Raw genomic sequence first — 69,574 nt, 5'->3', positions numbered from 1 at the left:
CATTACGTTCATGTACAAGCTCAAATTCATTCAAGGAAGTGTAAAGGAAGCCTGATCACTTTTTGAGCAGGACTAAACTTGAGTTCTACACTTGATTTTAATTTGAACAAGCCAAACTTGAACAGTATGCTATCAACTCAATTACCATCCTAGCATGCAATTATTATACTCTGCTCAGGAAAATTGACAGCCTGAATGAAAACTCCAAGAGATGTTTCTTTGACTGGGTCAAAAATATAAGCATTCAGCATGACATCTGAACCATATTTGGTAAATGACTAAACATTAGTTAGTTTTGAATGCAAATAAATTTAGGCTCTTTTAAGCGGGAACCCAAAATGAATGAGCAAATAAAGCACTATAATTTCAAGTAAATCAATACCGATCTCATAAACGGATGTAAACAAAAAAACAACCTAATCCTATCAATGATAGGACCAAAACTACAAAATGGTACCTGATTTATAAAGACCAAAATAGTTTGTGACTGCGATAAAGAGTGGCTCAGTTTGCGAAGTGCCTGACTCATCAATCTGGCTTGCATTGCCATATGTGCATCACCCATCTCTCCATCAAGTTCACTTTTAGGCACAAGTGCAGCTACCTGTCATTAATAAGAGTAGAAAAATAAAAACTAGACTCCAAGCCAGACTGTGCCCTTAAATTCAACAGTATGGATAACTCTAATCAAAAACAATTTAATTAAGCATTGATGTCTAATGCATGAGTGTGCTATCTGCAGTGAAAGCTGCAGGGACACCTGCTAACAGAACTCTCCTACGATGATAACCATTACATAGGACATAGAAGAAGGTGGGCAGAAGGGAGTAGAAAAGGGAACAAATTATCTTACCAAGTATTACATTATACAAACCATGACCTGTTGAATACAAGAAACTCTAACTAAAAGAGGATTTGATAGCAAGTAAGAGTACGAACCAATAAAGCACCTTACTTACACTATCAACAACAACAACATCAACAGAACCACTCCGGATGAGAGTATCCACAAGACTGAGAGCTTGTTCGCCACAATCAGGTTGTGAAAGAAGCAAGTTCTCAGTGTTCACCCCAATAGCCTTAGCTAATGATGAATCAAGGGCATGCTCGGCGTCAACAAAGACACAGTAACCTGCAAAGAAGCTGGTATATTAATACCATGGAAAAATTGAGGTCGAGTCCTCGACAAATCAGAAAATTACTTTGACATAATAATCCTCAGAAGCAATTGATTGCAGCCAATATTCTAAGTACATAATACTAGAGTGATTAATTTTTCAAATTGTTTCAAACTTACTATTAAAATATCTTGACAACATGATTACAAATGGTATGAAAATTGACATATCATATCCTTTCTTTCTTTTTTCATAAGAAATATCATATTTGTGGGATTCAGCCCAAGGAAAACATAAGTGTTGCCATGGGTGTACACCTCCTAACAGCCAAATGGGAGGAAAAATAGCCCCACTAGTCCTAGCTAGTAACTACTACTGGTGACAGAATTAAAAGAAATTTTGTGGGCATTTAAGACGTAACCTCCTTGCTTCTGTGCTTCAGCAATTACATGCAAAGCAAGAGTGGTTTTCCCAGAAGCCTCAGGACCAAAAATCTCCACCACACGACCCTGCACAAATCCAATCCAGATATGTAATAAGCAGACAAGCATACGTGCTCGCGCGCACACTAAACTATGGGGTTTGGTTCTTGCTTGCATTGAAGATATGGAAGTTCTGAATTCACAAAACAAGAAATGACCCATCAACTCAAACCATAAACATTTGGTTAAAGCACAATAAATGCAAAATGGATCTCTTCATGAAACTAACATTACTTTAAATTATATCAAAGACTAAAAAGTGACAATCTCCATTTTCAAGTCATCAAAATAGAAAAGACAACCAATGTAGAACCAGACCGGTAAACAATCAAATCTTTTATAGTTTAAGAAATTGTATGCTTTGTAAAACAGAATATTGTTTGCAAAGCAACTAACTGGTCGAATGAAAAATCTTCATTTATACCTTCGGAAATCCACCACATCCGAGTGCAATATCAAGAGCAAAAGAGCCCGTCGACACGACTGGGACATTTTTGGGAGCTTCGGAACGGCCAAACCACATGATAGCTCCCTTTCCAAATTGACTAGTAATTTGGTCAAGAGCTTGTTGTAAGGCCAACTCTTTCTTTGACATATTTTCTTCACCAGACTCACTCCCATCTGACTTGGATTTTCTTTTACCTTATTAAAATAGAAAATCCATGCCATTACTGCTTGACACAGCTTGATAAACAAAATAAACTTATTCATGTCATCAACTTTCAGTTACCTTTTGTAGCAAAATTGCATATCTGAGTCGATGTTCCCAACACCCCTCTCCTTATTCCCTGCTAAAACCAATCAACAGAAACCTTAATTAAACATAAAAACAGAGACGGAGGGAGTCAACAAATGTAGAGATAAGGTACCTCGGGAGCAACAAGAGCGCGTCTCAGAGACGAAGCGTTTCGAAGAAGCCTCGCCATGGAAAACAATTTCTTTCTTTCTTTGTTTTGGAATTGAAATAGAGGGGAGAGAGTGAAAAAAAAAAGAAGAAAGAAAAAAGAAAAGAAAAACGAAAGAGTATGGATAGAAAAATAGAGTTCAGGAATTTTACAGCATTGAAAGAGAAAGAGGTTTCGAGTTTTGAGCTCTGAGTTCTGAGTTCTGGTTTTAGGGTTTTACCTTTTTGTTTCCCTCCTTTATTGATTTGTTGTGCTGAGCTCCACCTGAGGAAAGAGAGGGAACGTGTCTTCACTTATATATATTTATTATTAGGATGAGCATTTATTTCTGTATTTTTAAAGTATTTTAAAAAAATTATTAAAAAAATTATTATTTTTTTTAAATTAATATTTTTAGATCATTTTAATTGTATTGATATCAAAAATTATTTTTAAAAACTAAAAAATTATTATTTTAATATATTTTCAAACAAAAAATTTTTTAAAAAGTAACCACAACTATACTTTTATTATTCTACAAATCCCCTTCATTGTGGTGCTAAACTATTTTTTTACATAAAATAACATTTAAGTGTAGCAAATATTATTTTTTAAAATAAATAAAAAAGTGTTGTTAGACATAAATTTAATTTAGTTGAATAAATTGATTTTATTTTAATTAGATAAAAAAATAATAAATAATAGATCAAATTTTAAAAAAAAAATCATGGAAAAAAAATTAAAAAGTGAAGGAATTCAAATTAATTCACAACCTATTAAATATAAAAAAAAATAAAATGAGGTAAAAACAATATAAAAATATGGTCTTAATTAATATGAGTTAGTATAACAAACTTGTAACCTTGATAATTAGGGTTGGCCAACCCGAGATATTTTGTCAAACTTACGATCTAGATCACGAGATTGGAATAACACAATAAAAAAAAATATCAACTTGTATAAAACCTATTTTTTGTAAAAAAAAATATCAACTTGTGTTAATATGCCCAAGACATTAGACCCAAATTACCCTAACTAGAAAAATTATGAAGTTCAATTCTTAAAGTGATTTCAATTATACAAAAAAATTTAAAAAAATAAAATTAAAATTGAAATACAAAATAAATTTTATATTGGAATGGTGAAATTGAAAAGAAAAAACAATTTAGAAAAGGAACAAAAAATAAAAAATAAGGATCAAAATTAACATAAAAATAAAAATAAATTTTTAATTGAAAGGTTAAATTGAAAAGGAAAATCACTTTAACAAAAAAAAAAATAAGGATCAAATGGGTAAAAATAATATATCCAAGGGATACACAAATGAAGCATTTCTTTTCATCTCGAGTTTTCATTATTCGTCAAGGTCTCATTACTTTCTGTTCTACATTCATGTGGGGGTTTACATATGGACTATTTCAAGCTATATTGCCCTAGTTGATCTAACTATGCTCTTCTTCATTTAAAGGCACTCATCATCGTCAAATGCCATTCATGGCTTTGAAGGAATTTGTGAAATCATATTTTGATTGTTATTGTTGCGAAAGACTTTTTCAAATTTGCCTTTCAACTAATCTAGTTGTTTTCCATTAGTCATCATAGGGTTTACATAATTGCCTCTAAGTTGACCCGAATGCTCAACTTTCCATTAAGCAACCATAAGATGTATCAACATTTTCTTTGCCAAGAATTTTGCAAATTTGATTAATGATCATTTTTTGCAAATCATTTTTATTATCTCAAGGGCAAACTATAAATTTTAAAAATTATATTCTTTTAAATCTAATTGTTGAAAATAAGTCATCAAGATGCAAATCTAAAAATATTTTCATGAAGATTAAACTTCTTTAGTTGAGAATCCAAAACATATTATTCAATGTTAGGATGTACTATAGATGTTGTTGTTGGTAGATGGGCCAAATGTTAATTAGGCTTGAGAAAAAAAAAATAATCTAAATTCATGGTAGATCTAGCAAGAAAAGGTTACAAAGGTAATTTTTAGGTTTTAAAATGGAAAACATCTTGTTTATGTTGCATTAAGCTTGTCCATTTATTGGTAAAAATTGGATGATTCAATGACATGAAAATAACTTCTAGTGCACATTTAGGTCATAATTATTTTTCTCTTTATAGAGACTAACACCTTTTCAACATAAACAAGTTATTTTTTTATTAGAAAAGACTTTTAAAGGTATAAAATATAGGTTATAGCTTACAGTTATAAAAGAATGGATAATCATAAGACTTAAATGGTGTCTATGGGTAAAGAGACATAGGATTGCTTAGATCTTTTAGACTCCCCACCTAAATTTTAATTGTTTGATGACCAATGACATCATAATCTTAATTCTCCAAACTTTCATGCTTTTTATTTTATATTTATCTTTCAATAGGGGAAATGAATGATTAACAATCAAAATATATCTTGTGAGTTTTTATGAAGAAATAAAAGGTGGTTCTTCTAGAAAATACCTTTTTATGTCTCTTGAGGTGTTTTGATTTTATTGAGAAGGCATTAAAGGTTGGTATCCTACTTTAGCAAATCTTGAGGTGTACTGTTTTTTTTTTTTTTTGTGAAAAAAAAGGCTTTTGAGGGTTGTCACTTATCTTAACATCATAATGATAATGTATAGAATTCTGAAAAAAATAACCTACTTTTAAAGAGTTATCTTGATTGTTTAAGATCATTGCTTATCTTTCCTATAAGTCTATTTCTTTATTAGAAAAGACTTTAAAATACATGTAATGTTGGATATGATTCAAGGTTATGAAAATAATGGATTTCTTAAGTTTAAAAGGTGTTTAAAGGGTTTAGATGACCCATGCTCACTTCAGGATATTTCTGAACTAGTCAACCTTGTTATATAATTATTCTTCTACGAGAATTTATCTTTATGAGGCATTCTTTTGGCTTCGACTTTACCTTAACTTTTTTTCCAAAAAAATCCAAAAAAAACCAACATTCTAAAAAAATATATGTTTTCGTTGCAATTTCGCCAATTTCTGGTAATTTGGCAATTTTTTTTATTGTTTTGCTCATTATTCTCGTATAGATAAGTTTTTTCAAAAAACAATCAATTACACAAAAAAAAATTTAATGATTAAATAATAATAATAATAATGACCAATTTAGAAACAATTTTGAATTGCATAGTGTTGTTTTAAAAGAGAGGCGATTTTTAAAAGTTAGAAAATAGTAGAAGTTTTTTTAAAAAATAAAAATAAAAATAATAGATGGGTGTGAAAGATTTTAGAGATTAAATGTGAAAAGAATATTTTTTTAGTGGCTTAAATAAGTTGTTATACACACACACAAAAGGAATAAGAGAAATTAATAAAGCATTACCATAAAAAAGACCCCACACTAAAAACATTCATCTTCATCCTTCCCCATAACACTCTATACACACTGAAACACTATCTCAAAAAAAGAAAGAATTAAAAGCAACAAAAAAAAAAAGTTGTGCCTATCAATCGATCTCTTCTCCCATTGAAATCCTTCATCTTCCCCGACATCAAAGGTCCACTTCAACCTCTATATATTCCACAAAGGCTCGAGCTCTTCACATAGTCGAGCTTCTCTTTTTCATTGTCAACTATACCCCATAACCACTCATTTTCCACCTTCACTTACACCAGAAACAACTAGCAAAAATCATCTCTAGTGTCAATATATTAAAGCCAACACAGACCCAAACCTTAATCCTACCATCAACAACACCAACATTAGCCTTCAACCAACCACTAAGAGCCACCAACAACGATTGGCCATTCATCTTCTAGATCACCTTCAGTAAGAACAACCTCCATATAAAAGAAACTTCGTTTATCTCACCTTTCTTCTCTTGATGCCACTGGCTGAAACAAAACCAGCCATCATTGTCAACATAACAACTGTAATACCCATACTTCTAGCCAAAACCTTACCAACCAAAACCCATGGACTCAAACTGTCAATAAACATAATAGTCATCCATTTCTATCAATGATTTATCAAAGCAAACCTTAGTCTTTCCTCCAATACCCGTTCGTCAAAACCCTTTTAACCTACTGATTCCACAATAAGCACCCCAATAAACCAACTGATGTTGTCTTTCCTCCAACCAAGACAAAACTACTCACAACCACCAACACCTACGATCAAAATATACAAACCACTACCCTTTCAACCTCCAAACACCTCTTAATTTACTAGAAATAGTCAAACCACTACACGACCTCCATCATGCCTCTTCTTTACTATTGAATGTTGAAGTAACCAGAAAGAAGAAGAAAAGTTGAGAAATAGTATTAAAAAAAAAAAAAAAGAGGTTAAACCAAGATTAAGAAAAGGATAAAAAAATAGTTATTTGCATAATTAAATTTTTTTTGTAAAATACCATGTTTAGTATTTTAAAAAAGGAAAAAATAATTTGTTTTGGCATATTTCAAAAATGTTTTTATGTATTTATTTTTTAGCTTAATAATAAGTTCATATAAAGTTTGGCCCAAATTATATGGCCTATTAGGCCTACAAACCTAAAAAAAACCAAAAATTCATCCTATTTTGGAAAATAAACAATAATGATAATTTTTAATTGATAAATGATTTTTTTTTTAATAAAAGGGGCAAAAGATCATTTTTTTCCATCTTCCCGTCCAATGCTCATCTTAAAACCCTAATAAAAAAAAATTATTCAAGGTAAATGAACTCATAATGTGCTCTTACCTCAAATCTAAAAATAAATAAAGATATAGTTCTTGAACCTCTAATAAATAAGAATTTTCAATTTGAGAATATTCACTTAAATGAAAGTCGGGAGTATTGAGGTACCATAGGTTAGGTGAACATTATCAATGCTTTTTTCCATGGACCTTCTTTAAAATTTAGGTTGGGTTCCATGAATCTAACATAACATATTGGTACATTCATAGACATAACTTGAGTTGCGATCTAGGATGACAAACTTAGAGTTGTAAACTTACGAAGCAATTAGGAATGAAAAAAGTAAACTAACTAGATTTTATAATGGTTAGGTTAGAAATATCAATCAGGGTCTAACTCATCATAGTAAACCTGCATGCACCTAATAGATAAATTGTTGGAAATTTAAACATAATATACCTAAGCAATCCAAGACAAGAACAATAATGCAACTTACCTCAGGTAGGATGTTTTAGGGGTAATAATATTTTTTTGGTATAAGCAGTCTCTTACCTTAGATCTTTAATGGTGATAATATATTTCCTTAACATAACTAGTTTCTTACCTTAGATCTCTTATGATTAGTTAGGGTTTTCTAGTGACTATAATAACAGGTGGTAACTTCTTTTTCATAAGATTAGACCCTTCCCCTTAAGGAACCAAATACTTTGTTCTTTTTCTTAGATCACCGCAACGTTTGTAGCGATAATCTTACAAGCACAAAGACCTAAAAACCCTTTTTATTTTCCTATAAATACCCCTCTCAAACCATACCCAAAATAAAACAAGAAGGGAAAGGATAGGCAGGAAAAAAGAGAGAAAGAGAGGAAAGGAAAAGAAAGGAAGAAAAGAGAAAGAATGAAGAAAAAAGATAGAAAAATAGGAGAAGAGAAGAGAAGGAAGAAAAAACCCTTTTGTCAAAGATGAGGATGGAAAACTCACTTATATTTACAAAAATAGTCTAACAATCCCTTATTGATACATCGTTGGACACTGAAGACATGTCCAGAAATTTTTAACAGTAGCTAGCATACCATAATAAGCATTTCCAGGTGGAAAAACCATTCGTAGTTTTGGCACAATCTATATCTTTTTTTTTTTTAATGTTTTTAGACAATAAATAGACTATCTGAGGAAGTTGCTACATGTTGAAAACAATTGAATAAATGGACGACAACATTTTGCGATTAACAATAGTGTTTTGAGGAGTCAAGAAACATTGGTGTTTTAGAAGGAAGACTTGATCTTCAGTCAGTTCAGTCAAGGATCTTAAAAAAGCAAATTTTATTTTTGAATTTGGATCTCAAATCTTTAGTTGCTTATTTAGTTGTTCTTTTGAATTGAACAATTGATGGATAATAAGGCATGATAAAGTTTTTTAAACAATTTCTTTTGTCCTTGGAGGCTTCGGTTACATCGAATTTGCCTAGAAACTTTTTATTTTATTTCAATTAAATCATTTTTCTTTGTAATTAAGTCTTTAAATAATAAATTTAAGTTATAAATTTTCACTTATTACTTTAAATTCATAACATTTCCCATTCATTCTTACATATCATTACAATCCATCAAATAATTCAAACTAAAAAATCACAAGTTTACTATAGTTTGATATTAGAGCTTTTTAGTCCTTCATTCATAATGGCAAATCGAACTAGAATGTCTCAACTTTTAGAAATTATGGCCAAGATGAAATAATAATAATAAGAGGAACAACAACAACAACAATAACATAAGAGCGTTAGAGGAATTAGTCCAACAGTTGCAAAATATAACTAACAAGTTGGACTAAATAGCTAAGGTTCAAGGAAAGAGACTCATTGAATATCTCATGAATACCTTGATAACATATGTTAATGGGCACTAACACACAAAACAGATCTATAAAGAGACCAGTAACAAATTTAACTCAGAGCCATAAAATTAAATTTTCCTCGTTTTAATAGCGACGATCTAATTAGTTAGGTATATTAAGCTACCCAATTTTTCAATTACAATAATACACCTTCCTGTCATCGTTTATTTATGTCAAGTTTCTATATGAAAAGTAAGGCTATTGTGTGGTTTCAAAAGATGAAGGAAACATGTGTTATTAAAAGTTGGGCTATTTTTGTAATGGCTTTACATTTTATTTTATTTTTTGTACTTCGACCTATAGCGACCCTATAAAGAATCTCATCAATTTAAAATAGACTTCTTCAATGTAGGTGTATAAGACGCAATTTGAACTATTGTCAAAATGATTTAAGGGTCTCATACTCTCACCAATTAAGATGCTTCCTAAGAGGGTTGAAGGAAGAAATTAAATTTAGGGTTGGAATGTTAAATCCCTAAAATTTAATTGTTTCTTATTGATGAGTGAGGATGCAAGAACAGAACCTTACAGTGACTAGGAGAAGTTGACATCCCAATCTCTTAAGGGTTTTTAATAAGCTCAACTTACCATGCATGCCTAACGTCAAGTTGATCATAAACCCATAATTTTAGAAGTTAACGCCAGCTTAACTAGAGGAAAAGAAGTATAAAGGACTTCGCTTCTAACTGCAATAATAACAGGAGCCTAGGTCACAAGTGTGGTGGACCAAAATAGTTTCTATTAGAAGATGATGATGAGGAAGAGGGTGAGGACAATTCAACAACTATAGAGGATCTTAGTGACCTAGACGAGCTACTAGAGAAACCAAGGAAGAAATGGAAATTTTGCTACATGCAATAACTAGAAGTCTTAACCCAAGGATAATGGATAAATAATAAAAAAAATTGTAGCCTAGATTGATACTGAAAGCACCCACGATGAAAAAGTCATCACTCCCCATCCAATTAGAGTTAGGATCCTATTTGTTTAGATTTTGAATTTGCAATTCGAGGGATCCATCCATTTCTAAACCCAAGCTATCGTGATTCAGTTGGGTGGATGTGATATGGTCTTAGAGATTTAATGGCTGAGGGGGCTTCATCTTATATCATGGGATTTCACAACTCTAACCATAAAGTTTTATCATGAAGGATTCAAGCACCAGATTAAGGGGTTATGGGCCCAAATAACAGTAAAAAACAAGATACGTTAGAAATAAATACCCAGAGACCACCTGCAAGCAACACTCCACAGGACCTTCAATCAATAACAAGCCCTCCCGTGCCATAAGAGCATTGGGGCTAGGGTGAAGCCTCGCGACAATTGATTGCACAGAAGAAAAAAAAAAAGGCACGATAGAAGAGTTCATTAACCATTTAACAGTAAGAGGAAATCCCAGCATACACGAACAAATCAAAAGCATAAACATCTTATAACCTATTTGACCACATTCCCTCCAAACCAGCAGGGTAAAAAGAAGTTCAAATCATCTGTTCAGAATATAGCATACTAAGTAGAGAGAAAAAAAAAGAATAAACATACAAAAATTCAACACCCCTTCCTATCTCCCTTCCAAGCATTGCATTAAGAGCTTCATAAATACTCCCCTCTTCCAACCATTGCATTAAGGACTTCACAAATACGCTGCGGCAAAAACTTTACTGCTGCTTGCATTCTGGAGGCCGCTCACCCTGCTGACCATCCCCAACTTGTGTTCTTCCACTTTTCTGCAGTAACACCCAAGTTAAGTTTCACTTGATTTACAGCTGTGATTGAGTGATAAAATAAAGGGCAAATGAACAGAAATAAGAGACAAATATAATGAACTGGGGGCAATACCTTGTTTCCAGCAGATGACTGCAGCAACATCCCATCCCAAATAACCAAAAAATTAGTATTGCACCAAACTTCAAATAGATAAAAGGAAAAGAAATACAATATGGACAATTCAGATTTCAAGATAATCAAACCTTCTTTTTGGTCTTGCCTTCATCCTCATCCTCATCCTCATCATCCTCATCTTCATCTTCATCATCGTCCTCATCTTCCTCCTCCTCGTCATCATCCTCATCAATATCTTCATCATCGTCATTGTCACCATCATCTAGTCCAAGCTCATCCCCCTGAACAGCCTCCCCGGTAAACCATGACACAGCATGGGGGATGATCTTGTCTCGAATGGTTGACCTGAAAGCAAAGACAAATAAATGAAAGAAGTTCAACAGGTAAAAACAAGAAAGGAAATTGGTGGCTAGCAGTTGCGGGACTCTATAACGTTTAAAAATAAACACTGATTGTCACTTAGAAACCCAATCCATAACAAGAAGTGAATATTTGGGGAGAAAAAAAAAAGAGCTCACCCAATGTCATAATCTTGCTCCATCTGATTTTGCAATTCCTCGGCCTGTTCAAGAACAAGAAAATCAAACAAAAACAGAACCCAGAATTAAAACAAGAAGAAATGAGCTATCACCAATCATTTCAATAGATTTAATGAAGTTCATCATTACAGTATCTTCATCTATGTCTTCATCATCGTCAGGAACTTGTGGTGGGCTGAAGAAGTTGAAAAAACTTTCACAATCTTCAGTTTTGGTAACTGGCTTGGCATTCTTGGATCCTTTCTTGGGCTTCTTCTTAAGAAGCTTCTGGGTCAAGCATTTTCCTGGATACCATTCGATCTCAGTTCTACAGCACACCAGGTAACAACAACAATGACATATCAGTAGTAGACCAAGCCTTCTTCAATATTAGCATCACAACAGTAAACATGGTAAGAGCATTGTCAGCATAATAACAAGGTAGAAAAATAGAACTTACCCTATTGCTTTCTCGAGAATGGGCTCATCTTCATCAATCATGTGATATGTTTTTGTCAAAACAGAGTTCTTGAAATAAGGGTTAGTATCAAAGAAGAACTCAAGCTTAAATCCCTTGGGATCCTCTATCCTACACCACTTAATATCTTTAAGGTACTTGAGAGCTCCTTCATCACGCTCAGTAATCTGATGCCAACATGGGAAAAAAAAAAATTGAAATCATATCTTCACAAGCATTGAAATCTAGACAAACAATACAAAAAAATACACAAAAAACAAACCTCCTCAGCTAGCACTTCATTGTTCTTCATTGCGACAAGCCAAAAATCAGGAACACCTTTCTCTGCATTTGATGTATTTAAATATCAAGGTACACATAATTGCCAAGAAAAAAGATGATCCATTAAAAATAAGCAGGATATGGGTACCTTCTCCAGCCTTTCCCCCATCTTGATCCATTGCCGCTTCATTTGTAGCTTCAACTTCAGCAACACCATTCACAATCTCATATCGCTGAAAGTAGGTGGAGAAGCAGAGTTGAAAACATCTTTTCATTGAAGAATTCAGGTGACAAGAATATAAGATCAAAATAACAATGGGCTACTAGGATTTTGTACCTTAGTGTACAGTGGTTGGTACAATTTCTGATATTTCGCTTCAAGGGCTGCTCTCTCCTCAAAGAATTTTGCCTCTAATTCATCGTGTCGACTCTGCAAATTGAAAGATCTTTTATATATAGAAGACTATAACCACCATTTTATCATGCAAGAATGAGAATGAAAATGAACAACCATAAGTAATTCATGATACAGTAAATTTTCATTAAGGATAGTTCCTTAACTAAGTAAAAAAATGAGAGAGAGGAAGAGTTATAATTCAATTTCCCAACAACTTAGGACAGAAAACACAAAAGGGAAAATTCAAGTCTCAAAAGCAACAATGTCATGCAAAATTGTTAGAAGTGTTGGACCACCTAAAAATTCTTCCATCCAGGATCTCAGAGGTACCTTTAAAGAAAAATAACGTTTAAGAGAAGGTAAACCTTTGGCTTAATCATTCAAATCTCTGCATTCTTTCCACCTTGGCATCTCACAAAAAGAGAACTCTCAAAGTATACCATTCAAAACTTTGGTTGTTCCAATATGATGCTAACCCCTAAAACAGCTTTGTTTGGAAAGCTGTTGAAGCATGTAATTTAATTCAGTTGAAGTCCATTAGGTCCAATTACCATGTTTGTATAGAATTATCAAAAAGGGATAATGATATGGAAATAATTTTACCAAGATTCAAAACAATGACTTCAATTTAATTATAGCATTTAGGTTCTACTCCAAGCACATAAACTTAAGTGAACAAAAAAAAAATCATTGTACCAATGAAATCTAATTTAATTAAACTTCATTCCGACAAAAAATTAATTCCGAACAGCTAGTAGAGTAAAAACATCAAAACTGGATTAACAAGCAAGCTCCAACCATAATGCAAGACCAAATTACACGCATTCTTAAGTAAAAAGAATTAAGTTCTCAGACATTTGGAAAGTTTTTTGAACAACAACAGGCAGACTTACAAACAAGTAAGCAACACAACCTCATATAGAAAATCAATAAACTGCAAGCTACCAGAGCACAACTAGGCACAGATCATATGGAAAATCAATAAACCATAAGCTACGAGAACACAACCAGGTGAAGAATATCTCAGATCAAAATCAATTAGAGCACATAATATCATGATTGGCAAAAAAAAGGGCATGCCTGGATCTCTCTGAGATCCTCAACACGCTTCCTAACAGTTGGAGATAGGTTCTCGAGCAATTCAGAGTGTTGTCCAGTCAAACTCTGTAGCTTATTCTGCACGAACAGCAAAAAACCATAATCTTATCAGCCAACACAAAATCCCAAATCCTAATACAAAAGGTAAGAACATTAAGGAAAAAAAAAACTACGAAAGAGTGACCAGACAGAGGTTACTCAAAGCCTAACCACCCAAACACAAACATAACGCTTGAGGAGAAAACCCCGATTGAATACTTAAGAAGAGAAACATCAATTCCTATTTTTAATATTTCAACCATGAAAAAAAGACCTTAAGAGCATTAACAAGGCCAGCTCTATCCTCGTCGTTAAAAGCTGCAACCAAAAAACAACTTGTTAATATAAAAATAAATAAAAAAGAGTGAAAGGTTACAGAGAGGAAGAAATTAGGGTTTTGGAAACTACCGGCGGTGAGATCAGCCATGCTGAAGTTATCCTTATCGTTACTCATGTTGAGAGAGTAAACAAGGAGGAGTACGGAGAGACAGAGAGAAGCAAAGAGCTAAAACCCTAGATTGGGTAACTGTGGAGAAAAAAGAGGGAAGAGGCGAAAGATAAAAAGGGAAGCCTGGCTGGCTGGGGGCTGTTGAGACTCGAGAGAGATGGCGTCGTTTATAAACGTGGCCTTCTCCTCTTTTCTTTAATCCTCCCTTCAGTCTCTCTCTCTCTACTTGAAATCAAAAGATAAAACCTTAGCATCTGGCTCGTGTTTTATAATTTTACTACCTAAAGCATATGTATGCTCGGGACCCTCACTTGCCTCTTCATGTCCAGCTGCCTTTGCCAACACACTACGGTCCTTGTGGGGGCATGGTTATGAAATTTTAAAAACTTTTATTTTAAATTAATTTTTTTATATTTTTAAATTATTTTAATGTATTAATTTCAAAAATAAATTTTAAAAAATATATATATTATTTTAATATATTTTTAAATAAAAAAACATTTTAAAAAATAATTTTTACCACGCTCACAAACACCTACAATCTAAAAATTTCTTTTTCAATGAAATTCAGTACTTTTTAAAATAGGCTAACATTTTAAAAAGTTTTTTTTGCCCTATTTTTTATTTTTTATTGCTCTATTTTATATTTTTTTATTTATTAATGAAAATTATTTTGACTCTTTTCTATTTTTATTTTAAAAAAAAATTATATTGCTATTGCCTTCATGATTCGTGAATTTAAATTAAATTAAATTTATATGTTTCGAGAGAGAAAAATAATGATATTATTGAACAAGAACGTAAATGTAATGGTTTGACTTGAGTGACTTTTTAGTTTTTTTTTTTTTTACATGTAAGATATGTTTCTAAAATATAAGTTAAGCGTACAAATTAAGATTGACTTTTGATTTGAGGATTTTTGAAGTAATTAGAATTTTCATTAATTTTATTAATTTCATAGATGAACACGTTTGCAAAATAGTATGTAATATTGAGCTAGTTTTCTGATCCCATGTCCAAATCCTTATTTTATATATATATATATATATATATGTTAATTAAATATGTGAGTGATATGTTTAACTTGCATCAACTTTAATGCATTTTCATGACATTGACAAATAAATTATATAATAAATATTTTTTTTCAATATAAAAGGTTTCAAATTCATTAGAACTTTATTAATTTGATTGATAGATATGTTGCAAAACTGTTAAACCAAATTTGATAATAGCTAATAAAAAAATTAGAATGTGATTGAGATTGTGGTAGTGAATAACGATTCAAAGTGTTTTTCATTTAAAAATATATTAAAATAAAAAAAAATTATTTTTAACATCAGTATATCAAAACAATCTGAAAAAAATAAAAAAAATCATTTTAAATAAAAAATTCAAAATTTAAAAAAATATAATTTATACCGCATTTCCAAATATATCATAAATAATCATAGGTTTTTGTGAGTGTTATTGAATTACTTTTTACATCTCAAGACTAAATCATTTTTCCATTGAGACTCAGCAAGCCACTCACACTTGAATCGGTGCATTCATAAGATTTTTTTTGTATGGCCTCCTTTAGGGTTCTAACCTTAAATGAAAACATAAAAAGCAATAGGTAACCAACCAAGTTAAGCCTCCACTGGTTATAATGTTAGTAAGATTTTAGGTATGAAAACAAATTAAAAGTAAAATTAATTGGTTTAGAGATATGAAAATATTATTTTTAATGTTTTTATTTGTCTCACATAGAGACAACATTTTTATGATATAATTGAGTCATCTAAAAGAATAAGAAGGAAAGATAAAAGAAAGAAAAAAAAATTTTGTATATATGTTCTCTTTGTGTAATAACGTATATATAGACTTTAAATATTTTAATAAAACTATATAATTGTTAAAAGGACAATTATATTTTGAATTAAACTAGATAACTACCATTTAGTTTTATTTTAAAAGTCAATATCAAAACTAATAACAGAAATTAAAAGAAATTAACTCAATAAAAAATTATCCTTACTAACAAATTAGTTTCAAGTGTTAAGTGTCCTCTTTTGATGAGAAAGCTCACTAGAAGAACTCATTAACTATAGCCTTTATTTAATTTACTATAAAATAAAAATTAACACTCATAAATACTTAGAAGGGAGTAGTGTTTTTTTTAATGTGAAATAATTTTTTTTCTTTTTTATTCACTTACAAACTACACCAATATATACATTAATGATCGACATTATTAAACTTTACTTGTACTCACATGATAATTTGTTTAAGATGATTTTATGTGGTTTATTTTTTTGAAAAAAAATGTGGCTACATGTACAATAATAATTTGTTTAAGAACTTTCAGATAATCATAATCAAAACATATAGTCATCTAATTGGATAAAAATTTACACTATCTTTTATTTTAAATAATCATAATAATATTGTTTTTACAAGTCATGTATTTGAATCCTTTTTCTATGAATTTTTGTTCTTATAATGATGTAGAGTGAGTGAGTATGTTTGTGTGTAACTATTAAAATCGACATAAATTTGACATAGACTTTTATTAATATGATTGATACAGAGTATAATGAATTTTTCAAAACTAAATTATATAGAAATACTCTTATACCAAATATGATAATAGCTAACATGATTGGATAATAGCTAACATTGTTAAACTCTAACAACTAATACTATCAAACTTCATGTTTAAATGAATTATATATACACTTGACTCAATTACGAGGCACTCGTAAAATATGACTTCATTATTAATTATTTCCTTTTGAAATCGATATTTCTTTGGATTTCATCTCTAACTTTTCATAGTACATTAAAAAGCTCTGATATAGCATTCTTATATTAAAAAAGAAAATTATACAATGTGATTGTTACTTTGAGTGCTTCTTTGCACAAGATAAAATGACCTGTTTGAGATTATAGTAGCGATTGCGGCTCAAAGTGTTTTTCTTTTAGAAATGCATTAAAATTATATTTTTTTTTTATTTAAAAAAATTATTTTTAAAATCAATACATCAAAACAATATGAAAACATATAAAAAATAATTTTTAGTAAATTTTGTTTTTCAAAATTTAAGGGAACCCGGTTTCAACCGCATTCCCAAATGGACTAAAACTCTAGTATAGAATTATCGTCATCAAATTCATCTTTATTGTCATTTTCAATAATGTCTCAATAGCTTGCTTGTCACTTATCTTGTTGTTGAAAATTATGCCTCAAATATTGGTTATGGTGGTATCCTCAAGCAAAAGGTTTAAGGTCATAACAAGTTGTTCAATATTATTCTAATATTTAGTTGGGTTTTCAAGAAAAGTATTCAACTATAAAAAAAGAAATTTTTATTAATTTTTTATGCACTTCATCTTTTCAAGATGTTATTTCTTAAAAAAAATCCTTTTAATAATTCATTATCAATATGCGAAGTATGATATTGGAAAAAAAAAAAGCTCAAAATATTATTTCAAAACAGATTTTTGTCAAATGACAAGCAATACTTTCAAATTTTGATTTTGAAATTGAGTTTATAAAAGTAAAAACTAATTATCTTCTAAATTTTCTTTTTATAAAATTTTTATAGAGTTTAAGATGAGTACATTTATCAAAAAAACAAAAAAGTCATATGACATAACCCTTTTAAGATCATTTCATTCAACTATCAGTCTTCTTAATTCAACTTTTGTCAGGGCTCTTTACGTTATACCAACCTTAACCTTAATCATTAGTTTTCAATTCTCTCCTCAAACTCTCTTAGTTCTACCATTTGACCTTCAAACAACACTCAAGCCATACAAACCTCGGTACAAAGATCTATTTTAAACAACCCATCAAGGTCTTCTTAAAAGAAACTTGTCAATCAATATAAATCAAGAAACTATCATATGTATATTTGCCTAATTGAAAACGAGTTCTATACTAAAAATTCTAATAAGATCATCCCTATATATTTCCTCTTCAATTTCAATTCGCCTAAAAAAAATTGCAAATAACAAGACAATTTTTATGAATTTATCTTGATTGATACTAAATCAATCGAGGTACCTCATAATCAAGATGAAAGTAATCCCTCTAGAATTACATATTCAAAAATAAATATTTTAAAGGTCTTAATATATCAAGACTGGAACAAAAGTTCTTATTCTCATAAAAGATTTTCTTAAGACTTTCAACCTTCTGGATTTTATCTTAATTATCAACAAGTATAGTTCAATACACTTTACCTAAAATTTATAATCATTCTTAGTTTGCTCATTTTAAGAAAAATTATCTTGAGAATTTTCCAACATGGTTTTCAAATTGATGGTGACAATAGTTCTCTCCCACCATTGATATTCTTTCTCAAAAGATTTCACAAGCTTTGTAACTATTTGCGTAAAAAACTTTTAAAATACATCCCTACCTCTTTATAATTTATGTGCACATTGGGTTCCCTTAAATCTTATGTTAAGACTTCATCATAATACATGATATCGATGAAGAAATTGGTTGTCGCCCATATCTCATGAGAGATATTAAGAAAAAATGGTGGCCTCAATTCAATGAAAACCAAGCCTGCTCTCAAGATGTTCAATCTTGGTTATAGTTTTATTAATCTCAACAAATACAATCAACATCATCTTCATCAGGTCAATATAACTTTTTAACCTTCAAAAGCAAATTTCAAGCACATATTGCTTCATTCATCTCAAAATCAAAATACAAGAAAAGGTTTAAAGAAGTACTTTCTCAAATCTCAAGTTTAGATGATAAAGATGTTACTCTTACTAATAAGGATTCAAATTATGTTTTTCATATGATAAGATGAATATATGATCTCTAAGTTCATTAGCTAGCATTGACATTAGAAATGACAACAAACATACTCAATAGTTTAAAATTTGTGCTAAATAACAACATTATTCACATCAACATCCATAATCAACAACATCTCAATCAATATTCTATTTAACTAGACATGACCCTGTCAAAGTTACAAATCTAAGCCATTGAAATTCAATAAGTGGCATTCATTTTAGCTCATGACATTCAAATCCTTAAGGTATAGATTTCAATAGAACTATCTATAAGTCGCATTATCATTAATGAATATTATAACACCTTTATCTTCTCATGTAGAAATAATAATTTTAATTTCTTAAATATTTTTAAAATAAATGAATTTTTAATTAATTCTATGAAATAATTATTTTATTAATTTCTTTTATTATAAATAGAACTAATTATTTATGTTAAAAAAGTCCTTTTATATTATTTTATTTAAATTTTCAAAAGAAATAATTATTATCCTATGATATTGAATTATTTATTTATGTTATGATTCATAATCAAATATAATTCGTTATTATTTCCAAGTCAACAATAAACACAACCAATCTATTCATTTTTAAATTATTTGTTTTACTTATAACATATTTGATTAGTCTAAAAATAAAAGTGTTACTTGTTTTATATTTGATGTCTTAAGTAAAATAACTTTATTTATTTTATTATTTATTAAAAAAATGGATTTAATATTTTTATCATTTTCATAAATGATGAATTTTTTTTTTTCTAAAATTAAATATGTTTTTTATTTATTAATTTTATTCAATAATTGAAATATGTTAAAAAACATTCTTAAAAGTCAAACTAAGCATGAAAACATCATAGCTTATGTTTTCATATTTTTACCCCTCACATCAAAAAATCTAAAATTGTTAATTGAGGGTATTAAAACAATTACACAAAATTCATTAGTCATTATCAAATTGACTAGGGACAATAAGTCTTTTTGCATTTCAAATGTATAGTAAAACAATCAAAATACTATTTGAATAAAAGAAATTAAAACTAGAGTCAAATGATATTTTTGTATTTTCACAATGATTTTTACTTAATTATCATGCATGTCTAACAAGGGGCAAATTGGAAGGACAACTATATTTTTTTAGGCAATGTGTGTTAGCATTGGATTGCTGGTTTGTTGTCGATGGAGTTTTTTTTTTTCTTTTCTCTTTCCTTCCTTTAAAATGACAAATTGATCCTCTTTGTTGTTAGTATTCCAAATTTAATTCTTTTTTTTTATTTTTTTCTCTGTCCTTTTGTAAATATTTTATCTGTTTTTAATTTCATTCTTTAATCCCAATTGGTCATAAATTATTTTTTTCAATTTAGTCCTTATTTTTTTCTTAGCCCTTTTGTAAAAGTTTTATTTTTTTATGATATATTATTTTTATCAATTTGGTCCTCATTCTTTTGATTTTTTTAGGATCATTTTTCTCAATTCATTTTTCTTTTCAATTTCACCCTTCAATAAAATATAATTTTTTATTACAAATTTTGATATTCAATATTTTAATTGCTATATTTTTTTGTTTTCAATCATTCTGTATAATTAAAATTATTCAATTTCATTTTTCAATATTTGATTGATTGAGAATTGGGCTTTCATGTATTTTTAGATGAAGTGCTTTGCGTCTAATGACCCAGATCACGAATTTGCAAAGTTAACATAATATGACTTTTTTTTTTAATAAAAAATAGGTTTTGTGGATTTCTTTTTATTTTTTTATTTTTATCAAGTTATTCTAATTTCATGATCTGGTCCGCAAGCTTGGTGGTAGAACTCGGGTTGGCTCAACCATGATTACTAGGGTTATAAGTTTGTTATGCTAACTCAAGTTGACTAGGGTTGAGTTTTATAAGTCATTTTTTTACTTTATTTTATTCTTTTATATTTAATGAACTGTGAATTAAGTTACATTATTTGTCCTTTTTTTTAAAAAAAAATTTTTCTAGGTTATTAGGATCACTTTTTTTTTTTTTAAATCATCTAATTTTGTTGTTTGTTTATGATCTAATTAAAATAAAATAAACTTATACAATCAAGTCAAGTCTACAACCAAAATCACATATATTTTATTTAAAATATATTTGTGGTAACTAAACATTATTTACTAAAAACAAAATCTTAATATTACCTGGTGACGTAGCACCAATCACACCAATCACACAGCAGAGTCCAACTACAACTTGAACTTGAACTTGAATCCAAATCGAGGCCCAAACAAAAAAGGTTCCTTAGGTCTGCCTTCACTGAAGAACAGAACCCGTTAATTAGCTGCAAAACCACTCAGGTACTCAGCCATAAGCCCGTCCGTGTCACGTATTAAGCGCCAGCTCCTGCGTACCCAATTTCATTGAATTTGGTTTTGTTCTGCTAAACAATCCTAAATCCCTTTTCTTTTCTTTGTACAAAACTGGTCTTTTGTGTGTGGGTTTCTTTAAGAAGTCAGCGTGAGAGGAAGATTTTGGTGCAGAGAGAATCAGGTTTTCTTGCATTGAGTTCTTGAACTTGAACTGAGTTTCAAGGAAAAGGGCATTCTTGTTTCGGGGGTTTTAGGCTTTAATCGGGGGTGTCAAAGTCCTCCAGTTCAGTATCTTCTTCTGCAATGAAAGAAAGATTGGATTGCTATTTTTTGAGCTGGCTGCTATATCAAAACGTGTATCAAATAACAGTGTCAAAGTTTTCGCTTTGAATTCTCTTTTCTATACAACTGTCTGTAGCTTTCCATATAGTTTGATATATTTTTTTCCTCTAGCTTTTTCTTGATCATTCAATTAGTAAAGGTCTATGAACTCGCCCCTGCCTGCCCAAACTAAAACCCAGAAGGAAAACGGAAAACCTACTGGTTTCTGTTTCTTTCTTTTTAAGCGAAGGTGATTTAGAGAGATTATTATTCCTCAATCCAATGGCAGAGACTCCTCTCATCACTTTTTCTCCACCTCTCAAATCGCATCTCAAAAGTCAAACTTATCGCACGCTTGTTCGAATTTTATCGCACCCTCAGCTTTGTCAATTTGTTCCTCCGCCACCAGGTATTTTAATTTTAAATTTCAGTCTCAATTATATGTATTTATGTTTATTTGTTCTAGTGTTAATAACTTATATGTTGTTGCTGTTGTTTTTCTTTAAGTTAATGGTGGTGATAGCGGGCCGCATGTATTGGGAAACCAAGTATGCCGTAGGCATGTGGAGTTGTGCCATGAAAGTTTGCTGGATAAAAATGGCCAAGAAAGAGGGTTTAGTGACACGCAAGCGGTGATCAATGAGGTAGAGAATATAATGGGAATAGAAGAAGATGAGAACTTGGTGATTGATCATACTGCTTGTGGAAATGGTTTGCGAGATAGAGATTTAATTCAGGCGCAACATTTGCTAATTGATGAGTTAGAGCATCTCATGAAAGGAAACGTGGAGCTTGTTTGTCACAACAATTCTGGCCCTGTGACTAACCGGAACCAGAATGCTGCTGGTGATGTTGTTGCGGTTTCAAACAACCAAGATGAACATTTTGAGCGCCATCCAGTTGTTATCAAACAATGCAGGGGTGTCGGCCAGCTACAACTTGATGAAGAAACCCTATGTCAAAATAACAAAATAAGCAGTGAAGTTTCAAAACCAGTTGATAATTGTGAAGAAAGTTCATTGTCGAGGACTAATGGATTGGAAGTAAATAATGAAATGCAACAGAAAGAGATACAATCGGACAAATCAGTTTGTGCCGATGCCACAATGGGCTATCTTCCTGAAGATGGTGAGATAGAAGAGCAAGAAGTTTCTGGTGAGTTTGAGGTGGATGATGGATCAGTCGATATGTTTTCTGAGGATGCTGTAGTGCCACAGGAGAAGAAAGTTGGTGAGAAGCAAGCTTCTGAAGCTGTTATTGATAAAAATAGGCTTCCTATTAATGAAAAAAATGAAGCAAACAAGAAGGATTCCTGGTTTTCTTCTTCTATGCCGTACACAGTTGAGAATGCTACAGATAGAAGAGAAGTGGAAGCCCAACAACGTTTCTCAAGTGAAATGGCATGTAAACGGAAAGTTGTAACTTATGAAGATCCTATATTAGCTGAAGAGGTTGTCTGGTGTAAGAAACAAAAGAAATGCCATGGAGTCAGGGAGCAAAATGATGGGAGTGCAGCAAAAGACCAAAAAAGAGACAGCAGGGTTAAGGAACAAAAGAAAGGGAATGTTGCCAATGATGGTGTTGGTTGCCCAGTGGTATGTCCTAACAATCTGGCATCGTTCACTGAAAATTCAGATCAAACTGCATCTGCAAACCAAGGAATTGCATCGAAAGAAAAGGTATAATTATCCTCCTGATTTTCTTTTGCCTTCTCCTGCTATAGGTGTTTATTTCATTAGCAGAGTCAATTTTAGTGCAGCATGGAGTCTTCGAGTATTGGTTTTAAAAAAAGAACAATCCTATTTTTTTTTCTCTCCTCTCTGTATGTGGCGGGGATGATCATTTAAAGATTATATGCACGGTTTTCTTCATATTCTTTGCTGGGGGTTGGATCCAGGGCTTTCTGCCTCTATATCTTTGGCATTGTTAAGATGACGCTGGAATAGCTATGTCTAGATTAACTGATTTAAAATTTTCTTGAATTTGAGGGTTAATTTATTGATAGTGCACCAAAACCAGAAAGTTGATTCTGGCACTTTTCTGCTCTCCTTCCCTCCTGTCCTCTTTGTGTACCCTCTCATAAATACATACCCCTAGTGCTTTCTTAATGACTATCTATCCAGATTTAACCCATTATGTTTTTTGGTTGTCTCTACAGGATGCTGGTCTATGCAATAAGAAAAAGCGTGGTCCTCCTTCTAAGGAAAAGAAAGCAAAGAAGAAGGTTTTGATTTGTCCTTTCTGTTTTCTTGTGTTTGGTCGGGTTTTTTTTTTTCTGCTAGCAAACTATTATTGTTTTTTTTTTTTCCAGTTAACTTTGTATTCCTCCATCTGAAAACTTAATCTTTACTAAAGTGTAACTATGTTGTCCCTAAAATAAACAACTTTCACTTATCATTTAATGTTATTTTGCAGGAAAAAGAACGAAAAAAACGGGCTGAAAAGAACAGACAACTTGGTGTCAAAAGGATGAAGTTACTTCCTGTGCTGAATCTGAAACCTGTATCAACCTGCCGTCATTTTATCAAGGGGAGATGCCGGGAGGTATGTGTTCTCTCTACACTCAATTCTATAACCTAGTATATCTTTATATTGATTTCTGAACTGCTTCAAAGACTCAACAACTTTGTCATGTTGAGAAGTTGCTTTGGTCATTTACTGAAAAAATCAACTAAGAAATTGGTCTTTATGGTCTTATATTCTGCTTTTTCAATGAATTTTAAAGTAGACAGCTTTGATGAAGGTGATTATCTTGATCTCTTGTTGGTCTTTGTCAAGTATAATTGTTTAGCATATTTGAGTCTATAGTTTATTTTTTTTCCTGCAGAAACAATTATGTGCTGTTCCAAATTCCTCTTTTTGTTTAACGTTTTCCCTTGTATTTGTTTTTCTGCCCAGTGCCAGAGCATCTTTCATGGTTGTAAAATGAAAGGGAATGCTTTTATTTTCATTTTCTACTTTCTTGACTTTCTATTGAACACGAAATACATCCCTGTTTCTTCAACTTCTCTTTAATTTAATAGATTTTAAGATGAATTATTCAAATGGCTATCACTATCTAACCGAGTCTCCAATTTTAGGTCGCACTTGGAAGTAGTGTATTATTTGTCAATAGTGGTACATTGGTTTGGTGCTCTGTATTCTATTTTTATCTGGTTTTAGTTTTATATCCTGCTACTTGTCATTAGCATATTTCTTTTTATTTGACAGGGTGAAAAATGCAAATTTTCCCATGATGCAATACCTTTGACAAAATCTGAGGTACAATCATTTAAATTAGTACTTTATTTTGTACGGCTAGTTATCCAATCTTTTTTGCCTAGTGGTTTAGAAAACCATATTAATATGAACATTAACATGTGTTACACCCTTCCCATGGATGTGGTTCTCCTCCACGCAACCAGAAACTGGACTGAAGCTTGGCTACAAATTTCTGCTTCTGACTGGCCTTGAACACATCTCATGTCAAAGCCAGAACTCATATACTGATATTTGTCTCTTCATCTTGGATTTAAGAAATGAATATACTGCTGTGACTATCCAACCTGTATAAATGTATGCTTTGCTTTCAGGGTGAAGTTGGCATTTGGGGCTGAAAGCCCCAAAAACCCAACAACACCTCGGTTACATCTCATGTCAAAGCCAGAACTTGTATACTGTTTTTTCTCTTCATCTTGGATTTAAGAAATGAATATACTGCTTAGATTGTCCAACCTGTATAAGTGTGTGCTTGGCTTTCAAGCTGAAGTTGGCATTTGGGATGGAAAGCCCCAAAAACCCAACACCTTGGCCAAGAGAAGTTTGGGTGTGGGATGCTTGTGCAGCCTACACAGGTCTCACACGTGATCGTCAGATTTTGCCACAGTTAAGAACAAGACACATTTTATCTTGACTGCCATAGAAAAGAGAGAAAAAGTAGCAAGTAATTGAGGTTCATTCTGGAAAAGCATGCTTCAAAGGAAGCACTCACACAAATTATCTGGCCAGCAATTCATTTTCTCCTATCTAGCCACCTGTTGCGAAATCATAGACTTAATTTAATTAGATATATTTTTTATTAATTGATTTGGTAAGGTGATTGATGTTGTTGCCAATTTCTATTAGCTAAGCATGTCGTCTCACGTTCTGGTTTTGCAGCCATGCCATCATTTTGCACGTCACAAATGCATGAAAGGTGACAATTGTCCATATGATCATCAGCTCTCCAAGTATCCTTGTACAAACTATGTGTCAAAAGGTTATTGTATCAGGGGTGAGAGTTGTATGTTTTCACACAAGGTACCTTCTTGCCCTTGCTAAATACTATTCCTTTTCAGCCAATTTTTCTGTTGTAGCACACGCAGAACCTTAGTTGTTACTCTTGTTGTGTTTAGCTTCTAATGACTATCGTTGATTCAATTTCCACTTCAGGAAGATCTTTCATCTACATCAAACGTTTCAAATGTTTGCACTCCTAAGGTGAAGCCTCCATCTTTGCCGAGCACTTCAAATTCTAAGAGGCAACTGGATATTAGTGGAACTTCCAACCAGACTGCCAAAACCTTGTCTGATTCCACAGGAGTTATTTCTGATGATAGACGTGCTGCACTAAATGTGGCAAAGACTGTACAGAATTTGCCTGCACTGGTGCCCAAAGGTATTAGTTTTCTTTCTGGTGGGAAGAAGTCAATGTTTGAATCTAGTCCTAAAACAAGCAGCCCATCTCTGAAGAGTAACGTGTTTGTCAAAGTAGGAAACCAGATAGATCAATGTGCATCCGTCACAGTTCAAAACTGCAATGAGATTCCTAGGAAAATTCCTTCGGTTGTTGCACCAAAGGGGATAAATTTCCTTTCATTTGGCAAAGCCCCATTGGATAAATGTTCAAGTACTATGAAATTAAAAAGCTTGGCCATTAATCAGGGAAATGGTGTCAACTTATTTTCATCCAAAAATTTCGCTGTGCACGAAGAAGCTTACTCGTCTTCAAATAAGGATAATAGTGTCCTAGTTGGCAAAGAGACACACCAAAGTGTGTCAAATATGGCGGCGCATGGGTTGAATAAGATGCTGCAGAAAACTGAACCTACAGCATTTCAAGATGCTTCAGCAGATAGTTTTAGGAGAAACCAGCAGGCTAGCTGGCCTTTAAGTTCTGGTAGCGGTGTTCATGCATCTGTTCAAGAAAGTAAAATTGCATCCAATAAACATATAGAGTTGAGTGCACTCCAAGGGAGGCTGCCAGCTTCACCACTTGGTTCAGGTCAGTCTTCTGATCAGTTGGCACATGCATGTTTGAAAAGCAAACCGATATCTGCTCAGAAGGCACTAATGTCAACACTAGCATTTGCTACAAAGGTTGAATCTCTAATGAAGATGAATCAGTCCACCGGTGGTGCTTTTGCTGTCAGTAGCATGGTCAGCAAGGAAAACAGGTATAGTACTACACCTAGAGGTTTACAGAGTGACTCAGAAAAGGCATCAAAAGTTTTGGATTTTCTATCTGGTATTGGTGGTGAAACAAAGCAGTAACCTGTTATTGCCAACTAGATATCACTGGGAACATAACATGTCTTTAGACTGGGAACTGGAGCTAGTTCAAAAGCATTTGGCTGTCGAACAAGAAGCGAAGACCATACTCCGATCATTTATTGGCAATCTAACTGTTATTCTTCATCCAAATTTTTTCAGTACTAGTTAGGAGGTGCAGTTTGCACGTCTCCTAGCTGTCACTGCTCTTCCCTACTCAGCAGCTATTCTGTTGACTGGAAAGAGGCCGACTGCTGGTAAGTTTGTGACGTAGGTGAATATTGATGGCTGCATTTTTAAAGTCTATGAGGCATACGATTTCAGTTTGTTCCTTGCTTTTGTTACGTATTTCTTGGAAGCACACATTCCAATTACTTGGCAGGCAATATGGATTCTCCGGCTGGCATTGCTCTGTTTTGCAGCACCCTGGGTTATGTATGGAGGACAGGAGCTTGTGAAATTGTGAGTTAATTGATGTCATTGAAAGGTAATAGGTCTGGAACCCAACCCAGGAAATATAACATATAACAACATCTATGCTGTTAACGGTCTCTGAACTCTTTCCGAATGCTGTGATAAAAATCTGAAAAAAATGAAGAAAAAGAATGAGAACTTCAGTGATGAACAACTTCTTTCCTCCTTCACTCATTTCAAATCTCCAGCAAGTTCTCACCGCTCAAATGAAGTTGGAACTCCATCTTTATGTTCGACTGGCTTTGAAAGGAATGCAGAGAGTGGTCATGATAATAATTGGTAGGAGCTTGCATGCATGCTTGGAGACCTAGATTAAAAGGCCGTGAATTCATGAAGTATTTCACTCTACTCACTCATTTTCAATAATAACATGTACGCCAACAATATTATTGATAATACTATTGTCAGAAAGGAGCAAAGCCACTGCTTGGCTTCAGATAGGTTTAGTTAATGCTAATTGAAACTTGTTATAACTTGGTTTAAGCATATTAGCATGCTTATGTTGGTCCTTGTAGAGCCAGTTCAAAAATTAAAAATTTGAGATTTTCATTGCACGTTTAAATCCTAGAAACAAAAAATTGAGATAAATTTGGAGATAAGAAAGAGATATTACCATTATATAGTTAGTCTAAGATACATTGAACTTTCTTATCAAACCAAAAGAAAAATGCAAACATGATTACTTGTGAAATTAATTAATTTATTATCAATTTAACAATTAATTGATTTATATTTGAAAATTAAGTATAATGTTTAACAACCTTGCATGATCCTTTAAATATTAGAAAAGTTATAAGTGATTTGACTTAACTTTTCATTGACTAGTTTTTAAATGTAATTATTATCATTTTATCAATAATGTTTTAATTTAAATATTATAATATAGAGCATGTCAAGTCATGTTTGTTCTCAACATCATAGCTATTGATTCTTTGAATATAATTTGAAACTCTTTTCAAATTTTATTTCACCTTATACAAAGATTTACAATTAATATCATTTGAGAAAAGACGAAATATTTTTTCTAATTCATCTAAGGTGATGAATCTTTTCTTAATTACTTAATAGAGGTCATGTTACACCAAATATTTGGCTATTTATTAGCTTTAATTAGGACAACGTATAACAAAATCAAAACATAACACTTCTTATGTAGGATAATTTAGTGATTTCAAGTATAAGAATCACTTACACAAGTGTCACAAGAGGCTTTCTATATACACATGTGATCTCTCCATATAGAATTCTTATTCAAGTCAATTTAATGTACATATTATCTGATAAATACTTACATATTAGTTCTATATAAACAATAACTTCATTTCATAAAAGAAAGAACATAACATGTATTATTCTCAACAACTTTAATTAATATCCAATTTTAATAAAGCATTGACCATGAATATTTTAGAAACAATGCTTTGATGCAATAAAGATTCAATAATTATAACAACTTTATGATTTCTTTTGCAAAATATTTTTTTTGTTCCAAGGACTTATCTTTATTCTAGATTCATTAATCAAATATTCAATGAATGTTAAGGATAAATAAGCCTTTTTTTGCCAAAGAGTTGGCCACATAATTTCCTCATTTGTTAACTATTTAATTATTCTAAAAAATAACCTACAAAATTAAATATATTTACATGAATAAAGTTAATGGTACATGTAACCAACCGATTAGTTACATGGCATGTACATTAACAAGAACAAGAATGAAAGTGTCTTATGCTATCTCAGGTTGTGTTTGGTTACACACACACGTGTTTAATTGGAGAAACAAAAGAAAAGATATAAAATAGATATGTTTTTATGATAGTTTTGAAGAGAATGTTTGTGCTTTTAGAATAAGAGATGTATAGAAACATGTCTCTTTTGTTTCTATCATTGCTGTCTTTTTTTGTTTAGAGATAGTAACCAAACACTCTTTTTTTAGTGTAATGACTAAAACATTTATCATTATATTATCATCGAGAAGACACCATATCAATTGTAATATTGGAAACCCGAGTTTTAATATCTCTCTTTAAATCATTGCATTTCGCCACTCACACACCACACACACACACACATAAAAAAATGTCAAGATTGTGGGATTTTTTTAAGTGTTATTAAACTAGGAAAACTCGATGACTGATAATAACATGGTTTAGATTTAAAAAAAAATAAAATCAAGATGATAACAGAAAAACCATATAAAAACCTAATTGAAACCAATTAATCCTACATAAGTCAAAACAAAACATATCATGAAGATCAATTTAAAATACAACAATACATAAAAAAAAAAAAATCAGTCACATCTTTTTTTTTTTTATGAGACGACAATATATTTGATTAATCTGGATTTCATAGCCTAACTAGCCAAGCCTATGATTAAGGTTATGGAATCCAACAATTTTATTTTTATTTATTTTTAATTTATTTCTTACCTAATCATAGGATAGACATAGGATATATTTTTTTTAATTTTAAAAAGTCTAAAGGATGAGACTTGAAGAAAAGAAATTGAAAGAACAAAAAATCTACAAAATGACTTAAAAAAACAAATATTGACATGGTAACATACCGAAGCGGTCCGGGTCAACCCATGTTAACTCACTATAATTGCAACTTGGATTAAAAGATTGTAACAATCATGTAAAAATATAATTAGAACAAATTAATCCAAAAAAAGTATCATGAAAACAAATTCACATTAAACCAAATGCTTAAAAAATTGTCAATATGATATTTTTTTTAGAAAAATATTTAGACAACAAATATTATATTGACCTGGACTTTATAGATTAACTCATTAAACCTGCGACCTGAATCATAGACTCAACTGGATTTAATGATTTTTTTTAAAAAAAATTTATTTTTTTTATCTAAATATAAAAAAATATTGAATTGATAATAAATTTAATTATTTAATTTTATTTTTATTTAGGATTGTAATTTATATTTAAAGTAATATATTAGGGAACTTAATGGATCACACAATATAAGAACCATTGATAAAAAAAAAAAAAAAAAAACCCTAAACTAAGATGATTAATCAAGTGTGACTTAATTGCAAAACAAATTAGAAATTAAAGGGTAGAATGCAATTAATAGAGGAGATTACAATTCTAGATTTAGAAAGATCAAATAGAGACTTGATTAAATAAATTTCTAAAAATTATTCTAAAATAATATATGTGGTAATTTTCAATGGGAAAAGTGATATTTTATTATTTATAACGTTATTAGATATTTCTATAAATAAATGTCATGCCTCATATTTTCAGTAAAGATTGTATGATGCTTTAATATGACCAGATAGAGATACACCTTTAACTGTCTTGTTTCTCATCATTGTATGTTAAAAGGTTATCTGTTAATACTACTTAAACATTGATTAGTAACCAAGTAAATATAAGTGTGAAAAACTTAAATGAACAAGTTATTTAGTTATGAAGGGAAAACCTTTTGAAAAAGATTTAAAAGATAAAAACCCCCGTAGACAACCAAATCTAGGATAGACAATCTTCACTAGTTTAGAATATTACAAGAGTATTTTTGTTTATAAATACTTTATATCTATTCTATCTTACTTGTCAAGACAAACCCTTTATTTTTTCCTTTACCATAATAACTTGTTAGAACACTTAACGATCTTTAAACCATTGTCATTCTAACTTGAACATTCAGTTGCTAACAATTAAAATAGGAACTCCCCTTAGGAGTCATGAAGCTCTCCAACTCTTCGGTGAGCAATTCTTCTTGAAATTTTTTTTCACACTCCGTTTGTGTGTCAAGAGTATATATTGTGAAACTTTCTATAACTCCTTAATTGGTTGGGTTTTCTTGCTATGTTATAAGTGTTGCTCTACTATTCTTTTTTAAAAGCTTTTAATCGTCCTTCTTTATATACATATCCTTGTGATAAAGATAAGATGATGCGAACCTCGTGATCACGTGGTCACGCAACCACTTAAATTCCAATTGCAAGCCATGACGAATGTCATAACCCAATTTTTGATCATTTTATTTTAATTATTATTATTATTATTTTATTTATTGAAAATGATAAAAAAAAATGATGATGAAAAAATAATAATGATGGAAAAATAAGAAAAATGAAATAAATGAAGAATGAATTAAAATTTGAGTTAATGGCAAAATGATTGGAAGTTTTGGGGTTCAATTAAACTTTGAAATTAATCTAATTAAGCTTGAAATTAATTTAATTAATCCAATTAAGGGTTTTATTGGAGAATTGATAAGTTTTGAGACTTAATTGAACTTGGAATTAATTTAATTTATCCAATTAAGGGTTTAATTGGAGAATTGATAAGTTTTGAGACTTAATTAAGCTTGGAATTAATTTAATTAATCCAATTAAGGGCTTAATTGGAGAATTGATAAGTTTTTAGACTTAATTGGACTTGGATTTAATTAAATTAATGAAATCAGGGACTTAATTGAAAAATTATCAAAGTGTAGGGCTGATTCTTGTCAAAATTTGAAAGAAATTAAAACCCAAGGTCCAATGTGTAAATTGCGCTGAGATGCAGGGGTTCAATTACAGTTTACCCAAGGACTGGACTGAAAATGCCAAAACAGCAAGGACCAAAACGCAAATGGCCATTAGCAATCGAACGGCGTCGTTTGAAGTAGCGCTGTTCATCTTCTTCGCTGGAACCGTTGCTGGAGTAAAGGCTTGAAGCCGTTTCAAAATGCTTGGCATTCTCTGGCTATAAAGCCAGAGAAGATGAGAGAGCGCAGGAGGCAGAAAAAAAGAAGAAAAGAGCAGAACCGAAGGAAAAACCAGTAGACTTGGGGGGGGGGGAAAGAAAAAGGGACGAACGAAAAAGAAAGAAAGAAAGAAAGGAGAGCAAAGGAGACCGAGAACAGAAAAAAAGAGACGGGGAACAGAAAAACTGGAGCAGGGATGACAGAACAGGTGGGCTGAAGGAGAAAGAATAGCAGACTTCCATTCCTCTGTTTTCTTCTCAAAGAAACAGAGGAGGCCGCGAGCAGAAGAGAAGCAAGAGAACGACGAGCAGGGCAATAAACCGAAACAGAAAAGAAGAAGACGACAGAACAAGGAAAGCTGAAACAGAGGAGAGGAAGCAGTGTTGGTGGAACAGCCCTTCCACACCGCCATCTTCGTTTGCAAAGCAGCAGATTCCAAGAACAGAAGACGAAGGAGAAAAGAGGGAGAAACCGGGAGAGAGAGGGCTGATAGATAAGAAACCAGGAGGGAGGAGACATCGTCCGGCCAGAGCTAACTCTTCGCCTTCACCCCGTAGCTGCACCACCCCAGCAGCTCTTCCACACCGTGAGCATCCATCAGTTCTCCACTGAAGCAGCCGTGTCCCTCAACCTTGCCAGGTAAGTGCTTCAGCTCTCTTTCTTTTGGTAAAATTAATTACCCTGCTACTGTTGCATGCATGCGTGATTCACTCACGCATGCATGCAACAGTGGCAGCCGGGTCACTGGTTTGGACCAGTGACCCGAACCTTTTTTTTTACCATGCAGCCCAAAAAATAGAAAAAAATAGAAAAATAAAAAGCAGCAAAATAAAAAATAAAAAAAAATAAAAAAATGTGTATGCATGAATAAAAATAATGTAAATTTATTGGTTTATTCACTGACGCCAGAGTCAGGAATAAAAATACCGGTTTAAATTTATATTATTTTTATTCGTTGTATTTTTATTTAGCCAGAAAAATAAAAAAATATGTGCATGTGTAAAAATAAATTTATTTTTATTTATTTATTCATTGACGCTAGAGTAGGTAATAAAAAAATTGATCTAATTAATTTTCGTATCTACGAATTTTTACCAACGCCAGAGTTTGAATTATTCGAGCTCGAATATTCATTGGCGCCAGAGTCAGGAATATTATAAACAAATCATCATAGCATAAACTAATAAACATTTAGCAATTTAAGACAAAACCAGCAATGCAGTCTGCCTTAGGCAGAACGTTTAAGGGGTGATAATATCTTCCCTTTTACGTAACCAATCCCGAGCCATAGAATCTCTGTTGATCAGTTAGGGTTCCTAGTGACCATAATACTAGGTGGCGACTCCTCAAACGAGACCTTTTCCTTTAAAAGAACCGGATGCTAGAAATCTGTTCTTTTTCCATAATCCAATAGAATTATTTTTTAGGGCCGCCGCGATGTCGGGTGCGACAACGAAAATGATGGAAAGAATGAATTTCATGATGGAGAACGTGTGTGACAGACTTGAGAAGATGGCAAAACATGGTAACATGGCTGGAACATGTACCTAAGATGTGAGGAAGGTTGGGGCTGAATTGAAATCAAACCATGGCAATGGGGCTGAAAGGCCAAAGTGGGATGATTATGAGGATTTTAAGGAGGACGTTGATAACTCGTACAACCTCTGTTGACCCGTGTTTGGATGCCTTGCCGAACTCCAATTGACATGATATTTTAACCCAAGGTAAGAAAAAATGTCAGGAGACTCCACGTAAAATTTCAACATGATCCAATGGTAGGATTGAGAATTATAACTCTTGCTGTAAAACTGGATAGGTGCACATTTTATGTCAAAATCCAAATTTAACCTTGCCTGGATCGTATCATTCCTTCTCTCTTCAAGATGATTCGTCCTCGAATCACCAACAAGTTGAATGGACAATTCCTTAGCCTCATTTTGAAGCCTAACGACTTATCGAAGAACAACTGGCTTCGTGGCGTCATCCTTATACTTTTCGTTCGCGAATCAATATTCATTGGGTGGGGGTTTTCGTTTTCAATAATGCTGGTGTCTAGATACAAGTTATCTTTGTGTCACATTACTATCAAACCTGATTTACTTGGCTTTCCAGGAATTGGTGTCTTTACGTGACCACGTGATCACGAGGTTCACATCATAAGAACCTTTAATAAACATTATCTTTAAGCTTTCTAGTTTGTTATGTTCTTAACAAATTGTTATCGTGTTTCACAAAAACACTTTTTTTATAGTTATTTTTGGATAACTTGTATTTATCATCTTCTTTTGATAAACCTTATATGAACTTCTTATATAATTTATCTAAACAAACTAGATAATTACAAAAATAATCATGTTATAACTTGTAAGATCAACTTGACTAAATCTTTATCTATTTTGAATAAACTAATACTCTAAACAAATTTATCTTCATCAGCACAAATAATTCTTTACTAATCAAAGTCAATCATGTCAATATTTACAATCTCCTCATTTGTTTGATTTGTGACAAAACATAATAAGGATAAATTAATATGGAAGTAGTTTAGATAGTTCAAGTATAAACAAATGATTCATTAAAGTGTATTTATAAGCACATTTGGAACATTGTTATGTAGCATGATAAAAATCAATAATATTTATGCAACAATATCCTAATAGTTTCTAACATGTTTTATGCAAACAATTCATAAATATACAAACAATACTTCAAGCAGCATGTTACATCCTCAACATTTGATTGGTCGAGAAAGCTTTATGATTTTTCCAGATATAGTATTTTTAGTCTAATGACTCAGATCACAAGTTCTTACAAATATTCAACATTTGATTTTTTTTTTTCACATATTTTCTTTTCAACTTTCATTTTTTTTAAACGAGCTTTATGATTTTCTTTATTTTTTTATATCAAGTCATCTTAATCTCGTGATCTGTGCAATGAGTTTGATAGTTTAATTTGGGTTGACTCGACCTTTATTACACAGATTACTAGTTTGTTATGTTAACTCTAGTTGAATCGAGTTTTTTTTTTTTATCTAATTTTGTTCTTCCATATTTAATAGGCTAAGAATTGAGATACATTATTTGTTTCTATTTGAAAAAATATTTTTTTTCTAAGGTTATCATGATCAAATCATTTTAAAAAAAATTTGGTCCGTTTATTGTTGTTACCGTCTATTTTTTCTATCATCAAATTAAATTAAAACCAGCTTATTTAATTCATTCAAGTCTATGATGTGAGTTGCAAATTTTTATTCATGTTTTAAAACATGTTTACACACCTAACATCAATTATTTTATATATATATATATATATATATATATAAAACCGACCCATGGAACAAGTCGCAACTAGGGCACCGCGTTCCAAAAAACTTTGAAATTTTTTTTGTTTAAAATAAAAATTTATTTTATGTTTTCATATTATTTTGATATGCTGATGTCAAAAATAATTTTTTTAAAAAAAATTTATTTTAATGTATTTCTAAAAAAAAATCACTTTAAACCACTACCGCTAATAAAATCTCAAACATACCTTAATTCACCAACACCTTTTTTTCTCTGTTTTTTGTAATAAAAAAAAAAAAAACCCAAGCTCGATGTAAGACAAACACTACATAAATTTGATTCAAATAATAAATCCTGAGCCCATGATCTTTCCGCGTCATTTCCCTGTTTAAAGCCCAACCCTAAATGTCCTTTCTTTGCTTACAAGCTCCACTTGTACGGTCGCAGAAGACTATCCCTCCTCCCCTCCCCCTCCCCCTCCCCCTCCTGTTACCAAAACGGCATCTCTTTTGTCGTTTAGTGAACCACAACAACAGTGAAGGCATTCAACACATTTCACCTGACACATCTTAGGTTTCTGACTTGACAAGTGGAGCTCATGCAATAAGTAACCGTTTAGCCGAGTGATCGTGGCCTTTGAGATTTAGCACGAGGTAATCCGACGGTTAAGAAATGTAACTCTACTCCCTGAGAGGCTCAACTTACTGTTTTTAGTTTTTAGAGCTAGAAGTGGGACCTAATTGAACAAATCTAATTCTTTGGAGACTAAATTAAGAAATGAGGTTTTCTTTTAATTTTTCGGTGACGGTGGTGAGTTTCTGTGACTGTCGGTAGCTTGAAAAAGGAAGCGTGATTCGAAATGACAGAAAACGGAATGGCCTGCACACACTGTGTTTTGTCGCTGATATATATATATTAGGATCAGAGTTTTTTTTTTTTAATTTATATATTAATTTAAACTAAATCTTTTTTTTTATCATTATAAAAGCGTATTCTCAATATCAAATTTAAAATTTATTTGGTATTGATTAAAACATCATTTATTTAAAATATAATTTAAATATAGTAAAGTTTATTTTTTAAAATGTTTTTTTAAAGTATTAAAATTTTATAATTTTTTATATCAGTATATTAAACAATAAAGAAATATTAAAAAATATTAATTTTTTTTTAAATTAACGTAATGATAAACTCTTGTTGTATTGTAGATGTTGTCGTTAAATTCTTGAAAGAAGTCTTAAAAATTTATTTGTGGAAGAAATTGTTAAAAATAAAAGACATAATCTCAAAAATAAAGGTAAAGGTGGCACGTGTCCTTTACTTCATTCCTTGAATGGACACAGTGCCACCTCACTATCACACACACACCCGTTGCATTTATAAGTACGGTCTCTTTCTCCAAGCTCCACCGAGTCTTTGAAAATGGTGGTTCCAGACGGTGGGGAATTTTTCGGCTACGCTCTTGCCGGTGTTTCTTCTGCATCATTTTCTGCAACAGCTATGTTACCAAAACTCATTTTGGATGACGATCATTCATTGACAAATGCAATAAAATCGGAGAAAGATAATAAAGTGGGTCAAGAGAACAATATGTCCCCTTTACACGACACCGCTTGTTGCGGTGGAGGCGGCGGGCCTTCATCTCCATCATCATCATCATCATCAATGAATACAAGAGAAATGCAGAAAGCAGCAGCAGTACTGGAGGTAGAGGAGGAGAAAAGAATCAAAGCAACAGCAGTCACGGTCAAAGAAGAAGGTGATGATGGTGTAGATAGTCTCAATGAGTTGAAGGAAGCAGGCGGTGGCGGTAATAATAAAAATAACAATGGGATATCGTCGTCTTCGTGTTCCTCTGTGGATTTACCTAAACCCATGGAGGGTTTACATGAGGCAGGTCCACCTCCGTTTCTGAAGAAGACATTTGAGATGGTGGAGGATCCGGAAACGGATGAAACAGTGTCGTGGGGCAAGAATCGCGATAGTTTTGTTGTTTGGGACTCTCATGAATTCTCTAAAATTCTGCTTCCAAAGTATTTCAAGCACAATAATTTCTCCAGCTTCATTCGCCAGCTAAATACCTACGTGAGTTAATTCATTTTAGTTTCTTTTTCATTCTAATTAATACACCAATTGTTTATCTGCCTAGTTCTGTGTTTGTTTTTCATAATCTTTTTGTGTCCCACTACATCAATGGGCCACATGATGCTTTTTTTTCTTCTTTTTTTTTTTTTTTAAACATTATGGTTGTGAATTTAATTTATTTCATATTGTGTGTGTATGTATTGGTGCAAAAATGTTGACAGGGCTTTCGAAAGATTGATCCGGATAGATGGGAGTTTGCAAATGACGGGTTTCACGGTGCCAAGAAGCATTTGCTAAAGACCATCAAGAGAAGAAGCAGGTATAACAAACAGCAGAGCGGAGCAGTTACTGGCGTTAATGATTCAACAAAACCTCGTTTGGAAGCTGAACTTGAAAATCTTAAGGATGATCAGGATGTTTTAAGGTTGGAAATCTTGAAAATTAGACAGCAGCAGCAGGAGTCGCAAACTCAACTGAGTGCTGTTGAAGAACGCATTCAAGCTGCGGAGTGCAAGCAATTGCAGATGTTTATTTTCTTTACCAAAGCTGCCAGAAATCCTGGCTTTATTCAACAACTAATCCAGAAGAGAAAGCAACAAGGGAAGCTAGATGGGATTGAATTTCGCAAGAAAAGACGACTGCTTCAAACCCATCTCCCTGAAAGCTTTCCTGCTGCCGTGGATACCAACCAAAGCGCCCATTTTAAAAACCATGCTCAGGAACAACTGGCCACAATGCAGACCCAAATTACTGAGATTTTAACTGAGGATGTGGAGACCTGCCAAATGTTGAAAGTATTTCCAGCTCCAATGAGTGATGGGTTTTGCAGTCCGATACTTCAAGATCATAATGCAAATATAATGTTGGAAACAAGTACTCAAGATATGTCCTCTGCTTATAATCTATTGTCAGAGAAGCTACTGGATGATGGTTCGGTGATTGAGGATTTGGTTGATGAGGAGGTAGATGTCAATGACTCAAAACTCTACCTTGAATTAGAGGATTTGATTGGGATGCCACGAATGTGGGGTGGATTTGCAACCGAGTTCGTAGGGCATACAGCTGGTTGTGTTGGATCAATTCCCAGATTGTAATGGTATATACATCTACTCTTCTGTTAATGCTCTTAAATGCAATATGCTTGGCAATCTATGTTTACACCATGTCCTTATGCACATGAACAGATTGTTGACATGCCTCTAGACTTCTTAAAGATGGTGCTGCTTCATCTACGTGGGGTGAGAGAGTTAAAGATGAAGTGACCCTTTCATTTGAATTCCTGCAGATTAAAGCAACTTCTCAACCCAATATTTGAGATGCTAGTGTTCACAAATGTTCACGTCTTTCTTACCAGAGTCCAATCCTGCAGATTGTAAATATTTCTACCCCATTACATAGAACCATACAAGACGTACCATAGTTATGCCCTGCATCGAAGTTCTCATAGAAGGAATGCTTTTTATAGTATAGTAATTAACTTTATGTTCGCTGGTTACTGACTTCTTATGGTATCTTAGTTTACTTTCAACAACATTATGTGGTTGAAGCTTTACTTGTATTTATGAGAGTACAGCTCCTGGTTAATTTTCTTGAGGATGCCGACGACTATATGCAGCCATTATCCAGATTAGCTATGCTATTCCAATGATTCAGATATATTGCCGGGGGGGATTTCTATACCATCATAAGTTGACATTCCTTTACCTAATCCTCCTTGTTGGCTTTCGATAATCCATGTAAGTTAGCAAATTAAATGGTTTTGTTTCCTGAATTTCTGTCTATACACTATTACAAGACAAGATTGAGAAGTTCCCTAAACATCTAACAGAGTGGATAATCTTGCGGCCTTATCCTACTTCCTAAAATATTTGTCTGAAGTATAATGTGTTTGGACATAAAACATCTTGATACCTATAGTTGAGTCTTGTAGCATGTTCAAGATGGCACTAATGCGGTGCAAGGTGGGATCTCGCTGCTCTAAAAAAGAAGCAAATCAAGACAAGCTTGACTGGTTGTTAATTAGGAAATAAGCTGTTTAGTGTTTCTACCAAGGTCGAGAGCGAGAAACTAAAAACTATTTCCCTTTCTTTCTGGATAACCAACCCCTGATGTGTGTTTACAATTCAGAAGATACAGAATTCAAGCTATTATTATCAAGGTAAACATTAAAACCATGTCATACAGGAGAACAGGATTGGGCCTAATGACCACCACCCTTGTCACTAAGCTTCCCATTAGACCTCGCCGTGCCAATTGACTTGGTGGATGATGAAGATGATATGACAGACCTGTCGAACTCTTGTTTATCTTCATCGAATGCCTTGCTTAGAGCTTCCTGGAGTTCAAGGTGTCTCTGTCTCTTCACAAGTCGTTCCTCTGAAGTTTCATTCCCTAAATAAGCTATCTGTGATAGGTCATCAGCATCCATGATCTTGTTGAGCACGTCTGAGCAACGCGGGAAAAACCGTTTCCCAAGTTCCACTGTTAACAGAAAATTGATCAACTATGAGATGTCAATCTAGAACTGCATGGAAAGATAAACTTGAAGTTCGAATGCAAAGCAAATGGCATGGTTTCCAGCCTTTCGCTCCAATGGTGTGTGGATGGAACAGTGCATTAACCAATTGAACTAGGGCAGTCAAGGTCCTTCAGCAATGCTAACTCAAGTACTGAAGGAAAAGCAGTTTCAATTCATATATGTGTAAGCATAAGAACCTGTTCTAGAGAGTGCTCTCATCCTATTTAGATGCTCCTCGTGCATTCTGAAAGGTGCCTCGTTCAAGTCCACAGCTCCCCTTTGTGCATCAGACAAGATGCTGGGCCTGATGCCAGCTAATGGTAACTCAGAAGTACCATCAACTTGAGCAATATCCATCGCAACTTTTGCTTCCATGGGAAAAAGGAGTTTCGCCAGTCCAACTGAAAGAACAATAACATTAATCTTCATATTCTGTGTTTTGCTTTCATTCATCGTAGTCATTAAGCAATGGAAACAGGATTTAAAACCATTTCAAGATAGATAACTGATTACCATCATCCCCCAAGGATTATCAACTAAAATATGCAAATCTAAAACAAAGATTTATTTCCCATGAAAGAAAAGGGAAGAACAACTTTATTAGCAAGAAAACAAAAAAATTACGGAAAAACGATTGTTATATTTCCCAAACCAATAAGCAGATGAATTTTAGCATTGATAGCATCTGACTATACAAAGCTAAATATTAACATGGAATAATGAAAATTAAAGCAAGCATTCTGACTGGAGATATGAATCTAGTAGCAGCACCACGTATATTCAACAGAAAACTTATTGCATAGCTTCCATAAGATTTTTTAACCATAAAAAAAACAGATCCTTAGTACTCAAAAGTTAAATCACAAAAAGTCAATCAGAATGATCAAATGCTCTCTGCAATAAACTATAGACAATAGATGCCAAAAGCACGTCTCATCAGACAATTCAACTTAAAAAGTGTTTTGGCTTAAGCATTTCATTCTGGCAGAAAGGCTTGATGTGTAAAGAGAATTTAACTCCACACAAGTGGCTGGCTAAAGAACAAGTAGAGCTAGATATGCTTGACAAGAAACCGCAGGAAGGTACAAACTAAGATTTCAAGAGACAGAATAAATTTTGTAATCACAAAATGAAGACATAAATATGAAGAGAGTGGATTATAAGTCCCTGTAAATCGTTCACATTGTAGATTCCATGGTGATAGAAATGTATTAGATGGAATATGAAAAAGGATGCTGACATGAGACAATGTTTTTTATGCTGTTCAATATAAGACAAAGACACCAGGTGTGCCATCATACCATTAGTTTGCGAATAGATAGCTAAAGGATAACAAATCCTGCAGTGAATGGTATTATAACGATCAAGGTTTACAACGCATCCAGTTGTCAGTTAGGAAACAGCAACCAGATGAAAAAGCATAGGTGGCAATAGCTAAGTAATTCCAAATCCAATCAATGAGCTGAGGTTGAACCATTGAGAGAGAATAGAAAATTATCGCAATGAGCATGTGAATACCGTTTCACTTGCAGGAAAAAAAGAAAATTCTTTCCTGTGTATTTGTCTTTTATGACTTTCCAAAGCTCTCATATGTAATGGATGCCAATTTTTCTTTTCCACTTCAGAAATAAGTTACATGAACTTCAGGTTAATATAGTATTTTCAAGACAAATGTTCAACACACAAGTTTCATGTCGTGAAACTATCAAAATACAATTGAAAGGGTTAAAACTAAAAAGAAATTATCATATTGGTTGTAACAAGACAGATATAATCAAGGCATGATACTTCAAAGGAAGAAATATGAACATAATGAAAATTACCTCTATTTTCAAGGTACAACAATTTCATTCGCAGGTCATCACTAGCCATAGCAAGAGAAAGAGAAGCCTCTCCAAGTAATGGATCCCTCCTTTCTGCTTGTTCCAATATTTCTATACACAAGCGCTCCTTGGGAGAAGCTTTTCCTTCCTCTGTTGACTTATGATAATCCGTGGCCCTTGTAAGTCGTTTTGATATCTGCAGAGCCTTCCTGCCATCTAAAGTAAGATCTGACAGCCGAGCTCCCTTCGTTAAGAGAGAAACTATAATCTTAGGTTCTTTCCGCATTGCAGCAACATGCAGCACGGTGTAACCCCTTGAATTTCTGCTGTTAACATCAGCTAATCCAAGATCAAGAATCTCAGTTGTAGTCTTTGCATCACAGTATGAAACAGCATAGTGGAGTGCATGCGCATCATCTAGATTAGTATGTGCCTCTTTCAGTAGCATTCTAACTAGCTCAACATCATCTGATTCCAGAGCCCGATGTATTCTCTTTACATGTTTATCTAGTAAGTTTCTGTTCTCAGGCACATTCAAACCAAGTTCCGAACGAGAGTCCATGATTTTCTTCACAATGTATTGCGGCAAGGCTTTATCCAGAGTAACAATATCAACATTTGATTTCACAATAATCTCAACGCATCTTGTTAGCAATCTCTCACAAGCTCCACCACATATGTTTGCAACTACTAGAATCACCAAGATATCATCAGATGAAACCTTGTCAAGAATGTCTAATAGGTGCCTCTGCAATCAAACAAAATAGCCAAACTAAAATTAAGAGATGAAACTGAGTAAAATGTAATTGGATTCCGTAATTGTATTCCATTAGCAGAAACTATACAGGTTTCATTCATTTATATCTTCTGTAATAGCAATCGACGGTTCCTTTGGGAAGGAATGTAACTCTATCATGTTAATCATTTTAAACTCGACTAAATTCAAAGGTATCTGGTACCATAAATATCCATCCTAATATCATTAAATTTCAAAATGAGATTCATTTCCTTCCATGAGAATTAAGTACAGCTGATAGCGCCATGCCAATATGATCAGAACTGATGGGCTATCAATGATCAATTTGGAAACATGATGATGGTCCTTCCAGTGCCTATGGTCTTAAATTATGTGCAGCTTTGGAAGATCCAAATACACTAAGCAAAACACAAAAACAGTTGCATTTTTCCAAGAATAATACTCAGAAAAAGAAAACGTCCTTGGCTATTTTAATTTCTTCAAATCAATCCATAGGACTTTCTTGCCACCTATTTGAAGGTGATGTTGGCAGTATTTGGCAAGAAGAAGAATTCAACAACTACTACACAAACACACTTGGAAACTGCTACATGAAAAACACTGAGCAACAACTATAAAACAAAGTTCGAAAGTAAATTCAGAATCAGTCTCTTAACTCTTACCTGATAAAGAGCCCCCAACTCATTAACCTGGAATGTAAAAGAGGCATAAAGAACCTCAGTCAGGATATCAACTGCAGGCCTGCAAGCAATATGGGAACAATCATCATCCACACAAGCACAAACATCTTTAGGAAAAGGCCTCACTTTCCCACTATACAAATAACCCAAAACTGTCATAAGTGAATCAAATCCAACATCATAGTCCTTAGCCAATTCCTTCAATTCAAACTTTGCTACCCCACTTCTGTCTTTAACCACAGGACTCGAGAAAACACTCTTGAAAAAAGGACTTCTCGCAGATAAAATGCATCTGTGAACTGGGACCTCACGGTTGTAATTGGAGCTTGTGATTTTGGCATCAGCAAAGTAGTCAAAATCTTGGGAGTCAAAGATGGTTTCAAGGTTTCCTGATAGTTGTTGAAGAGCTGCAATTTCTGGGTTTGTAAAAGGCTTTGAAGTTGAGGGAGTTTCTATGCAGCAAGTGCTACTTCCATTGCTGATCTCGTTAGAATCAGAGAAACCAATCCTATTATCCATCAACAACTTAAAGAAAACCAGAAACTATAGAACTTGGATTTTAAAGATTGAAAATTGGAGCAGATTGAACCTGTTTGGGACAAAAAGAAGTCAACTTTCTATATGAGAAGTCAGTGTAGAGAAACAGAAACAGAGTTTTCATTCAAAAATTGGAAACAACTTTAGAGGAAGAAAACTATCGGTACTTGATTCAATCAATCAAAGACTAAATAGGTTAAAAGATATTTGCTGATGCACATAATACATGCAGAGAGAGCGGGGGGTAAGCTGGGTACCATGATCAGCTAAGAACACGGGAGACGAGAAGAAGGTAAACAAAGAGACATGGAGAGAAGACACATGGGACATAGTAAGCTCCTTTTTTTTTTTTTTTGTGGGTGTTGTCATGAATCATGATTTGAGTTAAGGATTCTGGATTTTTTTGCCGTACATCAGGATCAGACCCTCATCACTCTCTTTTCTTGTTTCAGCTCAACTTATTCCATACTGATCGTTGATCTAATCTTGATCAAACGACTGGGGGTGTTTAACAGCCAAATGACTTTGTAGTGCCCCTTCTTTTGGTGGAGCTACTAATATTGGCTATTGCATGGTTGAAATATGTTTTTGTCCGTTTTCTGCTTTCGTCACCTGCTCTGCTCTCCTTCTTTTTCTTGTAGAAATAGTATAATTTAAACAAGTCGTACATACATTAATTATTTAAGGTTAAATCTATTCTTAACCCAACATAATGTATTCAGAAAAAAAAACAAAAATAAATAAATCTCTCAAAACTTGGATCCAAATAATTAAGAAATAGAATATATTTTCTTACAACTACTTGGGGGGAGGCATTTGCCACTACTGCTTTTGATTCTGATCTTACGTGTCTTTCATTACAAGACTTCGTCCTTGGACATATATTTTGTCATTAATTTGTCTTTGTTGGCCTGGCCAATCATTCAATAGCTAGGAGGGCAAGATGAGACACAACTTCCAATTTCTGATGACAGCGTCAAGAATTTTCCAACTCCCGCGCTTCCAGTGTCAGAAAATAAGGTAGCCACGATGATGGCTCTACTGTCATCTCATGTTTTCTTCTTGCCTTAATTGGTTCTGCTTTCATGATTTGAGTTATTTTCAATTTAACTGACAGGCATATGTAAAGTGGTCATAAAAGAAAAGGATGGTTTTGCCGGCTAAACAACAACTGAGATTATGGAAGGCTTCACAAATTAGGTGTAGAAGAGTTCAACTATGCGACTGGAAAGTTCATGTCCTACACCAGTACTGCACTTGAAAAAACAGAGGAATTAAAGAAAAGTCCACTGCTTCATGCTTAAACATTCCACTTCATCAAAAGCTCTCTCTACTAGTTACTCAAATATATAGCATGAATTATGAGGGGTGGAAGCTTACACCACATAGGTTTTGTCATAGGATAATAGCCTGATGACCACTGAAGTTGACTAAATCTTCATTTTGTAAGATTTCTCTTGAATACCTGACTAATAGAATCTACACTTCAATCCCTTACGGGAGATTGGAGGAATCATGGGGAGACAGGAGTGCAAAAGCAGAATTCTATTTGCTATCTATCAGAGAATAAAATGGTTCGCCAACTTTCCTGAGAGGCACCAACTCAACAAGAATTATCGAGTTTAGTGGCATGCATGACCCCTCCCCTTTAAGTCTTGAGCTCAGACCCACCTAGTCAATGGGGAAAAAAAGCTAACAATGATCAAACCAAAATGTTTCTTGTAAAATTAAAATAGAATATCAGAGCTTTCCCATCAGAAACAAAAACTGCACTCGTGAATCTTGCCAAATGTAAACAAGAAAATCTGTGTTACTAGACATTCAATAGATAAAATACACAGCAATGAAATGGAAAAACGAATCCAGTGAATTTCCATATATCAACCATGGTATGAGTTCTTACTGATTCATAACTGTGTTCTATTTTTCCTATGCTGTAGTACATTCTCAGAAAACAAACAAATATGAAAATTTTGCTCTGCAGAAGTATTAAATTAATCTCTCTTACTACCCCAGTTAAAGGAGCAAATTTTTTCCAACCATTTCCCAATACAAGCTCCAAAACCACCTTCCTTCTTCGGAGAAGACACAGAATTGCTGGGTTCTTTCTTACGATGGATTGTTTGAACAAGGGCTTCGATTTCTTCCTTTACTCGTTGGAAAACGCTTGGACCTTTGACTTGATCAATTGGGGTACTATCATCAATGTCATCATTCCTTCCATGAGTTTCTTTATGATGATGGACTGGTGACTTGCCATTGTGAATGATTGCTTCAATCTCTTCCTTTGCTCTTTCAATTAGATTGGGAGCCTTTACCTTGACATCATTCTCTGCTAATACAGGAACAGCATATATGCAAAATAAGTGGTTTGATTCAAAATTATTTAGCCATATTGAAGCCATGTCAGACTCCAACTTCAGATACAACAATACAGCTCATGTCAGAAGCCATATCAGACTCCTATATATGTTACCTATCCTAAACCTCAAGTGTGTTATCATCTTTATCAGGTTAGTACCAGCAGAAAAGATTGACAAGTTCTTCTGTAATTGTTATTGTTTATCGCTATCTAGTACCTGGCTTTCCTTGTAGCATTCCAGAGGTTATCTAGTTCAGTGTATAATATGACAGATGCTGCTCAGTTCTCACTGTCAAGTGAGGAGAACCAGAAACTTTCTGACATGTTTTGGTATCAGAGCCCCTGCAACAACGGAGAGAAAAAATGGCCACAAACAGCAACATCTCTACCTCCTCTAATCCAAATACCTAACATTTACTACCACCCAAAACATTCAAAAGTTCACCACTCTATGTCCTTGAGACTGACATGGCTTCAATATGGCTCCATAAAAAATAAAAAGAAGAAAAGGTGAGAACATGCTAAGACAGTATATGAATAGAAATAACAAGTGATGATTAACAATTGTTTTTTTTTTTTACTAGAAAACAATAAGAATTAGACTCCTCCCATGTTAGGAATCAAAAGTTAGCCTAAAGAGGTTTGTGCAGTTGGTCGTTTAGCCTAATGCCACTGTCCAATTCCGAATGACACAAACCATAAGTACACAGGTCATAAGCTGAACTTCCTCAATAGATCACAACCATCATAACATCTGAATCCATTGCAAGTATAAGAACCATGACAATACAACAAAAAGAAATCAAGTAAAGCACCTGCTTTCTCCAATCTTGAAGATTGATGCCTGAAAGAAAAGGAGAAGGCCACATAACAATAAGAAAGAATCCGAGCCCATAAACGAACATCTAACATTGAGTTGCAATATATAAATGGTAATGAAGCAAGTGGATTGTTGTCGATGCCTCTCGTCATGATTATTTTCTGAGTAAATCTTGGTTTGAACAAGAGCCTCAATCTCTTCCTTTGATGGGGTGCTGTCATCAATGTCGACAGTAGGCATGGATCGATGAGTTTCTTTATGATATAAATTGAGGGTATAGCGTAACATCTATCCCATTAAAAAGGTGTATTAATAATGATCGGGGAATTGAAAAAATCGTACCTGAGATGGGTTTGTTTTGATTCAGATTCAGCCATTGATGTTTTGATGAGAAACACCTTCTTTTTTTCTTTTTCTCACTCTGATTATCAGAAACCCGCGCACGCAGGCAGATGCAGAATAGCATATATATTACATGGGACAGAGAGAATCAAAGCATCTTTAAAATTTTTTTCCTTATCTCATCCAACAGTTCATACTTCAGTAAATTTGGGCCCTGCCCTGCGTCTGTGAGGGAATCCACTGTTCGAACACCGGCTTTCTTTTATTTTTCCTAGGATTTTCTACGATTTCTTGATGATTTGTTTTTCACGTGTGTATACACAACTTTTGAGGCATCGAAAAAAATGTTTTGTTCCTCGATTAATTTTTTATTTTATAAAATAAATTTTAATTTAAAATAATTTTTTCTTCATAACTAAATTTAAAATTAAAAAAAATATTCACGCCTATTTTTTTTTTCAAGGTCAAGAAAGAAAATGTGTCACTTTTTTTTTATTTCGGTTCATCAATTTTTTTTCAATTTAATCTCTTTACTTTAATTTATTTAAAATTTAATTTAATAGTTTGTTTTTGTTATTTTGGTACGATCTTGTAATATTAAAGGAAGTTATTGGTGCTGGGTTGACGCTCCATTTTAGAAAATAAAACTAATTTTAGCTAATATAAAACAATTAGTTGTTAAGAGGCCAAAATTAAAAATAAAACAAGTCTGTAGGCTGGGATAAACATGTAAAGAAAATAGGCGAGTGTGTGCAACATAAGTACTTGAAGGTGGGCAACGTCTACAGTATTCATGCGACACATAAGAAATTTTTTTACAGCCAAGCTGAAGCTTACAACACACTCTTCCAAGTGGTATTCCCCTTGTTGGTGGAGGCATGATAGTTGGATTTTAATAGGTTTTTTTTTTTTTTTTTTTTCTATCTCATCTCCTTATAATCGTGTTGGCCTAACAAAATTGAAAAGTTTTATTTCATTTATTTTTTTATATTGTCTTCATTTTTTTTATTGTTATTTAATTTATTTTGAGGTTTTTTATTTATTTCTTTCAATTTCATCCCTTAGCATTTAGTTTCATTTAGTTTTTATATTAAATTTTCTCTTCATTATTTTGATTGCTATTTTTTTATCTTTCTTTTATTTAATTTTTTTTTCAATTTCATCCCTAAATGTTTTGTTTCATTTTATTGTTATGTCAATTTTGATCCTCGTTCTTTTAATTGTTATTTGTTTTGTTTTTTTATCCTTTTTTAATTAAGATTTTTTTCAATCTCATCCTTCAATATTTTGTTGATTAGAAATTTGACTTCATGATTTTTTTCAGGTTTGGTTTCTATAAGGTTAGTCCCAGCCTCATAACTTAGATCACAAATTTTAAAGATTAGCTCAAGTTGACTTCAGTTTTTTTTTAATTCTTTTTCAATTTTATTCTTTAATATTTGGCTAGTTGGGAATTGGGTTTTGTGGTTTTTTTCTCTTTTCTTTTATATGGGTTTATCTCAATCTCATGTCCAGGGTCGTGGGCTTAGTGGGTTAACCCGGGTTGACTCGAGTTTGTTTTTTCATTGCTTTGTTTTTAGATTGAATTTTTTTTTTTAATTTTACCCTTCAACATTTAGTTGTCTAAGATTTAAGCTTCGTCTTTTTATTCAATTTGTTTTTTATGGGATTATCCCGATCTCATAATTAGGTTACATATTTGGCACGCTAACTCAGTGGACTTGCATCAATTTTTTTATCCTTTTTTTATTTTTTTTCTTAATTTCATCTTTCTCAATTTTTTTTTTATCTCTCTTTCCTTTTATAGGCTAAGAAACCCTAATCCCTATTTTACAAAATAGCCCTCCTTTAAGTTGACAATTTACATTTAAGTACTTCAATAACTATTTTTCTAAAAAGAAGAAATAGCTTTGCATTAAATCTTCAAGATTTGATTTAGAGGAGCTAAATTGCTGAAATAAAAACTTGGATATCGGTTTAGATGCTTCGAAACGTAATTTGGACTCGTTTCTTCATGAAACCTGTTTGCTGACAGAATTTAGTTGTTATCTTTGAAAAATCATATCGCCCCCATATGACATATTTTTTTTTCTAAAATTTTGAATGCTTATATAACTTTGAGTAAGGAATCCAACAAAATTGAGTTTGCATCAATTGGACTTCAAAAGCTCCAAATATTGAATTTTGAATGGGTAAAGGTCAACATTGGCAGATTGCGAGATTTGACTTTGAAGGATGTGATTTCCATGATCTTTCTCATTTTATTTTTATTGCATTAAATTTCCAGAAAGGTATGGATGTTAGCTTTTTAATGTCACTGGAATCACTTCATTTCGACCTCTAGAACTCACACTTTGCACAAAACATCGACTGAACGTCAAATCTATCAATTACCTCCAATTTACTTTTTTTTGCATATTTCATCCAAAAGTGCCTTCAAAACATAAAACAAAGAATATCAAGACATTATATATATATATATAATGGGTAAAAAAAACTAGTTAAATGTGGGTGAAACTATCGAATAATATGGTCACATCAGGCTACGTTGCGAGGTCAACGACTTTACCTAGGCTGAAATAGATCTTTATTTTTTAGTTTTTACTCAAATTGATTTTTTTTTTTGTTTTTTCCTTCAACATTAGGTTATGTAATAATTGAACTATGATTTATTCAATTTCTTTCGACAATGTTACTCTGACATCACAATTAAAAACCATGCCGCAGATTCGCCATGCTAGCCCTGATGGACTCATATTATTATTTTTTATCATTTTTTAGTTATGTTATTGTCGTTGCATATTTTATTCATATTACTAAAATTATGCTAGTTTATTAAACCCAGTAAGATTAAGAATCCAAGTCTTGGTTTTTTTACTTCTTTAAGAACTCTTGCTTTTTCTTGGCAACCTTTTTTTATGATGGAAAGAATATGGCACGGCTCGTACCGTAGTGCAAGACATCTATCTACTACTTTTAAATAGAAAAAAAAAATAAAGACATTTTATTAAGAATTTTATATATTTACGGTCACTAAATTTATGATATCGTAAATACAATAAAGTTAATAAGATTGGATGTTTTTCTAAATATATTTATATAGTGTTAGCATTTCTTTTTCTTCAGTGATGTCGACATTAGCTTGATCATGTAGTCATAGTCCACGTCAGCACTCAGACAGGTAATCCAACTTGCCAGCCATGGCAAGAATTTGATCAACGGCAGCCTATGTTGGTCGCAATTAATTTGGTCTTCTTGCAAAATTATGAACACGTTTTTGCATCACTGCAAGTAATTAATTAAAAAAACAAGGGTTGGTGAATGTTGTTCAGACTTCTATGCAAGTAATTAATTAAAAAAAAAAAAAGTTGGTGAATGTTCAAATTTCTATGTTGATGTTATTTTTACAAAGAAAAATGATAAAAAGTTTTTTTTTTTTTTTTTTTTTTTGTGTTCTCTAATTAGAGAGAAACTGCTAAGACTTGTTTTTGAAAGAAAAAGAGTTTTTGAAAAAGCATGCTAAAAGGGTGAGTTAAAATCTTGGGTACAAAAAGTTCCTGAGTATTTAGTCTTTTTTTTAATTACAACATTATCACTTAACTAAAAAGAAATAGTTGGGTGTAAGCATTCATATGATATCTTTTAGCAACAAGTGGGCATTAAAAATATTTTAGAGAACAAGGGCACATACTAAAGATTATGCTTTTCATTTAATTGAAAGTATCAAAATATAGGATGAAATAATTTTTCATGAGGTATTTTTCACCATATAATTTTTTATGCATTTAAAATATATTTGGATGAAAATTCAGCAATAAAATATTTTATGATGAAAATCATTTTTGTGATACCAAATTAATTCTCACAAAGACTTGATTACATATATTGAGCTTAGGGATTTTCAAGTCCATATAATATTCAAGGAGCCTATATAACATCCAAACCAGCCTATTATCATAGCTCCGCCACATTTCATATTAGAGTTTCTTTTGAGCAAAAAATAGAGAAGAAGATTTCTAGGCATTGATAATATGTCTTCTAATTTTTTTTAATTTTAACCATGAATTAAATGATATTATGATCTAATATCGAGATGAAGAAAATATTTGATCCATTTTGGTTAACTTGGGTAAATCTGTGAAACTCACGAGGATAATTTTGAGAGAAAAATTGAAAAGCTCAATTTGGAATTAACTTAATATTAAATAATGAAATCGGTAAAAAAAATCTAATAAAAAAAAGTGAACTTGAGTCAACCAAGCAAACTTACAATGAACGTTATACACATTACCAGATTCAATAACTTTTTTATCCCAAAGATTATTTTTCATTTAATCACACGACAATAAAGCATGTGATTTTTTTTGTGTGTGAAACAATATATTTGTTTAAAAGTAAAAAACAAAAATCATGCCAGGCACATGGGTCTAAGATAGTGAGGGTAAATAATTGACAACAAAATGTGAAATTATATTCTTTTATGTTCGAGTTAAATAAAAAAGATATATATCATCAATAAGAAAGGGTGAAATTGTATTTTTTTTAATTAAGGGACACAAAAGGCATTAAACAAAAAACAAAACCCTGGATGCCACATATCAACCCCTTAAATTGCAACTGGATAATGGATTTAATTGGGTTCAAAGATTTGTTTTATCAATTTTCTTAAACCAAATATAAAATAGAAAAAAATGGGGGAGCCCATCCTTATGGACTTGGGCATAAAAAAATAGCCCAACTAGCACATATTGGCCCTTTAATTTCTTAAAGGGACAAGCCATTTAAAAAGGACAACAGACAATGCATTACCTACTTTCTGTAGTTTGTTGGAAAATCAAGGAATTAATTTTTTTTCAATTTAAAACTCATTCTTGCTCCAAAATACCTATAAAACATTATAAACACCTTGATAAATCTGTCTATAGTCACTAAAAACTCAAAAAGCATCTCAAACAACCAAAATATATCCAAAGCCAAAATAATTCTCGTGGTTAGATCTACTTCCCCTGGCAAGGAGAAGAACAAAAAACCTACCCTTATGAAATGAAACCTATTAAGACCAAAATGACATCTAGGCCAACCCATTGTCCCGCGCTACACAAAAAAGACCAAATGAAAAGAAAAAACTAGGTATTGGTAACTTGTCTTTAAAAGAAATGAAAATATTTTATTTATAAATTTAAAAATAGTTATATACTAGATGATATTTTTATCTAACATCGAGAAGGAAACACTTTGGATCAATTGAGGTTATTCCAAGTTAACATGCAAAAGTTACGAGGATAATATTGAAATAAAAAAATTAGAACCTAAATCTCAAATTAGTTCAATATTAAAAGATAAAATTGATAAAAAAAAGACTCGTTTTTTTTTTTTTTTTAGAAAAACCCAGGAGAACTTGAGTCTACCAACCAAACTTTTAAAGCAAGTTATGTATGTCATTGAATTCATTAAATTTTTTATTTCAAAGATTATCTTTTATTTAATATATTTACATAATAATAAAGCAAATATGATATTTTCTAATGGTATAATTTTTAAAAAGAAAACAAATACATGACATACATGTGGCTGAAATGACAAAAGCAAATTGTTGATAATAAGGGATAAAATATTATTTTTTTTAAAAAAAATTTAAGTTAATTAAAAAAATAGATAATCAGTAATAAAGAGTGAAATTGCATTTTAAAAATTATAATTTGAGGTATTAAAAGTGCATTAAACAAAAAAAAACAAATAATAGACTAGATGTTATGGCTTAACTTGTTAAACTTGTGATCCATGTTATGGTACTAATCGGGTTAAATTGTTTTATGTATTTTATAAAAGGGCCAAAAAAGCCCAACAATGTTGGCCTATGGCCTAATGCATGGGCCTCTGAAAGGAATAACCCAGGCCTTTCAGCCGATGCCTGCACACGTGGTCCTGTATTTTTTTTTTCATTTATAAGGGCACATCGCCCCTTTTTATTTCTTTTATCTAAAATATGAAGACAACATGTCACCCATCAACTCATCTCCCAACCCAGATTTCATTGATTACTATGGTGGCCGAAAAATAAGGGTTATAGGTTTTTAACTCACCAAACCCATTTCCCAACCCATTTAAAGTCGAAAACACATGAAAATCAGTACTAGGACATGTACAAACCTATTAAAGCAAAAAAAAAAAAAAAAAACAACTCAAATCACAAAACCAAATCAAATAAATTTTCTCTTCCTCGACTTAGATATGATTTTAGGTAAAATAAATGCTTAAAACAACCTCTATAAAACTCCCCTCACTAAATATAACTCATTGACACTAATTTCAATTATTTTGGTGGTCAAAATAGGTATAAATGGTGATTCTCTCTCTTTAAGCTAGAATCTGAAGAAGTTTTTTTTTCCCTGATAAAAAAGAACTAAAAAACAAGAAAAATAAACTTTGGTATCAAAATTGAATTTCTAAAAAAGTAAAGGAACCGATCACCTTTAGGCCAGAAAAATGAGGGACTATATTAAACTTCTTGTATGAAATTCATAGCCACCACCTATGTTACCCCCCTCACTGTAATCCTTTGATTTTTAATCCAACCCTTCCTCCCAAAAAAATATGCATTCGGGTACAAATTTAGGCTAAAAAAGGCTTAATTATGAAAAAAAAAGTTTAAGGATCAAATTAATTTTTTTTAAAAAATTGACTATTCCAATCCATTGTGATTTGTGAGAGAGTGTGTAGTGAAAATGATTATAGTAAAAACCCCACATGTTTTATTTTTTTTACTTAATGATGTGCAGAAATTTCTACAACATTAAATAATTGGACAAGTATATTAAATTTATTAATTTTTGTTATCATCAAAACAAATAAGTGATATATATATATATATATTATTTAAAACTGAAAAAGTTCTTTAGCCTAGAAAACTAAGCTTGCACGCTGAGCCTCTAAATAAGCCGTAGACATATTTGAACTTGAACCAAGCCCATGTGCCTAACATTTTTTTGGTTATAATGAGTGGACTATGCATCATCCACTCAATATTAAAATTACTGTAAATAATGTATTGTTTATTGAAATAATTTTTCAATTCTCTCTTCTAGTGACTAAAAAAACAAATCTTAATTTCTTCACCCTCTAAACTCTTTTTTCACCCTATTTTAACTAGTAAATATCTCTAAAACAATACTTGAAACCTAAATTATCCATTTCAATTCACCCTAAAAATAAAAAATCAAAATTCAATTCTAAAACCTTTTAGCGACTTTATCTGGCATGGTTAATGGGAAAAACTACTATTATTGAACTTTTATATTAATCTTTTTTATGACAAAATTGTGGTCGAGCAAATTCTCTCTCTCTCTCCTTTTCGTTTCCCTGTGACTTTCTCTCTAATATCTATGAATATAAGGATTGGAACATAATGACAGCAAATTCATAAAATCATAAAACTCTAGGGTCCAGATTGAAAAAATGAAAACTCTAGAGGCCAAAGTGAACTTTTACCACGATTCCCTTACAGTGACGTCTATATTGCGTTTGTGAGTAGAGGAACATGAAAGGTACTTGTATATTTTATAATATAATTATAACCAGTGAAAAAATTAATTCGTGGATAAAAATGTAAAATGTAAAAAAAAAAAAAAAACCCTCTAAGGTTATAAACCTCAAAAATATCATACAGTACTGTATAGGTAGTCTTAATATTACTATCAAATAATTTCTTATAACAATTTTATTTTTAAAATATAAAAAATTCTCAATTAAAGTTTTTCATCATTTGAAAGATTTTCCATTCAAATTATATATATTTTTATTTCTATAAAAACAACAGTATTTGTAGCAATTTATAATAGCAGCTGTACTAGTAAAATTATATAAGAACGTGTATGACCGAAGCCATTACCAAAAGCTTGTTGACTGTCCAATAAAAAGAGCGCAAAAAAAGAAAAAAAGAAAAAAGAATCCTAGGTGTGAATATATTTATAATAGCGATGTCGTGTTTTTTGAACGAAAAACATTACAAGCTTGAGTTTTCCATGTTTGACCAAGCATATTGTCGCCATTACCTAAAGCTTGTCTCCCTTTCTGTTTTTCTTTTTCAAACTTACATACATGATGGTGATCATGTTGGTGTAGAAAAGGGAAGGTGAAGTGTTTTTTTGAAAATATGAATGTGAGTGTTTTAACAAACACGACCGAAGAACAACAACAGAAGCGTATAACAAAATAATGATATGCAGAAACTAAAAGAGGAATGAAGAACGTCAAGCTTTGAATTCATCAAAGCACTCGTGGTTGTTGACTTGAACTTCGAGATTAAAATAGTAATTGGGTTTGAATGAATGATATTTCTACCACGTTATTGATATTTCTATTCAAACCCCTTTAATCTGTTCTTGATTTTCTTCGGAGAATTCCACGACTGCTCTAACTTCTGAAGCTTGCTTCTATTACTGAATTTATTTATATATAACGTAAGACCACGGGGGGGTCAAGATTGTCACACATAATATCCTGCAGTCACAACCTGTACTTTATTAACATATTAGTGAGATTTGATGATATGTCTTTGCTTCTTTTTTTCTTTTTTTTTTTTTTTTTAATTTTTAGATGGGATCGAGTATATATATGACTGTGAATGTCTGATTGTCTGAAGTGTCCCATTTTATGCACCCTTCAGAGAGAGAACAAGTTGCGATCTAAAAGATTAAATATTTTCAATTTATTTCGAATTTATATTCAGAAACAGTTTTCTGAATAACTTTGATCAGGTCCCAGATTGCCTCCATTGGTGTCTGACAGTGTATGGGTTTATCGCTTTCCTTGTTATCCTCAGCCTGGAAAGAGATTGTAAGGCACAGCTGCATGTTTGCTTTGGCCTTCGACATGTGTTTGAGCCCTAAACATGGCGGTGTAGCTTCGAGATCACATAGCTTTAAGCTAATAAACACAGAAACCACGACCAAGCCGATAAAGTCTAACACGAATAACATTAAGAATTCAAGAAAGTTGAAGTACTGTGCACCTGTAACAGTATCGCTGGAGCAATCTTTGTCATTCAAGAGTCTAGTTCAAGACAGGGGGGAATTGGGTTTGAGTAGTTTCAATGGAAGAGATGGATTGCTGCAAAAACAAGTTCCAGAATTTTATTTTTCACCGAGACCAGTAAGTGAGCTTGACTCTGCTGCAGTTAAAGTTCAGAAGGTTTATAAGAGCTATCGGACTAGAAGAAATCTTGCAGATTGTGCGGTTGTGGTTGAGGAGCTCTGGTTAGTCCTTGGATAATCTGCAATTGCCAAGAAATTGCTTAAATCTTGATGTTTCTTGTTCTTGGTGGATGGTTGTAATTGGTTAATTTGTTTGATACATTGCAGGTGGAAGGCCTTGGATTTTGCTGCTCTCGAGCGGAGTTCTGTGTCATTCTTTAATGATGAGAAACCAGAAACCGCTGTTTCAAGGTGGGCAAGGGCTAGAACAAGGGCTGCCAAGGTACCTTCTTGCCATTTCTAGTTTCAGCAGATTAATGTTTTATATTTCCATAGAGAAACTGAAACATTTCGTTTCTTTCTTCCGACAATCAAGTGGATATTTAAGGAAGTGATCTCTCATTGCAGGTGGGAAAAGGTTTATCAAAGGACGAGAAAGCTCAGAAGCTAGCCCTGCAACATTGGCTTGAAGCTGTAAGTTGAACTCAACACTTCAATGTGAAACTGTAATAATGCCAAGTGGGCTTGATCGGAAACCATTACTGTCAACGTTGAGCAGAAGCTTTGGCATTTCTTTTGCAACATGACACCACTGGTCTAACGCAAACTAACTCTGCTTTTTGCCATGGATAATAGATTGATACACGCCATCGATACGGTCATAATCTGCACTTTTACTATGATGTCTGGTTCAAAAGCGAGAGCAGCCAACCTTTTTTCTACTGGTAAGTACTTTCTCAAACTGCTGTCTGGTAAAATTGATGCTTGGAAGCTCGATATAACGTTAGCAGAATTCGAAACAACGAATATTATGGGATAATTAATGTCACACAACTACATTTCAGCCCTCTTTCTTCCTTTTTGACTGACATTATTGTCCTGTTGCAATGAAATGAAGGTTGGATGTTGGAGACGGCAAAGAAGTAAATCTAGATAAATGTCCGAGGCCCACTCTACTCCTTCAATGCATCAAATATCTTGGACCGGTAAGCTACATGACAATTCCATACTAATCTTCAGCACACAAGATCCACTAATCTGATGTTCTTATGATGTTCCAGAAAGAAAGGCAAGCGTATGAAGTAATAGTTGAAAATGGGAAGCTTGTATACAAGGAAAGCGGAATGCTGGTTGATACAGATGAAGGTTCCAAGTGGATATTTGTGCTTAGCACGGCGAGGGCTTTGTACGTGGGGCAAAAGAAAAAGGGTAGGTTTCAACACTCTAGTTTTCTCGCCGGCGGCGCGACAACGGCCGCCGGAAGATTGGTTGCACACGATGGGATTCTTGAGGTAAATTTTCATTATTACCATGCTCGTACACACGCTTGTTAATTTAATTTGCATCTCCAGTCTCCGGCAACACATTAATTAATTCGTCAAGACCTGAACAAGCTCGCCTCTAATGCTACGCAGGCTATATGGCCATACAGTGGACATTACCACCCAACAGAAGAAAACTTCAAGGAATTCATTAGCTTTCTCCAGGAAAACCATGTCGATCTTACCAACGTTAAGGTAGGCTGATGTTCCTGTATATTTGTCCACAACATTAGACACAACTGTCTTACATACGCGGCATCTGTTCCTGTATATTTGGTTGAACATGTCTAATTTGTGATTTGAAATTAGTTTCAGTACAGAATAGCTGATGAGAGGTGTTGTTTCCTTTTATCATTTTGAAAAACAGAGGTGTGCAATTGATGACGACAATCTTTCAATAAGGGCGACTGAAGAGGAACATAAACCAGAGTCTATGTCGGGCCCCGCTGATATCTCACAGCTGACCGATGCAAATGCATCCGATCATCTAGACGCTGCCGCCATCATAGCCGTTGATCTAGCAGACAACACCATCACCAACAGTTCCAATCCGCCGGCTACTGTCTTTGACTTGACCGAACGATTGCCATGCAATTGGACCACTGGGACTGGGGCCCGGATTGGGTGTGTGCGGGACTATCCTAAAGGACTACAGTCGAGAGCTCTTGAACAGGTCAACCTGTCGCCTCGTGTGGCTCCTGGGCATCTGGCTAACTATGGCCCGGTCCCTTCTCCACGCCCAAGCCCTAAGGTCAGGGTCTCACCTAGGCTTGCATACATGGGAATTCCCAGTCCTAGGACCCCAATCGCTGTAGCTAACTAGGGCATCATTTCATGTTCACCGAAGAAGAAGATGACGGAGGGGATTGAGGGGCTAACCGTATTCTTTACTCTCCAAGTTTTGGGGATTTAATCTTTCTTCATTTATTACTTCATTTTTTGCCCCCTTCTTCTTTGATGGCTTACTTGGGCCAAGTTTTAAGTGTTTGGGTTTGTATGTCTTGTAATCAAAAAGTTGGTGTAGTATTTTTCATTTTTTTTAGATGCATATAATCAATTCAATTCATGATTTATTTATTTGTTTATTTTACAGTGAATTCGTTTGGCAGGGTTGTTGGTTCTTTACTATGCATGATAATTGCAACCATTTCATAAAAAATTGCACCCTCCATCCTATTTTATGATTTTTTCAAAGTTTTTGAAAAACGAGGTTGTACCTATATTTTTTAAAAGATTAAAATTTTATTTTACTAAAAATTAATTTTTTATATATTTTGAATAGTTTTAATATACTAATCTTAAAAATGATTTTAAAAAATATAAAAAAACATCATTTTAATATATTTTAACATGAAAAACACTTTTAAAAACAACCGCAACCACACTTCTAAACAAGCTCTCGTGCTTATCGTTTATAGACTTTAAGGCTGTTTGAATTTGCAGCGTAACCTGCATTTTATAATTTTTCTTATTTGAGAATGTGTATTTTAAAATGTAATTTTTAAAAAATATATTTTTATTTATTTATATATTTTTAGAATGTTTTTAATATACTAATATTAAACATAATTTTTTTAAAATAAAAAAAATTATCTTAATATATTTTTAAATAAAAAAATAATTTAAACCACTAACATTACTATAATCCCACGCACTTTAAATTATTCTTTCGCTTAAAAAAACACAGATAACATATCATTTGTAACATAACAGAAAATATTGGCCGCCAGTGCTCTCAAACCTGCGACGCTCGCCACGTGTTAATCAAGTCAGCCACGGAGATGTTATCAAAATGATTAAAATAATTGCTTCGATGTTCGTATCAACAGTTAAGCAGACACAAATCTTTTTTTCTGTGTCGGACCCTCAGTGTTCACTCGCATGCTTTATTTCCTATAGTAAAAGAGATGTTTTACTGTGAAGATGAGACTGTATAAGTGCGAGATGCTGCGGACAATATTCATATGAATATTTTATTAAGTGATCAAATCATTTTTTTTATATAAAAAAAATTAGAAAACAAAAAAAATTATAACTAAAATTATAAAAAATAAATATATGAAAAATTAAAATTAAAAAACAAATAAAATATTTTAAAAAAATCAAGGATAAAAATTAAAAATAAAAAAGAATAAAAACTAAATTTACAAAGAAAACCAAGTTATTTTTTTGGAAACGAAAGAATATAAAAAAAGGAAAAAAAAAAACTTATTGATGACAAACCAACCACCCAATACTAACACACATAACTTAAAAGAAACCAATATCTTTCACAATGTTGGCGTTGCCCAAATATGGATTGCCTACTTTTTATTTTTTATGAAAAGATTTAATTGTTCTTATCTGATTGATAATAACAAAATATTTTTAAAAAGATAATAGAACCCTTTAAGGCTATATTTTTTTTACTCATGTCGTTTTAGTTTTATCTGACATAATAATTAAAAAAAAAATCTTTGTGAAAGTATCTATTGCTTCTTTAAAGTCATATTTAAATTTTTGTTTTAATGATATCATTTTATCTTGTATTTTTTTTTAAAAAACTTACTTGTTTTTGAATTATTTAGTAATAATTAATGTATCTTGTGACAAGAGTTTAGTTTCCCTAATAATTAGTTTTAAGTTTTTTTATATAATATTTTTATGTTGGTAGCTATAATGTTTTCCATGACCTCTTTAGTTTTTATTAATGCTTTTTATTTAATTTAAAAATGAAAAAGACAAGTGTCCATAGAGTCTCATAATATATATGTGTTTGTGCCAATAAAATAAAGAAAATTATTTATTATTAATATTATTATTTTGAAATTAATTTTTTAAAAACTGAAGTAAAAATATTCATAACCTTTATTCTTCTTTCTTTATTATGATATTATCTACTTGATCTAAAAACCATACTAAATAATAATTATATTATATATTTAGGCTTTCATTTGTGTGTGTATTTTTTTTCCAAGGAATTCAATTTGATTTCCTAAAATTAAAGAAAATATGACAACTTTTTTCAATCCTAAAATTTTCCTTAACAACATGAAATGTTGTTGTTGTTGTTGTTGTTGTTCTTATTATTATTATTTAATTCTAATATTAAATATAAATTATTAAATTTTAGAAGAATATTTCATTTAACTTTGAAGTTGGAAGATTTTGAGTTGAAACTTCTTCACAAAATAAGTTCTTATACTATATTTATCTTTTCAATATTTATTATCACAAGTATTTTTGAAAATTATAAATAACACGAAGGATGTACATCACTCAAAATATACTAAAAATAATATTCTAAGGTTGTGTAAGCATAAAAATTAATTTTGGAGAATTAAAAAAAATATATTTTAAAAAGAGAGAGTATATATATTTAGTATTTATTAAAAAAAAAAAACAAAATAATTGGGTAAAGAACATGAGATAGACAAAAAGAAAAAACTAATTGATTAGTTTTTGGGAAAAAAAGGACTATCAATTCGTTTTGACAAAATAGAGGGACTAATTTATAATCCACTGCTACTCCAAGTTGTCTTTTGTTTTTTTTTTTTTGCCCCGAACGCTTTTGGTTTTGGATGATCAAAATCCATTTCAATTTCATTCGAAGCAACACAGAAAGAAGGGAAAGGAAAGATGATAGAGTGACAGACGCTATCTATCTAACCCTTTATTTTGTTTTTTCTAAATATTATTCGATTAGGAAGTTTGTTTGTTTGTTTTTGTAGATCTCCGATTCCGCCATTCTTGTATCGATTTACTGTTGGGTGTCAACTTTTGCCTAATATTTTTCGGTTAGGGTTTCGGCTTCTTTAGATGGAGCCGCGTGTTGGTAATAAGTTCAGGCTCGGCCGAAAGATCGGCAGCGGCTCCTTTGGAGAGATCTATCTAGGTTTTTTTTTTTTTTTTTTTTTAAATTTGATTTAAATAATAATTTTTTATTTTTTCTCATTGGCCTTTTGGATTGAATTAGGTACGAATATCCAGACTAATGAAGAAGTCGCCATTAAGCTCGTAAGTTTCCTTTTAACTAATGTGATTTTTCCCTTTTGATTATTTTGTTCAATTCCTCTTCGTTTTTCCTTTTTTTTTTTTTTTTTTTTAATTTTATGTTGGATTCAGTTCAGTTAATTATTTAATTTGATTTTTCTATATAGGTGGTCTAATTAATGTTTTCAGTAATTTCTTTTAGCTGCAGGGGAGGATTTGCTATATTTGGACTCCACCTATTTTTTTATTTATGTTTGTTTCAATTTTCAATCAAGAATTTAGTAGTGTTGTGAACTAAATTTTCTATTTCTTCTTACTGCACAACTTTAATAATGTTGGATTGCTTTTCATTCAATTAATTGTTTTGATGTGTTTTTAATTTAATGATTTTTCTTATTTAATTTTCTTTGTGGGTTTGAACCGAAATGATTATATTCTTAGGTCTCTGTGATCCTTGAATTGTTCAGGAAAATGTCAAAACAAAGCATCCTCAGTTGCTGTATGAATCCAAGTTATACAGAATCCTGCAGGGAGGAAGTAATGATATTTCCTGATATCTTTTTCATGATTTTTTATATGTTTATTTACTTTTTTAAAATTTATTTTTGTATGAGCGTGTTGTTGTTTGCGCATTCTTCTATTAATTTTTCTATCTTTTTTCTGATCATTTTCTATCTTGGCAGCTGGTATTCCAAATGTGAGGTGGTTCGGGGTTGAGGGAGACTATAATGTTCTGGTGATGGATTTGCTTGGACCTAGTCTTGAAGATCTCTTTAACTTCTGCAGTCGGAAACTCTCTTTGAAGTCAGTTCTTATGCTTGCTGATCAGATGGTGAGTTCCATCAAATTTTCCATTTTCAGTGGTAGTACTTACCTTTCAGAAATATTATCTATTTATGTTGTTGTGTCCTTTCTTCTCTCAAGATCAACCGTGTCGAGTTTGTTCACTCAAAATCATTTCTTCATCGAGATATCAAGCCAGACAACTTTCTTATGGGATTGGGAAGGCGTGCAAATCAGGTCTTGATATGAAGTATATGTTTTCTTTTATATATATATATATATATATATATAGATAGATATATTTCATATCTCACTTTTTTTTTCTTTCAGGAAATCCATATAAAAATTGTGTTGTTCACTTGTACATAGGTATACATCATTGACTTTGGTTTGGCAAAGAAATACAGAGATAGTTCAACCCATCAACACATTCCTTACAGGTGAAAAGATTGTGTTTTGGGTGCATGTGCACATTGTACACACATATTTGTGGGTGCTTGTGTTACGTTAAATATATTTTGATACTCTTTTGCTCTGTTTAGGATTATATTAAATAAAACTGCATATGGAAATTCATGTCATCTGCCAATATCCTCAATAGTTGTAATATATATGCTGCTGGTTTTTTTTTTTTTTTTGTACTTAATTGCATTGATAATTGGGTTCTGAAATACAGTATATTGGTGTCTTGTCTATGTTTTACTGTTGATGTGATTGTAGAAGTATTTCATTCAGCTATCTCATGTATACTCTTTTGTTTTTCACCTTTGGTATTTCTGTTGATAATATGTGGTAATTAAGTCATTACCGGAATTGACACAATACAGGGAAAATAAAAATTTGACTGGAACTGCTAGATATGCAAGCATGAACACTCACCTGGGCATTGGTACGTGCTTTGTCTTTTTTTGTGTGTGGTAGTCTATTGGCCTTCCGTTTAGTGCCCTTTGTTTCATAACATTGATTGCTCCATTTTTTGACTTGTTGGGCTGCACAGAGCAAAGCCGGAGGGATGATCTAGAATCTCTTGGTTATGTCCTTATGTACTTCCTGAGAGGAAGGTGATTCTCTCTGCCTGCCTGCCTACCCACCCTACCTGGCTGTGTATCCTCCTTTGCAAATTTGATCACTGATATGTTTGTCCATGTAGCCTTCCTTGGCAGGGACTAAAAGCTGGAACTAAGAAACAAAAGTATGAGAAAATTAGTGAAAAAAAGGTTTCTACTTCGATTGAGGTAAAGTGGTTCTAATTACCAAGGTTGCCTGCAAATTCTGTTGCCAAGTCTAATAATCTAACCTGAGATATGATGCTTCCTCAGGCACTGTCTCGGGGTTATCCAACTGAATTTGCCTCTTACTTTCATTACTGCCGTTCACTTCGATTTGATGATAAGCCAGATTATGCTTATTTGAAGAGAATATTTCGTGACCTCTTTATTCGCGAGGGTAAGGATGTTTTAGTAGTTAAATGCCTTCAAGTCTACAGTGTCTGTACTAGTCTCTGTATTTCACTTCTATTGGCTTTGATAGAATAATAGAAGTGGCATTTGAATTCCTAATTGTATCTATTGATGTTATATTTCAGGCTTCCAGTTTGATTATGTCTTTGACTGGACAATATTGAAGTATCAGCAATCACAGCTGGCTAATCCTCCAACTCGCGGCCTTGTAAGTGTTCGTGGAACATTTTATTTCTTTTAGTTATTGGTGTGGAATACATTTGAATTTTTGTTGTTTCTGTTAGGGCCTTGGTGTTGGAACCAGTTCTGGAATGCCTCCTCCTATTGTCAGCGCGGATAGACAAACAGGTAGTTTATGTTGCGTTTTTAAATTGGTTCCAAGTATTCCTTCACATAATGGTTTCTTCATTTCATAAACTGTCTTTTCTACAGTGGATGGTCTCTTGTTGTAAGTTTTTTTATTACTTTTATTTGGTCATTCTCCAATTTAATTTCAGTCTTTTAATTTGCCAGTACTCTGTGTGTGTGTGTGTGTGTTATGGATTTAGAATCTAGCTAAATACTGCCTACATGTTCCCACTTGGGCGAATACCAAATAGCAGTTAATTGATGAAGAATAAACTCTAAAGAGAAGGTGAATGATTATCCCTTAACATATGCTTGGGTTTTATACCTTTTCTTTCTTCAATGCAGGTGGAGAAGAAGCGCGAGCAGCTGGCCAAACAATGGAATCCTCTCGCCGGAGGCTATCAGGACAGATCATAAATGCTGGAAGTTCTTCAAAGCAGAAAAGTCTAGTTGCTAACGAATCTCCAATTACAAAGGATGCCATGGTAAGTTGCTTGGATTTGTTTTTCTTTTTCTGCCCCAAATTGTGCAAAGCTTCCTGACTGTCTTATAACGCATGATCAAGCTTTTAGTATGGCCTGATGCATGTTGAATATTAAGTGTTCTATTTTTCTTATACATGTTTGCAACTTGTTCTGTTAACTTGCATTTGGTAAATCCCATCAATCCTGCCCCTTAAAATCTTGGCCAGTTTCTGAGCTCACTGACAGTCAAACTCCTGCTAGCATAGTATCATCAGGCCATGGCCTCCAAGTTGCGTTGTGTATTCATGATTGCTGGCTAACCTGAGTGTTTGTGGCTATGCATTATCTTCTGTTCATGCTGTTGGTTAAAAATTTTTACTCTACATATGTAGTGTTCTGTTAACTTGCATGTGTGAAATTCTCCCTTTATTGTATGTTGCTTAATATCTTTCCTGGATTGATATTGATTTTCTTTGTTCTTGCTTTCTCCGCTATTGATGTTGGCTAATCGTTTATATCATGAAGATTTCACATACATACTGATAGTCCGCAATTAGTTTTCTTCCCCCACATTCGTGTTTCAGATCTAAACTGCATTATAATTGGCTGCTGCAGTTACCCAACTCCACTTTTTTGGGCCGATCAAGTGGATCCTCAAGGCGAGCTGCAGCTGTTTCCAGCAGCCGTGATGTATTTGTTGGAAGCGAGTCTGATCCCCAACGGTCTTGCACAGCCGATGCTAGCCCTGGAGCAATACATAAAATTTCTAGTGGGCAAAGAAGTCCTCCTCTTGGATCTTCAGACCCAAGGCTCACTTCATCAAGTAGAAACACCTCTCACATGAAGACATATGAGACCACCCTTAAAGGATTTGAGAGTCTGAATTTTGACGGTGATGAGAAGGTTCATCATTAGGAGCTCGGCACCGTGCATTGTTGTAAATCATGAATGTACTGGTGTGCTGTTACACTCGAAGCAGGGTTGTTTTTTTCTCATTGAGCTGAGAAGAGTTTGAAAGTAGTGGCTCCGAGCCTGGATGAACTCTAGATTTCAATGTATGCATAAAAGTGTCAGCTGATTAAATGGAAACAGACAGGCCTGAGAAGCTGAATTCAATTGCAGCAAAAAGCACTGCTCTGGGTGTATTCAATCAGATGTACTTCTTCAAATCTCTCCACTTCCTTCACCCATATTCCTCCTCTCTTGTTCATCTACACGTTGGATTTTTTTTCTTAATGTTTCTTTTACCCAGATTTAAAACTTGATGGCAGTGAAAAATGGCCACTGTATTCTTGTTCAGCTCTCAAGATTTTAGAACCACTCAAGGCTCAGGCTTGGGGTTCAAATATTTTCCTGGGGTGCTATGTTGAGCGGTAGCTTGATTTTGCCTTGCCTGTTTATTTTTATTTTTATTTTTTTTAGTTAGTGAATATCAACTAGTAATATCGGACATGTTTCCCTCTTTCAAGGGAACTACGATGTTGAATATTTTAGTTAGAAATGTTATTATGGTCGCTGTGTTTTCTAATAAATGGTTTTCATTTGACTAAATAATTAGCTAATGTTTTTTAAAGTAGTTTTTTTTTTTTATCTTAAAATGTATTCAAATAATATTTTTTATATTTTTTAAAAATTATTTTTAAAATAAGTATATTAAAAATAATTTAAAACAATAAAGAAAGGGAGCGTCACATATTTTGAAACGTGTTTATTGATTGAGGAGTCAGCAATCCTCTCACCACGCCGTTGAAATAAATAAAGGGAACGTTCATTGGCAACGGCGTCTTGATATTTTACTAAGAAAATAAATAAATTATCACGAGCTTCACAAATTCTAGAAATTTAATATAAGTGATGGCCAAATTTTATTATTATTATTTTTTTAAATCCTAGACGTGGTTCTCTAATTTAATGCCCAATCATGTTAGATATTACTAGATTTTTTGTGGATTAACTTTTTTAAAAAATATAAAAAAAAAACATAAAGTATTACTACCGTGTTCTTTAGTACAAAAAAAACCCATTAGTAAAAAAACAAATAAAGCATATCAGACTATAATTACTGAACATATATATATATATATATATATATATATATATATATATATATTTTAAAAATAGACGGTGACATATTGAATGGACTTGATCCAACTTTGATTTACTTGTGAAATCCACGATCTAACTCGTGAAACCAAGATAACCTCATGAACAACAAGTCAAAACGATCTAAGTCGTGAAACCAAGATAACCTCATGAACAACAAGTCAAAATAAATTGCGAAGCTTGATTCTCAATAAATTTAATATTTTAATATAGTAAAAAAATATATTCAATTAAAAAAGAAAAGAAAAAAAATAACTCGAGTAAGCTAGGATAAACATATCAAACTTGTGATTTAGATCATAAGAACGATATAACCCGATGAAAAGCAAATAAAATAAATAAATTATGAAGGTTAATTACTAATCAACTCAACGTTGAAGGAAGAAATTGAGAAAAATAAATAAATTTTAGAAAAAAATAATAATAACTCAAGTCAATCCAGGTTAAACTGTCAAAGACAGAACTAAGGTCATGAGAAGAGGATAATTCCGTAGAAAGAAAACTAAAAAAAAAAAAAAATTCAATCCACGGCCAACCCAATGTTGAATGGTGAATTAAAAAAAATTATTTTTTAAAAAAGACAAAAAAACAAACCCAGGTCAACTCGAGGCAAAGTACCAAACTCGAGACTGGATCATGAGACTGGGATAACCTCATAGAATGAAAATTGAAAAATATTATGAAGTTCAATTGTTAAACTAACCTAATATTGAAGGATAAAATTAAAAAATAAATTAATAAAAAAAACTTGAGTTAACCCGAGCTAATCAACCAATCAAATGCTCATCCCTAACCAACTAAATGTTGAATGATAAAATTGAAAAAAAAATAATTTTTTTAAAATGATCTAAAAAACAAGCTAACTTTTCAGGCCCGTAACTCAAGTCATGAGACTGTAATTACCTTATATATTACAAATTGAAAATCTCACAATATCAAATACTAGATTGAGCGTTGAAGTCTAGAAAACAGGGTCATGTATTTTTCTACACTTAATGTCAGTGATCCATGTTGGCAATTTAATCTCATGGTTAAATTTGAATTGTTATTCAATGCATTCATATACATTATAGAAATTAGATAATTATGATTTGTGTTTCTAATTTCTACCAAAATTTCAGCAGAGCCTCCTCTGTTTAAATCACTAAATAGTTCTTTACTTCTCTTAAAAACCTACATAATGATTAAACGGAGTTCCAAATCCAATACACAACAATTCATATCTAAGTAATGGGCCTCAGATCATTTAATTAATTCATAATAGTACACGTATACTAAAATTTATTGAGTACATTTAAACAATATAAACTTAACTTCTCATTAAAAGAACATTTCATTACAAGAAAAGCATTATAAATATTTATTCATATTACAATTTTCATCAATTTGAATTACAATATAATATTAAAAATCTACCTAATACTCTAACAAAGAAAATCAAAGCCTTGTCAAAACACGTGGTATTCCATATTGTGAACCTACAAGAAAAATAAATATTACAACACAATTAAGGTATGGCATATACAACATGTTCATGATTCTTCATGGAACAAACATCCATAATTTCTTTTGATATATATCACAACACAATTAAGGTATGTCATATACAACATGTACATTACTCTTTATGGAACAAACCTCCATGATTTCTTTTGATAATAACAAAATTGACTCATTTACCATAATCTTTATTAACCTTGAGTATTGTATAATCACCTCGTCAAGGTAATTCCAACCTTTATCTTTCCATCTGGAAGTTACACCATATTTTATTGATGGAAATCTATCTCAGTATCTTTATCTATCGAAGCTACCCTAAGGTTTTATTGATGGTAAAAGCCTGTTCCACTCATTTTACCCTAAACCATATATTTATCACGGGTAAATTACTGTTTGTACTATTTACTTTATATGTTCTCTGAGGAATCTAACCTTTTATCGGTATTACCCTACAATTTCAAATAAATAAAATCAATAATTTCTTGACTTTTATTTTCCATAATGAATCTTTAACATTGATTTAGCTTGATTCAGTTTGAGCCAACACATCATTAGTTGTTCATCTTACAGCAACTTTTATGTACACATGTCCTCACATGCATCAATACACTTATCCATCCCTTAGATTGATTATCATATCAATTGAAATATGCAAACATAGATGCCCATATTATTGTTCTATTAGGCCACTTGATTAGTACTTAAAAATGTATTTTTATCAAGGTTTTATATCATCAATTTACACTTGAAATATCAATAACTCCTTAACTAAAGCATGTTTTATAATAACAATTCTGATACTATATGATACCTTAATTTATAATAAATATTCATCTTAAATGAAGGCTTATAACATAAATGAAAGGATTGATTGATGAGTTTAAGTACTGAAATTGAAAGGACAAAGAAAGGGCTAAACTTAAAAAAGAGATGCTAGTTCAGTCCAAACCAGAA

At 32.4% G+C, this 69,574-nt stretch overlaps 8 protein-coding genes across 18 annotated transcripts in view; 4 read left to right on the top strand and 4 right to left on the bottom strand.

The window, feature by feature from the left end:
* LOC118047954 (DNA repair protein recA homolog 3, mitochondrial) overlaps positions 1 to 2,784 on the bottom strand; it is a 7,296-nt gene extending 4,512 nt beyond the window's left edge. Inside the window, exons 1-7 of one of the 6 annotated variants that reach the window (XM_073410116.1) lie at positions 2,726 to 2,744; positions 2,470 to 2,546; positions 2,331 to 2,388; positions 2,025 to 2,242; positions 1,540 to 1,627; positions 951 to 1,132; positions 458 to 604 (exon numbers count right to left, since the gene is read on the bottom strand). In XM_073410116.1, coding sequence (XP_073266217.1) covers positions 458 to 604; positions 951 to 1,132; positions 1,540 to 1,627; positions 2,025 to 2,242; positions 2,331 to 2,388; positions 2,470 to 2,526 — 750 coding nt within the window. In that variant the 5' untranslated portion in view covers positions 2,527 to 2,546; positions 2,726 to 2,744. Of the gene's footprint in view, positions 1 to 457; positions 605 to 950; positions 1,133 to 1,539; positions 1,628 to 2,024; positions 2,243 to 2,330; positions 2,392 to 2,469 lie in introns of all 6 variants that reach the window. The other 5 variants (XM_073410115.1, XM_035057416.1, XM_035057420.1 and 2 more) reach the window with 5 other exon arrangements.
* A 7,592-nt stretch (positions 2,785 to 10,376) lies between these two features.
* LOC118047955 (nucleosome assembly protein 1;2) lies at positions 10,377 to 14,352 on the bottom strand. Its single transcript, XM_035057422.2, has 12 exons — positions 14,065 to 14,352; positions 13,931 to 13,974; positions 13,600 to 13,695; positions 12,460 to 12,552; positions 12,271 to 12,355; positions 12,124 to 12,185; positions 11,844 to 12,028; positions 11,534 to 11,711; positions 11,384 to 11,427; positions 10,994 to 11,210; positions 10,863 to 10,880; positions 10,377 to 10,750 (listed from the first exon to the last, which is right to left on the bottom strand). Exons 1-12 carry the CDS (start codon positions 14,108 to 14,110, stop codon positions 10,682 to 10,684), a joined length of 1,137 nt encoding a protein of 378 aa, XP_034913313.1. The 5' UTR covers positions 14,111 to 14,352; the 3' UTR covers positions 10,377 to 10,681.
* A 6,853-nt stretch (positions 14,353 to 21,205) lies between these two features.
* Positions 21,206 to 27,401, top strand: LOC118047956 (uncharacterized). The gene is made up of 7 exons (XM_035057423.2): positions 21,206 to 21,971; positions 22,070 to 23,241; positions 23,721 to 23,786; positions 23,978 to 24,106; positions 24,773 to 24,823; positions 25,700 to 25,840; positions 25,973 to 27,401. Exons 1-7 carry the CDS (start codon positions 21,845 to 21,847, stop codon positions 27,071 to 27,073), a joined length of 2,787 nt encoding a protein of 928 aa, XP_034913314.1. The 5' UTR covers positions 21,206 to 21,844; the 3' UTR covers positions 27,074 to 27,401.
* Positions 27,402 to 36,899: 9,498 nt separating this feature from the next.
* LOC118047958 (heat shock factor protein HSF30) lies at positions 36,900 to 39,451 on the top strand. The gene is made up of 3 exons (XM_035057426.2): positions 36,900 to 37,638; positions 37,860 to 38,734; positions 38,823 to 39,451. Exons 1-2 carry the CDS (start codon positions 36,976 to 36,978, stop codon positions 38,730 to 38,732), a joined length of 1,536 nt encoding a protein of 511 aa, XP_034913317.1. The 5' UTR covers positions 36,900 to 36,975; the 3' UTR covers positions 38,733 to 38,734; positions 38,823 to 39,451.
* Positions 39,452 to 39,703: 252 nt separating this feature from the next.
* LOC118047957 (BTB/POZ domain and ankyrin repeat-containing protein NPR1) lies at positions 39,704 to 44,489 on the bottom strand. The gene is made up of 5 exons (XM_035057424.2): positions 44,211 to 44,489; positions 43,399 to 44,005; positions 41,980 to 42,727; positions 40,354 to 40,557; positions 39,704 to 40,119 (listed from the first exon to the last, which is right to left on the bottom strand). Exons 2-5 carry the CDS (start codon positions 43,933 to 43,935, stop codon positions 39,839 to 39,841), a joined length of 1,770 nt encoding a protein of 589 aa, XP_034913315.1. The 5' UTR covers positions 43,936 to 44,005; positions 44,211 to 44,489; the 3' UTR covers positions 39,704 to 39,838.
* Positions 44,490 to 45,156: 667 nt separating this feature from the next.
* LOC118047959 (uncharacterized) lies at positions 45,157 to 47,722 on the bottom strand. 6 transcript variants are annotated; one of them, XR_012170112.1, is made up of 4 exons: positions 47,478 to 47,722; positions 47,131 to 47,349; positions 45,334 to 46,288; positions 45,157 to 45,204 (listed from the first exon to the last, which is right to left on the bottom strand). XR_012170112.1 is itself a non-coding variant. In XM_035057431.2 (4 exons), exons 1-4 carry the CDS (start codon positions 47,510 to 47,512, stop codon positions 45,948 to 45,950), a joined length of 477 nt encoding a protein of 158 aa, XP_034913322.1. In that variant the 5' UTR covers positions 47,513 to 47,708; the 3' UTR covers positions 45,798 to 45,947. The 6 variants fall into 6 exon arrangements, 4 of the variants coding, with proteins under 4 accessions (XP_034913322.1, XP_034913323.1, XP_034913324.1 ...); XR_012170111.1 differs by having other exon boundaries at positions 45,334 to 46,285; positions 47,478 to 47,720; XM_035057431.2 differs by lacking the exon at positions 45,157 to 45,204 and having other exon boundaries at positions 45,798 to 46,288; positions 47,131 to 47,159; positions 47,278 to 47,349; positions 47,478 to 47,708.
* Positions 47,723 to 56,145: 8,423 nt separating this feature from the next.
* Positions 56,146 to 59,067, top strand: LOC118047960 (IQ domain-containing protein IQM1). The gene is made up of 8 exons (XM_035057435.2): positions 56,146 to 56,731; positions 56,837 to 56,951; positions 57,077 to 57,142; positions 57,305 to 57,393; positions 57,567 to 57,654; positions 57,730 to 57,960; positions 58,084 to 58,185; positions 58,358 to 59,067. Exons 1-8 carry the CDS (start codon positions 56,268 to 56,270, stop codon positions 58,811 to 58,813), a joined length of 1,611 nt encoding a protein of 536 aa, XP_034913326.1. The 5' UTR covers positions 56,146 to 56,267; the 3' UTR covers positions 58,814 to 59,067.
* Positions 59,068 to 61,533: 2,466 nt separating this feature from the next.
* Positions 61,534 to 66,403, top strand: LOC118047963 (casein kinase 1-like protein 1). Its single transcript, XM_035057436.2, has 14 exons — positions 61,534 to 61,864; positions 61,946 to 61,986; positions 62,430 to 62,499; positions 62,646 to 62,794; positions 62,887 to 62,982; positions 63,115 to 63,185; positions 63,573 to 63,634; positions 63,743 to 63,806; positions 63,896 to 63,980; positions 64,065 to 64,191; positions 64,331 to 64,413; positions 64,490 to 64,553; positions 64,899 to 65,038; positions 65,633 to 66,403. Exons 1-14 carry the CDS (start codon positions 61,789 to 61,791, stop codon positions 65,930 to 65,932), a joined length of 1,428 nt encoding a protein of 475 aa, XP_034913327.1. The 5' UTR covers positions 61,534 to 61,788; the 3' UTR covers positions 65,933 to 66,403.
* The last annotated feature ends 3,171 nt before the right edge of the window (positions 66,404 to 69,574 follow it).

The sequence above is a fragment of the Populus alba genome, chromosome 6 (genome assembly GCF_005239225.2).
Source record: "Populus alba chromosome 6, ASM523922v2, whole genome shotgun sequence".
In the NCBI taxonomy this organism is placed as follows: Eukaryota; Viridiplantae; Streptophyta; class Magnoliopsida; order Malpighiales; family Salicaceae; genus Populus; species Populus alba.
This window is presented reverse-complemented; position numbering and strand designations above follow the sequence as displayed.

What these genes read in the sequence shown, in the direction of transcription:
- LOC118047958 (XM_035057426.2), top strand. Translation starts at nt 36,976, where the DNA reads ATGGTGGTTCCAGACGGTGGGGAATTTTTCGGCTACGCTCTTGCCGGT. An exon ending in TTCGCCAGCTAAATACCTAC is followed by an intron (nt 37,639 to 37,859) that starts GTGAGTTAATTC and finishes AAATGTTGACAG; the next exon opens with GGCTTTCGAAAGATTGATCC.
- LOC118047960 (XM_035057435.2), top strand. Translation starts at nt 56,268, where the DNA reads ATGGGTTTATCGCTTTCCTTGTTATCCTCAGCCTGGAAAGAGATTGTA. An exon ending in AGCCAACCTTTTTTCTACTG is followed by an intron (nt 57,394 to 57,566) that starts GTAAGTACTTTC and finishes AATGAAATGAAG; the next exon opens with GTTGGATGTTGGAGACGGCA. An exon ending in CACACGATGGGATTCTTGAG is followed by an intron (nt 57,961 to 58,083) that starts GTAAATTTTCAT and finishes AATGCTACGCAG; the next exon opens with GCTATATGGCCATACAGTGG.
- LOC118047963 (XM_035057436.2), top strand. Translation starts at nt 61,789, where the DNA reads ATGGAGCCGCGTGTTGGTAATAAGTTCAGGCTCGGCCGAAAGATCGGC. An exon ending in TGGGAAGGCGTGCAAATCAG is followed by an intron (nt 62,983 to 63,114) that starts GTCTTGATATGA and finishes ACTTGTACATAG; the next exon opens with GTATACATCATTGACTTTGG. An exon ending in ATGTACTTCCTGAGAGGAAG is followed by an intron (nt 63,807 to 63,895) that starts GTGATTCTCTCT and finishes TTGTCCATGTAG; the next exon opens with CCTTCCTTGGCAGGGACTAA.
- LOC118047957 (XM_035057424.2), bottom strand. Translation starts at nt 43,935, where the DNA reads ATGGATAATAGGATTGGTTTCTCTGATTCTAACGAGATCAGCAATGGA. An exon ending in AGTTGGGGGCTCTTTATCAG is followed by an intron (nt 42,728 to 43,398) that starts GTAAGAGTTAAG and finishes GTTTGATTGCAG; the next exon opens with AGGCACCTATTAGACATTCT. An exon ending in GAGAGCACTCTCTAGAACAG is followed by an intron (nt 40,120 to 40,353) that starts GTTCTTATGCTT and finishes TTCTGTTAACAG; the next exon opens with TGGAACTTGGGAAACGGTTT.
- LOC118047956 (XM_035057423.2), top strand. Translation starts at nt 21,845, where the DNA reads ATGGCAGAGACTCCTCTCATCACTTTTTCTCCACCTCTCAAATCGCAT. An exon ending in TCAAGGGGAGATGCCGGGAG is followed by an intron (nt 24,107 to 24,772) that starts GTATGTGTTCTC and finishes TTTATTTGACAG; the next exon opens with GGTGAAAAATGCAAATTTTC. An exon ending in TACCTTTGACAAAATCTGAG is followed by an intron (nt 24,824 to 25,699) that starts GTACAATCATTT and finishes CTGGTTTTGCAG; the next exon opens with CCATGCCATCATTTTGCACG.
- LOC118047955 (XM_035057422.2), bottom strand. Translation starts at nt 14,110, where the DNA reads ATGAGTAACGATAAGGATAACTTCAGCATGGCTGATCTCACCGCCG. An exon ending in ACCAACCACTGTACACTAAG is followed by an intron (nt 12,356 to 12,459) that starts GTACAAAATCCT and finishes ACCTACTTTCAG; the next exon opens with CGATATGAGATTGTGAATGG. An exon ending in AAGACATAGATGAAGATACT is followed by an intron (nt 11,428 to 11,533) that starts GTAATGATGAAC and finishes GTTCTTGAACAG; the next exon opens with GCCGAGGAATTGCAAAATCA.
- LOC118047959 (XM_035057431.2), bottom strand. Translation starts at nt 47,512, where the DNA reads ATGGCTGAATCTGAATCAAAACAAACCCATCTCAG. An exon ending in TCAAAACAAACCCATCTCAG is followed by an intron (nt 47,350 to 47,477) that starts GTACGATTTTTT and finishes CATTGATGACAG; the next exon opens with CACCCCATCAAAGGAAGAGA. An exon ending in TTCAAGATTGGAGAAAGCAG is followed by an intron (nt 46,289 to 47,130) that starts GTGCTTTACTTG and finishes TTCCTGTATTAG; the next exon opens with CAGAGAATGATGTCAAGGTA.